This window comes from Notolabrus celidotus, chromosome 14, assembly GCF_009762535.1.
Source record: "Notolabrus celidotus isolate fNotCel1 chromosome 14, fNotCel1.pri, whole genome shotgun sequence".
Taxonomy (NCBI): Eukaryota; Metazoa; Chordata; class Actinopteri; order Labriformes; family Labridae; genus Notolabrus; species Notolabrus celidotus.
In genome coordinates, this window is record NC_048285.1 from 12,922,167 (window position 1) to 12,994,255 (window position 72,089).

General features: G+C 40.4%; 3 protein-coding genes across 3 annotated transcripts in view; all 3 read right to left on the reverse strand.

Moving 5' to 3' along the window:
* Nucleotides 1-11,745: 11,745 nt before the first annotated feature.
* On the reverse strand, nucleotides 11,746-19,904 carry rab38a (RAB38a, member RAS oncogene family). Its single transcript, XM_034701368.1, has 3 exons — nucleotides 19,408-19,904; nucleotides 15,339-15,619; nucleotides 11,746-12,031 (listed from the first exon to the last, which is right to left on the reverse strand). Exons 1-3 carry the CDS (start codon nucleotides 19,607-19,609, stop codon nucleotides 11,876-11,878), a joined length of 639 nt encoding a protein of 212 aa, XP_034557259.1. The 5' UTR covers nucleotides 19,610-19,904; the 3' UTR covers nucleotides 11,746-11,875.
* A 5,440-nt stretch (nucleotides 19,905-25,344) lies between these two features.
* On the reverse strand, nucleotides 25,345-34,097 carry ctsc (cathepsin C). The gene is made up of 8 exons (XM_034700686.1): nucleotides 33,483-34,097; nucleotides 32,431-32,576; nucleotides 31,567-31,721; nucleotides 30,781-30,936; nucleotides 30,036-30,154; nucleotides 28,638-28,769; nucleotides 27,994-28,226; nucleotides 25,345-26,505 (listed from the first exon to the last, which is right to left on the reverse strand). Exons 1-8 carry the CDS (start codon nucleotides 33,640-33,642, stop codon nucleotides 26,239-26,241), a joined length of 1,368 nt encoding a protein of 455 aa, XP_034556577.1. The 5' UTR covers nucleotides 33,643-34,097; the 3' UTR covers nucleotides 25,345-26,238.
* A 14,840-nt stretch (nucleotides 34,098-48,937) lies between these two features.
* The window catches only part of grm5b (glutamate receptor, metabotropic 5b), a 57,241-nt gene continuing 34,089 nt past the window's right edge, over nucleotides 48,938-72,089 (reverse strand). The window contains exons 6-17 of the mRNA XM_034700301.1: nucleotides 62,937-63,172; nucleotides 62,026-62,147; nucleotides 61,546-61,670; nucleotides 61,275-61,443; nucleotides 60,882-61,008; nucleotides 57,561-57,678; nucleotides 57,226-57,412; nucleotides 56,437-56,595; nucleotides 55,860-55,985; nucleotides 53,735-53,917; nucleotides 52,714-52,880; nucleotides 48,938-50,390 (exon numbers count right to left, since the gene is read on the reverse strand). Coding sequence (XP_034556192.1) covers nucleotides 49,322-50,390; nucleotides 52,714-52,880; nucleotides 53,735-53,917; nucleotides 55,860-55,985; nucleotides 56,437-56,595; nucleotides 57,226-57,412; nucleotides 57,561-57,678; nucleotides 60,882-61,008; nucleotides 61,275-61,443; nucleotides 61,546-61,670; nucleotides 62,026-62,147; nucleotides 62,937-63,172 — 2,788 coding nt within the window. The 3' untranslated portion in view covers nucleotides 48,938-49,321. The remainder of the gene's footprint in view (nucleotides 50,391-52,713; nucleotides 52,881-53,734; nucleotides 53,918-55,859; nucleotides 55,986-56,436; nucleotides 56,596-57,225; nucleotides 57,413-57,560; nucleotides 57,679-60,881; nucleotides 61,009-61,274; nucleotides 61,444-61,545; nucleotides 61,671-62,025; nucleotides 62,148-62,936; nucleotides 63,173-72,089) is intronic.

The following is a 72,089-nucleotide window of genomic DNA, read 5'->3' on the forward strand; positions in this document are numbered from 1 at the left end:
CAGAATTTAGATAGTTACAGTGGCAAGGCCAAACTTCCTTTTAACAGGCAGAAACCCCGAGCAGGACCAGACTCATGTTAGACAGCTATTTGCTGCAACTGTGTTGACATTGGAAAGTGAGATAGAAAGAGAGAGATTGAGAGAGACAAATAAACAACAATGACCACAATAATGACACAAGGTAATAGACTTAAATGCTAATTGTAATTGTAAAAGTTTTGCAGCAGGGGCATCATAACACTGCAAACCGATGAATAATAAGTCTTTTTTTAACAGTTGAAGTCAGAAGCTCTCATGACAATAAAGATGAAAAATCTCATCCAAAGCAGCATAACCACAGGCAAACCAACAGCTGAATCATCATGATACAGTGGTGTTTTTTAAGTAGCTCATTTAAATGATACCATCTCACATTAATCATTCATCAACTGACTTTTAATCATCCAGCTCATTTAGTGCAGCTTTTTAAAAAGCTTAATGATCCTGACAAAGTCAAATGAGGTTAGGATACACTCTGTATGCATACTTCAACTTCTGCAACATAAACAGGTATAATTAAATATAGATTTATACAAACCTTCTAAAGTGAAATTCCTTCCATGTATCGGTCTTTAAAAAAGTTGATTGATTATCAGCAACCTGGAGAGAAACCCCTGCTGTGCACACTGTATGATTAGCATTATGTTATCTATATTTGTATAGTCGCAGTATTAAGAGAGGTGAGTAAACAAAACCTTGATCTGGAAAAGGAATCAACTGATCGTGTGCAAATGTAAACATGGCGCCACTCTGTTTTTACAGACTACAGCATGGCTAGAGATTAGGTGTTTTTTTTGCAGGTTCAGGTCACATACCTTGACCCTGCATGTGATGTTAAGCATTTAGAATAATGTTATAATCTGCTGTCAGTGCCGCTGCTGTTACCATCACCAGGAGAAGTGGGTCAGGGTTACACATGGGTTTTAGTCCAGGATGGAAAGATGCATCACATGCACCCACAATCCAACAACTAGTGATGTTCGCTTCATGGTTGGTTTGTAAGCTGTTATTATGAACTGTCAACAAGTTTATGTGAGCTCAAAACAGAATTAAATTACTTTCACTGACCACTAGAGGGCTGCACAACATTCTGTCAATCAAACCTTCCTATGTTTCACATCTAATGAGTAACCAAATATGATTTTTTTTTTAAATATTGCAACACAAAGCAAAATGTAGCATTCACTTGGTGTCTAACGGATTAAAGTAAGTCTAACCTTCACTCAACTTTAGCTCAGCATTGCAGCAGCACCTGGATCACACAGTGGCGAATGGCATGTCATGCCATATTCCAATAGACCAGTAGCATATGCCGACGGTTCAGTGACATGTGACATGCTCAACAGTATGCCACTAGATGGCCACAGCATTTCCCAGTCCCTTGGTTGGTATGCCATGACCAAAGCAAGTGTGGCACAGTGGTGTATCTAAAGGAATGTATGGGTTTCTTCAGCCATCTTTCATTTTTATGAAAGTATGGTTGTTTGGTACCTCCATAATTCCACATTAATCTTCACCTTGTCATTACAGAGATACCAAACAACCATACTTTCAATATACAAGAAAGAAACTATTACTAAACTAAACTAAACTAACTAAACTACTAAACCACTATGTTCAGTTGTCGTCAATAAAGAGAAAATAGTACAGTAGCATACTGGTGGCACATCGTGGGCCATGTTACATGCCATTGATCTACCAACGTATGGCGTGGCATGCCATTGACCACTTTTCAATCTCAGTGTCAATCCAGCTTTCCTCAACACCAATTTATCCATCTGAACTCTAAATAGGCAAGTGTTTGGTTATTGAACCAAAAAGCTTGCTCCCAGTTATGATGCCAAAGCAGAGGAACTGAAACAACATGAATCAAAAACATGAAAAACTTGATTGGTATGCTCTGAAAATGTGTAAAAAACTTAGAAAGTTTCATAATGATGGGTTTGGTATTCATTCCTCTGTTAAAATTAGCGAGGCTTAGAGCCTTATTTTTAAAATGCTGCGTATTTAATCTAAATTTACTGTCCTTAGATTTAATCTGTCGATAAAATCACTGTGTGTGTGTGTGTGTGTGTGTGTGTGTGTGTGTGTGTGCGTGTGTGCGCGCGCGTGTGAGTGCGTGCATGCGTGTCTAGGTGTGTGTGTTTGCATATGTTATGTTTCATCCAGGGATGAGAGGGGAGGGAGAGGAATGGTGAGGAGTTAAACCCACTATGAAGGGAAACCCAACCAGTGTGTCTACACAGGTCATTAGAGTGAAAACTCAAACGCACATACCCGCACATAAATATTAATCTTGGTGGTCTCACTGCGATTTATTGCCTCTATTTGTATCTGTTACAACTGCAGAGGAGGACGGGGAATTAGAGAATGCAGGGCAATGGGGCAAGAGGTAGAATAGGAGGTATAAAAAAGAGGAAGGAGGAGGTACAAGGAAGAATGAACTGGTAAGAAAACACAATTTGACAAAAGGAGCAGTCCAGGAAAGGGCAGAGACAGACAAGAAGCAAGGTCTGTAGGATTCTGGGATAGCTAAGATCTTGCGGAACAGGACGACATCTTCTGTTGCCATGACAACTGCCTCCACGTGAGCTATCAGTGAGTCCCATGCTTTCCCTTTCGCCCACACAGATAGAAAGAGGAGTCACTCACACACATAAACACAGTCACAGACACCGCCGTTGAACATGCCCTCAAACTCCCACGCTGCCTGGTCCGCCCACCTTCCTCCCCTCCGTCTTCCCACTCTCCAGCCATCCAACCATCCATCCATCCATGAAGTCTGCCTCCCATCACATAAACATCTTTTCTTTGTTGTGCTCCGTCTGCTACCTTTCTATTGTGGGTCATTTACTTGCTTTGGGATTCTCTTTTGAGTTCTTGGAACAAAAAATATTATAAGTATTGAAAGAAGTTTAATTGTGCAAAATGTTGCTTGTAATGCTATAATGCATTTTTCATATTAAGAAGCATTTGAAGCACATTTTGAATCATAGTCATACAAAAGTTTTTACAGTCTTTGATACCTTTTTGAGACATTTTCAGAGCATTACCTACTTTCAAATCTTCACTTTTACTTGTCAAGGTGGTTTCCCTTTGTAATCTATGTGCTGGTTTATGTCCGATGAGATCTGGGTGCATGTTGTTGATGTGCAGTGTTTGTGCAGGGCTGCACATGCACAGTTAAATTACCCTGTGAAGCACAACAGAGTATAGAGCACAGGCGACACTGGCAGTAACTCCTGAGTAAAAAATCATGCACATTTTTAGCATGTTATGAAAGAAAAGCGTGGCCACACACAGGAAACCCACAGTGACACACACTCACACACATACTCACACACACACACACACACACACACACACACACACACACACACACACACACACACACACACACACACACACACACACACACACACACACACACACACACAGTGCAAGGTCACATGAACATGGATATTGTGCACACATGCTGCTCTGTGCATATTCACTATAGAGGAGAGACAGTTGGCACAGAAGGCAAGGGTACTGCTTACCAATATTCCACATTGCCTTTGCCCTGCCAAGTCAAAGAGACACTGTAAACACACACACACACACACACACACACACACACACACACACACACACACACACACACACACACACACACACACACACATACACACAAACATGAACTCAGTGGCCTTGGCTGAAGGACTCCTCTCAGGGACTAACAATACAGCAGTGATCAATTACCTGAGCACGGACTCTTGTTATGAAGTGAAAACCATTAAATCTATACCGACATCAATTACGGAGACATTTCCCTCCCTCTGTAGCCACAACAGAAAGAGGGTTAACTGGACAGATTAGTTGCAATTGTATGATAATGTGACACAAATATGCCCCATTGTTTCTACATAGGACACTGGGGGATCATGCAGCTGGTGTGAAAATAGCAATTAACAGGACAAAGGAGCATAATGTGCACACAATACAATATAGCAGCAGGTTTTTGACATTCTTCACTGAAGCGTGTCACAGTCGCTGTCCAAGGTGCTGATCCTGGGACGAGCAGGGATGCAGGGCTCAACTGTCCAGGTTAATCACCGTCATTGAGGTACTGAAAGCAGTTTAGGCAGTAAAAGTAAGCAAATCATGTGAAAATGAAAAAACAGGGAAACATTTGGGAACAAATTATAACCTAACAATTTTCTTTATCATAAGGCAATTTTAGTAAAAGTGCTCTTTTAGGTGTGAGTAATTTAGGGTTTGAACTCATTATACTGGACTTTCTAAACTATATTTAAAACACCCCAGAGCATAAGATGCATGTCACAGCTCCACTGGATGCACTTTTGGATAAGAAATAAAAGGGATAAACCTCTGTGTTTCAAACGCACACTTCCTGTTTTCTGCATGATTGGTGGCTATCATAACAATTATAAAATTAAAGGAAATACATAGTAGCTATGGAGTACATTAAGCCCTGTGGGCCAAAGCACATATCATAGAAAGGGCTGACCTTGTATCACAGCCACCGTTTCTCACTGCACAAAAATGCATACTGGTCACATCTTACATTGTGTAAAGATGTCAACTAAAGTTAGCCTGCTAACCCGCCAAAAAAATGAGTCATGGGTTGACATGTAGCAGCAAGGAGGTCAAATGCCTCATTGACATACGGGTAGATGACCCACTTTGTAAAATGTTGGACAGTACTTACAAAAGCACAGAAGGTTCCAAACTTGTGAGTCAGCACCTGATCCGGGCAGCTTTGCAAAAGTGGAAAAACATCTCTGAACTAAACCATTTGTCGAACCAGTAGATGTTCTAAAGTATTGTGATGTTGCTAGACTTAGCATCAGCACTTCAATTGTTATTGAAATGGTTGTCAGTCGTAATCAAAATTGCCATGTCGTTATTTGGGCAAAAACTCATAATCTCAATATCTTCTGAACGGTCGCGTTACAAAAAAATTAGAGAGAAAAAAATAGAGAGATTAGCTACGTAGAGCCATGTGGTTTTTTTGAACCAGGCTGTAAACATGTTTATTAATGCTGCAAAGATCGTCTTTTTTTAATTGGTGTATATGTGGTTTCCGGTGTATCTGCAGGCAGCCTAAAGCAGATTCTCGATGAATTGCAGTTTATAACACTTCCGCATGGGCTTCATAGTTTGAGACGAGAGGTTGCCGCTTGGTTCACATATGTCCGAACCACCAGGGCCAAGGAGGAAAACACCCATTGTTTCAAACAGCTTCCGTACAAATATATTCAAAACACAAAGTAGCATGTAACTACCTCCACTCAAATGGCTTAAATGGTAACTCTATAGCAACGATAAACTTGAACTCGTCTTTTTTTTGTTTCATCTCCTATTCTCTTTATATAGTGAGCCAGCAGGCAGTTCTTGTTGCTTTGGAACACTATGAAGATATATTTTTTTTCTCTGCTTAAGGTTAAAAAAATGTTATTTTCAGGTAGCTTTATGTGTTTCTTTTACCTGACAGTAATATAAACCATTGGAAACTAAATCCACTTTGTTTTCTTTTCTAGATCAGACATAATAGAGATCCTCAGCTTACAAAGAAGCAGTATGAATTACAGCCAAATCCTTTTGTGGCTATAAAAAACCAACTTCATCACACATAAAAAGAGGGGGGGGGGGGGGGGGGGGGTGGGGGAAACAACCTGCTTTGCTCTCCTCTACTTTTGTGCAGTAACATTAGAGAGAAAGGGCTTGTTGTTTGGGTGCTCAGTAACATTGACAATACAGTGGGAGCACTGCAGCGCTGTCAGGCTCAAAGAAACACAGCTGTCTCTGTGTGTTTGTTTGTTTGTGTGTGTGTGTGTGTGTGTGTGTGTGTGTGTGTGTGTGTGTGTGTGTGTGTGTGTGTGTGTGTGTGTGTGTGTGTGTGTGTGTGTGTGTGCGCTCTCTTTAGCTCTCAAAGCACACGTTTTCTGTGACTCAGACATAAAGACCCTGGTGGGCAGTTCTCTGCTGTCTGAACAACCTTTCAGCTCACTCAGGGACCGTTCAGGGTACATTGTGTTGCTTTTTGGTCAAACTGGCTGTACGTTACATCTTTGACAGCATCTTGTTTCTGGATTTTACCATCAGAGAGCAGAAAAACAACAAATTATGATTGTTACCTAAAAGAACTGTATTGCGGACACAATCTGCGTATCTTTGAGTTGTTCACTGATATTACAGAGCGTGCTGCCACTTAGTCTCAGGATGCACTCAACCAGTGGATAAACCTGTTTACACACAGAAGTGAACATTTTCTGTTTAATTGCTGTTTCATCCCCTTTGCTTTTATAGAAAAAAAACCTCCTCTAATGCTCTAATTAAATGGATTTCTTTAATTTAAAACCAATTAAATGCTTGGGTTATTACCCTTTTCTGAGGGAATATGCACTCATTTTAATTTAACACTTGTGCTAGTGTTAGCAAAAAGGTTAATTTTCATTGTCCTGGAGCCAGATTTTATGAGGAATCAAAACAGGAAAAATGCTTTGACATATGCATGTCCTTAAGGAAAAAGAAACCCCACCCATCTCCACATAAGTGCCCGATTGAAATCGTATCTAAAGGTTTGAGGCCAAGTATTAGTTCAAAATGTACAAGCCATGTCCACAGAAATGTAAAATAATTCAAAACTAACTCCTCAGTGTGTAAATATGTCCTCAGTGTGTTTCTGTAAGTTTCTGTCTTTGTATACTTGTGAGGATGTTCTTATTTTGTGGACATTTTGCGAAGTCCTCACAAATCAAATGCTTGGTTGAGCTCATTTGGTCCCAGTGAGTGTTCTGCATTTTGGAACATAACACAACAAGTAACATATTAACGTTGTTCTTACAAGACAATAAAGACATGTACATGTGTGTCTATGTTTGTGACCCAGGTCTGCTATTGAAGTGGATCCTCTCTCCGACAGTGCTGCTTGTGAACAGTGAGTCATCATGAGTAGGCCTTTGATATTCCACATAGCACTCCATTTAAAACTCACCGAGACTTCTGCTGCTCTCTCTCTCTCTCTCTGACACACAAAAACACACACACACACAAAAACACACACACAGACAAACACTCACACTTATCGATCAAAGCTGGTGGTGCAGCCGCTATTTTCATTCATCCCCTGGTCTCCCCTGGCTTCTGTTATCGATTCCATTTTAGCGGGTGCTTAATTCACAGCCGGAGCCGGTCTGCCTCAGCCTCCACTTCCAACACCTCTCTCAATGTTTATCGACTATGTAGTAGCACTACAGCAGAGCTCAGTGCCTGTATTTGCAGTGGGGTTGTTTTATTTCATGACATTTTGTTATTTAAACTTAAAATGAACATTCTTTATTTTCAAAGGAAATTTCTATTGGTCCTTTGAGAATTCAAGAACAAAGCAGCTGAGTTTGCGGAGGATGCACTTTTTGTAGCCTAAAGGGAATACACTCCTCTTGCATAGTTGGTCTGACGAGTACTACTACAAACATTTCAAACACACAACAATAGTGACGGCACATGAAAGCTACGTGAATGTGAATGTGTGTGTGTGTGTATGTGTGAGAGAGAGAGAGAGGGAGAGAGAGACTTTAAGTCATCCTGAAATCACGTGCAGATTACTCCCTTCTTATCCTGTATGACTGAGAAGTCTTGTGATTGCAGTCCCTTGTTATGGTTCCTGTCTTTTTTTTTCTCTCTCTCTCTTTTTTCTTTACTTACATGAAAAAAGAATCATGGTGAACTACAAGACAGGGCCTGTAAGTAAGGCAAAACTATCCCTCTATCTGCAGCTTGTTGCCTTAGAGACCAGCAAAGAGTGAGAGATAAATCTGTTAGATCTTCTGATCATCTGTGTATGTGTGTGTTTCAGTGTGTGTGTGTGGGCGTACAGAGAAAAAGGGTCTGCTTCTGACACACAGCACAAAGAAGATTCCCACATTACTTCACAGTCGTAGCTTCTCTCTATTCCGTCTTTGCCCTGAGTTCTATTACAGATTGTTAAATTGATGCAGGAAATCAGATCTTGTGATTACAAACTAGACTGACACTTTTTCCAGCACATGTCCTCACCTTTAAACCAATACCTGACAGAGACTCAAAGGACTGTGTCTTGGAGTCACTGGGATAAAAAGGAATCAAGGTGTTAAGCCAGGAACAAGTTGTTATCTGTAGAGGGAGAAATAGACAGTGTCGGAATTGAGTAGGAGAAAAGAGGTAGATTGGTGGAATAGTGTTCTTGGTTCACATTTTTTTAACCTAGCAAGACCTTAGAAATATGTTGTTCATAGTCCTAAGCTTTATTTTGTTAAGCCTTGTTTTTTATTTGTGGCAAGAAAAAGAAAGCAAGTCTGCAAACTTACTCAATCCCAAAGTTAAGTAATCACATTTAACTCAACAGACATGATGTGTTTTTTTATCCAGGAGGCAAACTAGCACCTGACAAGAAAACATGGACCGAAACATTGTCATTGTTCAACCTTGCATAGTTTGGTTTCTGATTAATTAAATGTGCAGGCTTGTCTTTTTTGCCTAAAGGCCTTTTGAATTTCCATGCATCTACATGAGGTTTGTGTCAGCACCCTCCTTCAAAACTGAAAGTTAGTCGCTACAACCAGTTTACCTGTTCCTTGTTTCAATTTCCCCCCTATGAAGATATTCAAGGTGCAGTTTGTCATGACGTAAACAGTTAAAATGGATGTCTACAACAATGCCCCATATATTTTGTAGCTGTTCAGCACGGTGGGTCAGAAGCAAGTCACTGAGGGGAAAAAGAAAGCAACAAACATGAACAATTATGCTGGGAGTGGAGCTTTTTCTCTGTGAAATCAGAGTGTCAGCACAAAAGCAAAAGAAAGCTGTAACACAAACAGAGAGAAAAACAGAACAAACAACACGCTCCTCGAACAGAAATGAAAAAACGGTTACCCACAAGGCTGAAATGTTTCGCAAAGAAAGACACAGCACTACTTCTCAGGTTCTTTGCCACAAGGTGCTTGAGTTCCTTTTGTTAGGGCAAAATCTGTGTTTAAAATAGTTTGATGATTAAAGCCATTCGTGTGACTTTGGTTCAAAATGACATCAACAACAATATTGAGTACATTTGCAGCATATTTTGCATGTTTCATGGCTCCAAACTTCTGTGTAACTCAAACAAAAAAAAAAAACAGGGAGGTGAAGGTCAAGAATGATCTGGGCACAACCTAGTCTCATCACACAGAAACAGGTCAGTGAAATAAAAAAGCTGATATAGATTTAACTTTCTCAGAAGAAAATATCTGGCAGTACTGCAGGAAGGAAGCCGATTTACTACATAATTAGCTTACTACATAATGGTGCAAAAGTTAAGCTCATTTTTGTCCTGTATTACTCACAAACAAGGGCTCAGACTGGTTTGCACTATGAAATGATTTCCCTGACAGGCAGCTTTAGCCCTGCAAAATCTCAGGACTAACTTTACTAATCTAGCAAAGTTATTCAAACATTGACCCTCTAGTTCAGGGGTTCTCAAACTTTTTTGGCTTGTTTACCCCCTTTCAAAAACAATTTCAGCCAAGTACCCCCTTGTATGGCCGAGAATTTTTTTCAGGAAATAATATGGGGAAATAATATGAATAAACAGTAGAGAGACCATAGCCCTCAAAGCAGGTGGTCCGGGTTCCCGTTAAGGTTGGGCGGATGGATTCCAAAATATCGATACTACAGATACTACACTTTTTTGAAGATTGATTCTAGCGTCAATAGGATCGATACCAGTTTCAGTTTCTCTTTTCCAGGTTTTATCCATTTCATCAAAGAGTAGGCCTGTCTGTGCAAACAGCATTCTGTTCCCTTGAACACAATTGGTGCATGCACTCTTTGCTTCTCCACTGCTGCAGCGCTGCGCAGTGCGTCACAGCACGCACCCTGACTGACGGTGCCAATCAGACATGCATTGCATGCTGTGATGGATGAAAGTAAGAGGAGCAATCTTTGGAGCTATTTTACAGCTGTCACTGAAAATGTAGCAAACTGCAACATGTGTAGGAGGGCTGTTCGCTACTCTGGTAACACCACCAATTTGTTAAAACATATAAAAAGCCACGTCAAAGAGAACTCTGAGTATGAAGAGAAAAGAAGAGAGGAGGAGGGAAATGCTTCAGGCAGAGTATTTGTTGTTTGCCTTTAAAAACTGTCCTCTGTTTTAACATGCATGTAATACATCAAAGTACATAAGATACTTTTAATAATAGAAAGTATCGGTATCGATATCGGCAATTCTGGCCCTGTGTTACTTGGTATTGGATTGAAACTAAAATTTGTGGTAACCCCTAGTTCCCGGTGCCCTTTACCGAATGTCATTCTGAGCGCTCTCTCTCTCTCTCTCTCTCTCTCTCTCTCTCTCTCTCTCTCTCTCTCTCTCTCTCTCTCTCCCAGTTTCCTGCTCTGTCCAAAACTATCTGTGTTTTGGCCATTTATTTAGAAACTTTAGGGTGGAATTTTTCGAAATGTAAACACTTCCGCACCATGTACACGGATCCTCTGCACATTCGTATTACGTCCTGAGTCAAGTAACCATGCGTGAGTGGGGTAATAACAATGGCAGACTACTGAGCTGTGTTTGTGCTGCTAACATTACTGAGTTTAATACTGCTACTCCAGACAGAGTTAGCGGGTTTCAAGCGTGCGTTCACCAAAGTCTTCTTGTTTGTTAGTACTCACCGCTCTGTTGAAGAACGGCTTTATGTGCAGACTCTGCAGGCTCTGCAGACGCGTGGTGTTCTTCGGTGGTGTTTCATTGCGAACGTATACCGCCACCTACTGGTGTGGCATGCATACTTCAGCATTTTCTGTTTCTGCATGTGAATACGACTTTTCTGTTTTGAATTGGGCCATTCTTGTGTAAACAAGACCTAAGGAATAAATGCTCTTAGATAAATTAGGGTTATGCGACATAATTCTGACTTTAACATGATCAGGGGTAAAATGAAACACTCAAGTGAGCAGAGCATTTTCAAAAACAGTCACATCCAGGCGTATGTCAGTAAAGCTATGGTTTATTCATATGAACATGTTGAAAATTGGATACATCTTTGGTTCTATAATCTGTCACAATATACTGTAAATAATATGTACATGTTTGTATACATATACTGCATTCATAAATGCATTTATCCCATAATTACAAATATTACAAATATTGAACGGTGGAGTATAAATTTAATATAAAACCATTGAATTAAGAGATATAAATGTGCTTTTTGCCCACCTATAAGCCCAGGGTGACACGTGAAGAACTGAACAACACTGTAGGGGAGCGGTGAGGAAAAAGACAAGAGGAGATACTGACAGAGAAGCAGAAAGAAAGAGAAGATGAGGAAGACAAGAGTGAGGGACAGAAAGATACAAAGAGAGGGAGAAGGGGGGAGAAGGACAGACAGCGAACATGGTGTTGTAAACAGAGAGTACCTCCATGGACCTTAAGAACAGATACGCTGTGATTTGCTGCAATCTTTCCGAGCATGTGTTCATTAACTGTGTCTCCATGGTAACTGAAGTGGTAGTGTCAAGGCTTGATGTCGCCCAGAGGGTGACCTTGCTTTTGACAAGCACACACAGCTGCATCCATCTCTCGTTCTCTCATTCTGTCTCTGTTTCAGTCCATCCATTGCTTGAGCGAGATGTCATCCACTATACCTCCCAACCCCACAACGCCCACCCACCCACCCATCAACCCACCGGCCAGAAAGGAAAATAGTTGGCATCCATAAATGCTTGGATAAAAACAGCAGAAGTAGTTCTCCCTCGGTCTCCTGCTCACAGACAAACTAGACTTTGTGTTGTTGTGGTGGGATAAAAAAAGGAGGTGTTACTGGGCTCTGAAGCATGAGGAGCATGTCCCGCCCTTGTCCTTCTCTAACTGGGGGGTGATGGTGTCTGGGACCTCTGACTCGAGCATGTCATTCTCACTGGCGATGATGTGTTTCACCAAGCAGTTTGCTGCTTCATCAATGTTGATGTTTTCCTAAAAAAGGTAAAAAAAAAAAGAGAGAGAGAGAGAGAGAGAGAGAGAGAGAGATGTGTATGAAATGTAGGATGGGAAGGAGAGGAGGAATAAAGTGATTAATGTGAATATTTTATGCAAGGCATAACACACATGCAGAAAGAAAAACCTGTCAGAGCAGCTGAGTAAAACAAATGGACAAGAATTCAGGAGACGGAAGATGCTCAAGCCAGCAGCTGAGGTGTGAACACAAAGTAGAAAAGCATTTGTCTGTAAGACATCCTCATCCCTTCTTTACACACACGGCTTAAAAACAATGTGATTGGTCATCAAAGTAGAAGAATAAATTGTAGAGTGTGGGATTTCTGAATTACTTATTTGATCTGGCAGCACTCAAGAACAAGACGTAAAGAAAAAATAGGCATTTTGAAAGTATGTCTACATTTACAATGTCAAACAATGTGCTTGGTATAAGTCTTAGTACTCTGTATGCTCTTGCATACATGACTAAATGGCTACAGGCAAATATAGATATGAGTGTGCAAAGTCTTTGCAGACACTTGCATACGATAGAGGTGTGACAAGTTCAAGGTGGAACCCAAAGTTAATGTGAGGATTTATTTCTCACAACCTGTTTTCTTTTATAAATGACATGTCTCTGTCGCCTAAAACTAAAGTTTGTTTCATCCAGAAATGACAGTATTTGGGTCTTGAATAATGGAAAACTGTATTCTCTGTGACAGCTGAGCAGCTAGATTTGATGTTAACAGGGGAGAATGAAAGCTGTGACAGTTAAATAAACATTTTAATGTCTGAGTGCTGTTCATTTTATTCTCAAATGTTTATGTTTTAATTGGGTACAACCTTAAACATTATCTGGCACTCCTGCACATAATCTGTTTGTGTAATGTTTGAGGATCTTTGCCTTTAGTGATTCAAACAGAGAGCAGGTGCAGAGAGGGGTATGTATTTACCCGCAACAAAGTCTTAAACAAGGAGGGGTCATACCATGCCCTGTCTTACACAACTAGGGGCCAACAGGATGCTAATTTATGAAATTGGACTGAAATTACATCCAACAGTCGAGATAATCCTGTGAAATATGTCTTCCCTGATTCACAGACCCAGTCTACCCTTCAAAATAAGACACCAAAGTAAAACGCCCCTTCTCGGCAGCAGCCATACAAAGGATTTAAAGCCGCCTGGACCAGATCTGAAAGCCGAATAAACTTGATGAATGGCTTTGGGTGATAAAGTCAGGTTCACATGAGGAGAGGACCTGCACAGAGTACTGATGAGACGGATACACATGCACACACTTTCTTAATATGTGAGGTGTGATGCAGGAGCAGCAGAGACACTGAATATTCATCAGATCTAACAGTGTGCTCAGTAGGATGTTACACAGTGCCGTCTTCTTTGCACACAAACCCCTCTGTGTGCCACGTCTTGATCTATCAGTATCTCTGTGTAGGTATATCTGTAAGATCTGGAACAAAGGATTCTTTAAAAATAAAACAAAACAAAAACAGAATAACACCCTCTCTGCTGTCTGCCAACTCCACTTCTTTCCCTGTGTGTTCATGTGCATGCAGAGCGTGCCCTGTGTTGTTTCAGATAAAGGTTTGAAATATTTCTTTTGGCAGGTAATTTAGCAGTGGGCTCACAGTTTGTCACTTATATTACACTCGACACTCTCTGCAGCCAGGACTCTCGCTACACAATAGCTGCATGAAAACAAACACAAAACAAAGAGCTTTTTTTTTCTAGCTTCAGACTCTGCATATAAAATAGGCTGTTGTTGTAAGCAGTACATATTTCGACACACCAGTTCAAATCGAGCCTCTGGGTTTACTGCCTTGATTTTAACAGCCTAAATCTGAAATAATCCCGGTCACTTTTTCTCTTCTTTCAGAGTAGCAGTGGAAACAGTTTATGTTGCTTGCTGCCAAATCAAATGACCTCTATGTGTTGATTGGTTTATGTATTTGTTCTTTCAAAGGATATCTCAAAGACTGGTTAATTTATTCTGAAAAGCACAACGAGCCAAGGAACAAGTGCACTAACTTTGGGTGTAACTCGTGGATATTTCCAAAGGTCTTTTTATTAATTTAATAAATTGACCTTGTAAATGTCATGTATGTAACTTTTGTCTGTCTAAAGTCAGAGGTCAGAGTCAAAAATTGGCTGCTGGGGTGATGTGTGTGTCTGGGTCTATTTCCTCCTCTTATCATGGTGCTGTGAGATTCCTGCTCCACATTAGCAGCTATCAACAAGGCTGGTGCTGGTGCCTCTATGTGTTAGTGTGTAAGTGGGTGAGTCCTTACAAGTCTGATTCTACTCTCCACATCCTCACACTCCTGTCTGCATCACTGACTGTTGAGTCAGACGGTGCTTTAGTGTACTGACGTTTTTTTTTTAAATGTTTCATTAAAGTTTGTGTTTTATATGCTCTCACTTTATGGATGGTTGTGCTTGGAATATAGTCCAGTCAGGATGTTATAGTCAGATGGGGATTTAAGATGGATTTAAATGCGCCGAAACGTGTAATATTTATGCATAAATACAGGGTTGCATAAACTTTTGAAAACAGGATGACTATTAAGATTAAACTGAAGTTGTATCACAGTTTTAACTCATAACTGGCATCTGTTTTTTTTTTACTCATCTCCAGAGAAACAAGTTTCCTTTCCCTTCAGTCTTTTGTTATGCATGCATCAGATCCCAACTGAAGCTTTATTATTGTTATAATCAAGCTGCTACCACATCTATTTGGTTCTTCATCTAACAATGTTTCCCTCTGCTTCCATTCTTTATACCAGGATAAGCTTACTTTCTCTTGGCTCAAGATCTGTATGCTAATCTTACTTTTAGCAAAAGGAGGAGAATCGTATTTCCAAAAAAAAGAAAATGTAAAAAAAAATTACACTCAACCGGTACACTCCCTTGGCATCCCTTGACACCCTGCTCGGATGATGGAGCACCTGATGCAGATGCAGATGATCTGATATAACAGCTGCAAAGTCTGCTGAGAGACTCAACTTTGTGAAAATAAAAGGCAGCAGAGCTTACCCACTGGAGTTTTTTTTCATATGCAAATAACGTGCAGACTTAGAGACTGTTAAACTCAGCATTTTTATAGGATTTTTTCACAGTGTGTCTCTGTGCTGGCATCTCCACAGGGTGATCACATACTGGATAAAGTGGAGCTGGTAGGAAGCCAGCAGCTTGTCACAGCTGTTTGAACAGAAGTATGTACTAACAGAGGAAGATACATCCACTTGCTAAATGCCTACCGTTGTGTTCTGTTATATTCTGTGTGGCTTACCTTAGCGGACGTCTCGTACCATCCCGCAAAGCCATTCTCCTGGCAGAACTGCTCCATCTTTATTCCGTTATTGGTCAGTACTTCCCGACCCTGGTCACATTTGTTAGCCAAAAGCACAGTGGCTACATGTTTCCCATTGGCAAGTGTCAGTTTGGAATCCAAGTCCTCCTTCCATTTGACGACAGCCTCAAAGGAGGCAGGCCTTGTGACGTCAAACACAATGAAGGCGCCCATGGCTTCACGGTAATACACTCGGGTCATGTTGCCAAACCTCTCCTGACCTAGAAGACACACACAGACAAAGAAACAGATGTATACATGCAAAGAAACAGATTTGGAACCAGTGTTAAGGTCTGCAAAATGGTAATTGCCACACTCTTGAATTTGGATAATCTGATTTCCTCATTTTATCACACTTCCCTCTTGTTTGTGGCACCATGCAAGCATTCCCATCATTCCTCTCTATCTTCTAACTCACAATTGACTACAGGCAAAATTACATGCATGCTTGTACCGTTAAACCAGCAGAAAGTTAAGAGACAAGGATTAGAAACAGATAAAGACACGATGTGAGGAGGAGAAAGGTGTCTTTGGTATGTGTCTGGGCGCCTGCTTGTGAACTTGCCTGTAAGACATTCCTGAGGGGGAAATGAATTCGATAAGCTCAGTTGGAATGTTTCATCTACACTGATTTTCCCATCCACAATTTCTGCTAGAGGACCAGTCTCAAACATGAGGTGTACAATCAGCTCCCAGGTAAGGTAGGGCTTCCTCACAACACAGACTTAAAAAAAACAAGAAAAAAATCTGGTCCTTACATTAATGTTTCATTGTGGTGAGACTGAAAGGAGTATAGATTAATTTACAAGCTGCTGTGTAGGAACACTGTCTTTCAAGCTCTCTTGCACAGGTGGAGGAGAGTGCAGGGTCAGCAGCAGAACAGCTGGGAGGAGGTGACTTCTCAAAGGACACAGAGGACACAACCTTATATTATAACAAGAAATTTGACATTACCTCTCTGCGTAAGCCAACACATACTGGTGTTTCTTCGGCAGTAACATTAAATAGGATATATAAAGTTTTAACAGAAGTGTTTGTCTCTACATCAATATATTTATGATTAAATGTAGAAGAAGAAGAGCGTGTTTTTCACCAATTGGAACAATGGATCCCTGTCTCCCGCTGCACATATGGCAAATGTTTCTTGTGCCAGACTCTTGAAGGCTCTCAGTATCTGAATTTATAAATGATTACGTGATAGATCCTTGAATGCACTGCTAACATTTGTGTATGAGTGCATTTATTTAGTCCTCCTTTTAACCATTATAAGTTATGAGTTAGAACATTTCTGATTATGCAATAGTTCTCCGTCATGATTGGGTGTAGTAGTTTGATCAGACTGGACTGACAGAGGTCTTGCTTTAGTGGCGAACAATCACACAACTACAACACACCGATTAAGAGTTGTTTGTCCTGATTGGTGCGAAAGTGTAAATAACACCGACTTTATGAAACTCATAAAGGGTTAAAAGAGAACAAGAGAGAAAAATAATCTTAATCCATGTTTGTAATCTAGGACAGAGTGCCCACAGTTAAACTGATTGAGAAAGTCGGTACATTTGTTTCCTAATGTAAAAAGAGCCACTGGGTTCATTAGTAGAGATTAAATGTGGCAATAACTGAGTACTGATGAAGTAAAGCAGAGGCTCAAAACACCAGGACTAAAACCTGATCTGCAAGCACAGACTTCCAAGGTTCAACCAGTATATTGATTGATTTCCAAACGTCTAATCTGTTCAAAAGCCACTAAAAGAGGTGTTTAGCCTCACTCAAGTCTTCATCATGTTGGTCTGTGCAGCAAGACCTTCAACCTTGGCAGAAGAAAAATGGGAGTCAAAAATAGAATGATTAAAGCCATTATTTGACTGGAGAACACACATACAAATCTTGTGATTTAATTCATCTTGGGCATGAGAAAACTTACGGCCATCATTAAATTCTAAAAACAACCACAAAAGGAAACAAGAAAACAAAGCAGAACAAATCTTCTTGGTTGTGATTTATAAATGCCACGTGCAGGACACTGACATTTTTGTACTTTTGGGCAACATTGTGCTTGTTTGACCTTGTCTTCAATATCTTCCAATCCAAATTATACTGTAATACAGATATCACCTGAAATATAAAGAACTAACATTAATTACTATGAACAGGGCCTGTACAGTACCGAGCTCCAGCAGTTTCCCTCTGAGGGAGCCACTCATTTTGAGTTCACAATAAAAGCTTTCTGTATACACGAGCTCGGGCCTCAAATCTCCCTCACATGAGTTTGAGACACATGACTGCTTGCGCTTACTGGAGAGGGCGCACAGGAGGGGAGAGAGCAGCAGGTCAGAGGATTCTTCTAAACCTCAGCCGACACTCATGTGAGATGAGACCGCCGCAGCCCTTAAGATTCGTTATCACACCCAACAGCATCGCACTCGAAGGATGTTCATTCTGTTTTACATGTTCAATGAAGATTCATGTACTGGCTATTCAAAGGTGGTAGAATTTTCTGATGTCCAACAATATATTTCTAATCAGATTATTTTACCCCAAAGGTATGAGAAAAAAATAATTTAACAATACATTTTTGTAAAAAAATAGTTCAAATGATAAAATATGAGTGTCTGAGAGATTAGGAATGCCACGCTGTTCAGCATAATTGAAATGTAAACATGTATGTAGTAATGTGTAATTGAATTAATAGGCAGTTTAGATAATTTGATGTCCTCAAAGTTAGTTTAATAGCAGGACAACAACATTATATGTTGGTGGAGAGGTCACAGAAACTTTAACAGAACGCCAGCTGTAGCTGTGAATATTGGATAGAAACATCAACATAAACATTCAGGATTTTTTAAATACGTTGGAACCTGTGCTCTTGTTTGGCTGTAAATTGGAAGGGAAGTTTGGACTCAACAGTCCAGCTTATGACTTGGTTCATGCTAATGGCCAGAAGCAATCATAATGGCCGACTGTTGCCATGGTTGCTCCCTGTTACATCACGTGGGGTCATGATGCCCTGAAGAAGGTCATGTGACTTGAACAGTAAGGTTTATTAAAAGACCAAAATGATGGTTAAACTGTGTTGAAGCAGTCATAACTTCATTGCATGTATTTTAAAAGTGAACTGTGCTCCTTGTGCATTTGAATAAATAGAAACATGTTAATTTAGAAATATGCTGAATGATTTGAAGCTGTGATGCCAACAGGTCAGCTGGTACGTACACATGAGGAACACTAACCCTGAATAACCTTTAATATCATCCACGATAATGAAAGAACAACTGTGACAAAAAGGTCTCATGCTCCTTCACTAGATCACTGTCTTGTATGACCAACCCAAAACTATCTGTATATCTCATATCCTTTACAAGGGCCTTGATTTTCTCTGAACTGAGAGAATGTATCGCCTGACCCTAAGGGAAATGGCTTTAGTCTCTATTTGAGCCGCAGAGCTCTAATGAATGCTTCATTTAGTACTTGAAAAGCTTAAACCTTAATTTACATGAATCACATTAGCCTTTGTATTGACATAACTGCCACTATATTTAGTGAGTGTAAAAGCAGACCAATTTAGAAAATTAATGTTTGAAAAGAAAACATTTAATAATAAACAATTTCCACAAGATTTCCTTCAATAGCCTGAAGCTAGTTTGACTTGAAATGACAATTTTGAATAGGTATGAAGCATTTATTCTAACTTACTTTGTATCCCCTACATTAAGCACTTGGAGAAGAATACACCTTACGATTCCATCTTGATCCACCAATATCCAACTTTTAACTCCAATGTGCCCTATAATGTGGTAGGCCGTCTTCTTTACTAATTCCTATAACTGTATACGTCTCAGATTCTTTTAATAATTAAAGTTCGTAGTAAGGAAAAAAGACACATTCCATCTTTTTGTTATCTTCAATTTTCTTTTTGATGAAATGTCTTATTTTTCACTATGCCATCTATTTATTAACCCTCTTGTATTAACTTTTTGAAACGAGTCGTGCGTAAAAAGTTGGAGCGTACCTGCAATGTCCCACAACTGTAGGCGCACCGTCTCCTGGTCCCAGTTGAGTACTTTGAGAGCGAAGTCCACCCCGATGGTGGCTCGGTAGTTTGGGCTGAAGTTGTGATGGACATACCGCTTGATGATGCTGGTCTTGCCGACCCCGAGGTCCCCTATCACAAGAATCTTATAGAGATGCTCCTTTTGGTGGTTGTTCTGCATGGCGACCGAGGAGGGCGAGAGCTGAGCATGAATCCTCCGGAATGGAAAGGGCCGAAGGGGAGGAAAGGGGAGCAGCACAGGACAGCGCACGGAGAACTACAGAGAGCTGGGAGAATGAAAGAAGGGGAGGCGAGGTACGCCCTGGCCCACGCAGGGAAGCGGAGCGCACAGACGTTTGGACCTTGTGACCGACGTGGGGCAGCTGCGTGCTGGTGTCACGTCAGTTTCCAACCCCCAAACTTGAGGGTATAAAAGTTAAGATGACAAAGTTTATTAATGACAGTATCTGTTGAATGGGAAAGTTTTACTTCTTAGGAAAATGTTAAGAAAACGAAAAAGGATTTATTATAAAACAGGAAAGCCATTGTCATTATCTGTCTTATTTAACTTTTTTAAAACACTATTAACTTTACTCGATGAAATGCCGAACTTTAAAACTGCATACTTGAGATTTAGGGTAAGTTTTTTCTTGACACGGTTATCTTTAACCCTCCTGTTATGTCCGTTTCTTAGGGACAGCAATAATGTTCGTGGGTCAACTTGACCCGGGGCATGTTTAATTATCCAGAAATGTCAGAACTCAAAAAAATCCCAATAAACATTTTATAATCTCATTATTAACTCCATTACTAACCATTTAAATCCATATTTAGTGCAATTGTGTTCTTGAGTCCTCAAAGATCATGGTTCAATGAGGACAACTCACTCGTTTTTTATGAAAATTCATGTTAAAGCTTTTTTAATGTACATTTGAAAGACCTAAATATAAATACAATAGTTTTACATGACATAGATTTTTGTTTATTTCAATTTGATTTTTTTATTTATTTTGATTTTTATGACGTGATGTTGATAAATTAACAGGAGACACCTCTCCTGTCACATGCTGCCTAGATTTTGATGCTTTATTTAGCTGGCTTGGAAGGTATATATTGCCTAAAATGGAAGGAACCTCTGAATGCCTCTAGCCTTTCATCCATTGTGACATTAGGGCCTGGGTTATAGAGTAGTGGAAGTTGCTCTACCCACTTGTCCCTCACTGTTCTAATGGCTGACAGCTTGACTCTATTAGATCTCAGCTCTTGCAGTCAAATGCCGAAGTGTCCTTGGGCAAGACACTGAACCCCAAACTGCTCCCTCAGTTGCTCAGCGGTGTGTGAATGTCTAAAATAAGATTAGCTAATACTGATGGTCCCTTACTATAGCAGCCTCTACCATCATTGGGTGAGCAAGTAATGTAAAAGAGCTTTGGGTGGTCAGAAGACTGGAAAAGAGATATATGCATACAAGTCCATTTACCATTTACTATTTATCATGACCTGCTCAAAAGCAGACTTGATGTCTGTCACATGACTCACTGCTATCCTGGCTCTGTCTTTATAATGATTTCTGTAGACAGGTATGCCTGACGTATATTTGGGGATGAAGATCGCTGTATTTCCCTATTTTTGATGTGAATGTCTGCTTGGAGGAATATGAATATCTGTTTCCTCATTTGGTTCATAATCAGAATCATCAGACTCAGAATTAACCACAAGATGGTCTTCATCTTCAGACACACCGTCCTCTCTTTCACTGTCATGATCAAAGAGAAGTGCAAGGTTTATCACCTGCTTACTTCTGCTGCTCATTTTGTAAAGATCTGACAGAGAGTGTATCATGTGTAGATGCAGAGTATAATGTGTAGATGCAGAGTATAATGTTGGTAGGACTCCCTTGCAGAGAATCTGTTTCTCCCCTCCCCTGCTGTAGTGATGGGAAGTACGGCTCTTTTCAGAGAGCCGGCTCTTTCGACTCCCGAACGGCTCTTAATTTAGAATCTTTTGAAGCTGTATATTTAACCTTAACTTTGCAAAAAATAATAAGTAAATAAAGTATTTTAATAAAACTTTTTTATGTACAAATTAGAAAAAACTGCAAACATATCCACAGAACATAACCAGAACCAAACTTAAGCAAACAGATCCAGAACCAAACTCAAGCAAACAAACTAGAAGCAACTCAATCAAACAGAACCAGAACCAAACTAAAGCAAGCAGAACCAGAACCAAACTCAAGTAAACAGAACTAGAACCAAACTCAAGGAAACAGAATCAGAACCAAACTCAAGAAAAAAAGAACCAGAACCAAACTAAGGAAAACAGAACCAGAATCAACTCAAGAAAACAGAACCAGAACCAAACTCAAGTAAACAGAACCAGAACCAAACTCAAGCAAACAGAACTAAAGCCACTCAACCAATAAGAACCAGAACCAAACTTAAGCAAACATAACAAGAACTAAACTCAAGCAAACAGAATCAGTACCAAACTCAAGCAAAAAGAACCAGAACCAAACTAAGGTAAACATAACCAGAACCAAAGTCAAGAAAACTGAGCCAGAACAAAACCAGAACAAAACCAGAACAAAACCAGAACAAAACCAGAACCGAACCAGATCCAGAGCCAACCCGGTCCAGAACCGAACCAGATCCAGAACTGAACCAGAAATGAAACAGAACCGAACCAGAACCGCACCAGATCCAGAACCGAACCAGATCCCGAACCGAACCAGAACCGAACCAGAACCGAACCAGAACTGAGCCAGAACCGAACCAGCCCCAAACTCAAGCAAACAGAACCAGAACCAACTCAAGTAAACAGATACAAGAACCAAACTCAAGCAAACAGAACCAGATCCAAACTGCAGCAAACATTATTAATGTTGTCAGTGCAGGTTGGCATTGAGAAAAATCAAATGTCTCAGCTTGGATGGGCTGATCTGATTTCTCCTATCAGAGAGTATTTGCCCTGTCTTCGAGAAGACTCTCTCGGAAGGAACAGATGTAGCAACGATACACAGCCTCCCCTCCATGACCTATATCCTATATCCTCACATTTTTAGGGTTAGGGTTAGGATTAGGATTACGGTTAGGGTTAAGATTAGTGTTAGGGTTATGATTAGGGTTAGGATTAGGTTTAGGGTTAGGGTTAAGATTAGGGTTAGGATTAGGGATATGATTAGGGTTAGGGTTGGATTAGGGTTGGGGTTAGGGTTAAGATTAGGGTTAGTGTTAGGGTTAGGGTTAGGATTAGGGTTAGGATTAGGATTAGGGTTGGATTAGGGTTATGATTAGGGTTAGGGTTAGGATTAGGGTTAGGGTTAAGATTAGGGTAAGGATTAAGGATATGATTTGGGTTAGGGTTGGATTAGGGTTGGGGTTAGGGTTAAGATTAGGGTTAGTGTTAGGGTTAGGGTTAGGATTAGGGTTAGGATTAGGATTAGGGTTGGATTAGGGTTATGATTAGGGTTAGAGTTAGGATTAGGGTTAGGGTTATGATTAGGGTTAGGGTTAGGGTTAGGATTAGGGTTAGGGTTAGGGTCAGGATTAGGGTTAGGGTTAGGATAAGGGTTAGGGTTATGATTAGGGTTAGGGTTATGATTAGGGTTAGGGTTGTGATTAGGGTTAGGGTTATGATTAGGGTTAGGGTTATGATTAGGGTTAGGGATATGATTAGGGTTAGGGTTGGATTAGGGTGAGGGTTAGGGTTATGATTAGGGTTAGGGTTAGGGTTAAGATTAGGGTTAGGATTAGGGATATGATTAGGGTTAAGATTAGGGTTAGGGTTACGGTTAGGGTTAAGATTAGGGTTAGGGTTAGGATTAGGGTTAGGGTTAAGATTAGGGTTAGGATTACGGATATGATTAGGGTTAGGGTTGGATTAGGGTTAGGGTTATGATTAGGGTTAGGGTTAGGAATAGGATTAGCGTTAGGGTTAGGGTTAGGATTAGGGTAAGGATTAGTGTTTGGATAAGGGTTATGATTAGGGTTAAGATTAGGGTTAGGGTTAGGATTAGGGTTAGGGTTATGATTAGGGTTAGGGTTATGATTAGGGTTAGGGTTAGGGTCAGGATTAGGGTTAGGGTCAGGGTTAGGATAAGGGTTAGGGTCAGGGTTAGGATAAGGGTTAGGGTTATGATTAGGGTTAGGGTTATGATTAGGGTTAGGGTTATGATTAGGGTTAGGGTTAGGATTAGGTTTAGGGTTAGGGTTAAGATTAGGGTTAGGATTAGGGATATGATTAGGGTTAGGGTTGGATTAGGGTTGGGGTTAGGGTTAAGATTAGGGTTAGGGTTAGGGTTAGGGTTAGGATTAGGGTTAGGATTAGGATTAGGGTTGGATTAGGGTTATGATTAGGGTTAGGGTTAGGATTAGGGTTAGGGTTATGATTAGGGTTAGGGTTAGGATTAGAGTTAGGGTTAGGGTCAGGATTAGGGTTAGGGTTAGGATAAGGGTTAGGGTTATGATTAGGGTTAGGGTTATGATTAGGGTTAGGGTTATGATTAGGGTTAGGGTTATGATTAGGGTTAGGGTTATGATTAGGGTTAGGGTTATGATTAGGGTTAGGGTTAAGATTAGGGTAAGGATTAAGGATATGATTTGGGTTAGGGTTGGATTAGGGTTAGGGTTAGGGTTAAGATTAGGGTTAGTGTTAGGGTTATGATTAGGGTTAGGATTAGGGTTAGGATTAGGATTAGGGTTAGGATTAGGGTTAGAGTTATGATTAGGGTTAGAGTTAGGATTAGGGTTAGGGTTAGGGTTAGGGTTAAGATTAGGGTTAGGATTAGGGATATGATAAGGGTTAGGGTTAGGGTTAAGATTAGGGTTATGATTAGGGTTAGGGTTAGGATTAGGGTTAGGGTTAGGGTTAGGATTAGGGATATGATTAGGGTTACGGTTAGGTTTAGGATTAGGGTTATGATTAGGGTTAGGGTTATGATGAGGTTAGGGTTAGGATTAGGGTTAGGGTTAGGGTTAGGGTTAGGATTAGGGTTAGTGTTAGGGTTATGATTAGGGTTAGGGTTAGGATTAGGGTTAGGTTTAGGATTAGGGTTATGATTAGGGTTAGGGTTATGATTAGGGTTAGGGTTAGGATTAGGGTTAGGGTTAGTGTTAGGGTTATGATTAGGGTTAGGGTTAGGATTAGGGTTAGGATTAGGATTAGGGTTAGGATTAGGGATATGATTAGGGTTAGGGTTAGGATTAGGGTTAGTGTTAGGGTTATGATTAGGGTTAGGGTTAGGATTAGGGTTAGGTTTAGGATTAGGGTTATGATTAGGGTTAGGGTTATGATTAGGGTTAGGGTTAGGGTTAGAGTTATGATTAGGGTTATGATTAAGCTTAGGGTTAGGGTTGCAAGTGTGTGTTCGTGTTTTTGTGTTTGTACATGATTGGAGTGATATATGTCACACAGTTGCAAAGAAACAATTAGTATTTGACACTTCTGACTCCTATTAGCCTCCACTTTGACTGATGTTTCAAATTGACCCACAAACAGTATCTATGCAATGTAAACATGCAGGTGGGGTTGCAAATATGTGAAATTAACCATTTTTATTTTATGTTGATTACACTAATTAATGCAAGTAGAAGTTTCATACCGAAAAAAACAATTGTTTTTTGATTTTTAAACTTTGAAAAGGGTCAATCTGACCCTGAACATAACAGGAGGGTTAACCAATGCTGTCAGATGGCTATACTTTAAAGGGTTTCCTCTTAAATGGAGGAGTATTAGGTAGAAACACTTGAGTACATCTCAACTACAGCTAACTGATCCATTGTCTGAAAAACTAGAAGTTGCCCACAAGTTGATTGGGTGTGAAAATAACAATTTACCTGGATATCACCTAAATATGATAAAAATATTCAAGAAATAAGGTGCTCCTTCTTCTTCCACACAAACCAGACAGACAAGTCATTTTAAAAGGCTTTTATTCTGTATTTTTTTCCAAAAGTGCAAATGAATGGAAACATTTTTTGTAACACTGAATCAGAGACAGAGTAAAAGGCACAACAATCAGTGTGATCCCTTTATGAAATTGATCAAGACATCCCTTTAAATTGCTCCACACAGGCAGTTTTTGATTTCAGTAAAATGCAAGAACATATTATAATCTCCACTGTGCTTCCATAAGACAGAGGATTGGAGTTCTACTGCTAACACACAAACAACTTTGCAGAGGTCACTTCCCTTTAAATGTAAGGATTAGACATTTACCAGCCATCATGATTTGTCGTATGTAGTTGTGCCTTTTGGTTTGTTTTGGTAGTCACAGCTTTAAGTAAAATCATCCACAGGCAGCTAATGAAGGGTGAACCAAATTGCAAAAGAAGTAACATGTAATTTCAGCTCAACAGACTTTGGTACTGTGTGTAAAAAAAATTAATAATGAGTCCCTTTGATCCAAATCAATTTGAGGTGCTGGGGAAAATAATTTCACACAACTTTGAAAAATGAGGCCTCGGACTGATTTTATGTCCCTAATAACTGTGCGCCTTCAATGTAAGATGATATCTGCCTACTTTCAAATCACAGTAGTTTCCTGGAAGATATTATTATTTATCTTAATGTTGTGCAATTGTCACAAAGCTACTGCTATTCAGACTTGTTGGGTTACAGTAAGAAGACAGCTCAGTGCTACCCATGTGTCATATGATGTCACCTGCAGTGAAAAATGACAGATTTTAGGATCATTTCAAAGCACACATTGACAAAAGCTAAAACTACACAGAAATTGAATCCAAGTTTCCCTCTTGGGACTCATGATCAAATCACCCTGCCACCGACCCCCAACCCGAGCTTCCCTCCCTACAATTTGGGAATGGGGTTAGCTGCGACCGCGATGCTCTCAATGGAACACTCGTCACTGCCCCGACGAATTCTGAAGAAGCCGCCTTCGCCCCAATTGGTGCCCCAGCTGTTCTTGACAATCCAGTACTTCTGTCCGGTCATGTGGCAGTGGCCGTACCCGACCAGCAGCACAGCGTGGTTGGTGAGCTCAAAGGGGTTGAAGGGGTCTGCGAGGCCTGTGTGGTGGTAGATGCCCTCCTTGTAGTGCATAAAGTCAGGGTAGACCTGTAAAAAGATGGGATAGGGGGGTGTGACACAATATTGTGATTTCAGTATGCAGCCAGCATGAGCAAGTCTGATTAGCATAAAAGATGCCCATTTTTCAATCATGTGTGAGGCAGCATATTGGGTACCCAGTGAAAGCATTTAACTGTGACAGAGTGATGAACAATTTGTAAGCACTGTAAGAAAACAGTGCTGTACACCAGCACTGTGACTGGTATGATCCATAATGTGCAAAGGAGTTTAGTTAGAAGGTCACACAGATTTAATTAGAAGTTAGGAGCTCACATAATTCATGCACAGTGATCAGGTCTGATGGGACTCCTGAGGAATCATACAGGAGAGGGGCCGGTCACCGAGTTTGTGGCACAACCTTTTACAGTGCTAACAGAAGATTTGAATTTTATACATAAAAGTGGCATATATGAGATCATGGCTAGTTATAACATTTCTAAATTGACTTGTATTGTTTGGCATTTTGGGACTTTTGTACGAATGTAAGACTATTTTTCCAGTCATGCATACCATCATAGAAGTTTTCTTAAAGATATTGTGTCTTCTCATTCAAAGTTTCAATTTAAAAATGATTATTTCAAATATATAAATAGAAATATTTTCAGCAATTGGGAATAACTGGCTGCTCTGTTTATCTGCCTTTTAGAAAAGAATAGAAAGCCCAAATTGTTGTTGCACACTACAAAATAGAATTTGTTGTGCTTATCTAAAACAGAGAATAAAGAAAAACATTTCCTGGCTTCATTTAAACCTTTACTTACAACTTATGTTGAGTGTTTGACATAAAACGAATATATATATGGTTAATTTAAGCAGCTTTGAATACATTTGTTTTTTGGACATATTGCATCGTATTCTTCTTGAAGAATCGTATTAATTTGAACAGTTTGTAATGCACTTCTATTGGCTAATGTTCATCTCACTGTGAAACAGTCTGCATCCTGTAATTAGTGTTTGTGGAATACAACCCATTGATAATAGTTGAACTTTACTAAACAGTCGCTTACTTCAGTATTCCTTGACAAAATTACTTATCAGAAAAATGAGTTGGACTTTGTTTTGCCTTTATACGTTTCATCATGTGTAGTCAGTATTAATTCAGACACTTTCTAGAGCACAGTGATAGACTTTTAAGCGTTTTTTAAAAATATTTAAAGTAAGTTAGGGCTTATTCTTAGAGGTAATTCCAAAAGTGTCAAATTTTTGTCATAATCTTATTCCCCATTCTGATTTAAAACATGTCATTAGGCCATAACGTAGTTGATATATAGTATCTATGTAAAAACATAACAGTGGGACAGGAAAGCTGGGACATACCTATTTTTTTTCTTCTTGGCTTTAATTAAAATCTATGAACCTTGGGGAGCTTCAAGCTACAAGATACTCTTTTATTGGTCTTTATAAGATTCATGAGCAAATATCTGTTGTCATTTAATGAACACAAAGCTGTATAAAACCAGCGAGGAGCTATAGTACCTCGAATGCGACCGCCATGGGTCCATTTTTGACCAGATCCAACTTCATGGCCATCTCACTGCAGCCGCCATAAAATCCACCGACGTAGTTGTATTCTGCCGTGTAAACTCGGACGCAGTTTTGGGGGACGCCACAAGGGGAGTCCTGTCCAATATATGGGAAGCATGACTCATCCACAATGCCAAAATCCTGTGCATACTTCCCGATCAGATAGGGGAACCCACCGTCACAACCTTGAAGAGGAGAGATACATTTTTAAAAAGACAAACACCCAAAAGATTTTTCCCCTTTGGATGCTCTGTTGATGTTTTTAAAGGGTGAATTTCTTAAAAGGGGGCAAGATGGTAGTTTCAATAAGGCTTCTACCATGACTCTTAAAAATAAATGAGTAAAAATGCACTAATTGAAGCAGTAATAAAACACTTGACTTTTCAGACAGCATTTTCAAAACTAAAAATCTTTGCCTCTTGTTCTGATAAGGGATAAGACATTTTCAACATGTCAGTGAAACACTTTAACATGTTAATCAACTCTGGTATCATCCATGTTCCACTTAGTACATAACTGACAGCAATATTCTTCAACCCATTTTTAAACGTAGAACTCATTGAGGAAAGAAGACAGACTTCAGCTCGTTACTTTACCTTGAGAGTACTCTGAACAGGACACCACTTGTTGCGGGCTAAGGACAGGGGTCTCGCTGTTGTTGGTGCGGATTCGAACGCGAGCTTCCAGCATTCCCATGGTGGCGAAAGAGTAACAGCTACCACATGATGCTGAAACGCAACACAAAAGATTTAATGAACAAGTGTCGGCATAACCACACTTTAAAATAAGCTTTTCATGTTGTTTTTACTGTTCAGACTCCAGACATTTTTCAGGCAGTGTCAAGTGTGGTGTTGTAATAAATATTGTGTAAGCACTTTTAATATTATATGTAAAGTAAGTGAAAAAACACAGTAGAGAAATTCACAGCATCACAGCCTGCGTGGAATCTCAATAATTTGATCATGTAAATGGTGTTATTGGTTTAAGAATACATTGCATTAAATTCTGGAGAGTGCCTGAATGTCCCTGTCCCAGCCCGTTTACCGTAATTCACTGTAATACATAATACAGGAGCAAGGCACAGAGACAGATACACTGATTAAAGCCAATGGTTACCATCTATACTGTGAGACACAGGGCTTTTAATAAAAAGCTCTAAGGAAACAAATTAGGTCAGAGAACAGAGGCTGTGGGGATTTGGAGGGAGGTTTAATTGTAGTAATGATTCAAGTCGGGGTGACACTGAATGGTTCTTATTTGGGCCCAGGAACTGAAGTGTCTTAAGACTACAAAAGATCAACAATCATTAATTTAAATTAAATATATGTTTCAGAGAGATAGATTAGAATAGGACATTAAAGTTAGAGCTCCCTCACAGAACCAATATTAAAGCCGTTATCTGCTTTAGCTTCTTTTACACTCGTCTCCTGATTTAAATAGGTTAACATGCATGTTGCATGGCATGTTCCTATGCAAGCCTAGAGACCAATTTACACCTAATCTTGGCAAGCACCTGCTTCGTAGCATCCAAGGAAAAAAGGCTGCCCAGCACTGCAGTGGCTTAGAGGGCTCCTATTGAAACACTTCAGCCCTCTCCAGATCCTTAAACCGAGCCCTACAGAGGCCCTCTCAGACACTCAAACTACTCAGCACGAATAATCTCTCTACTCACACACCAGGCTGTGCAGAAACACAGGAGCAGCAGAAAGCAGACCCAGGCCTGCCAAGAGGGAGCAAAGTAGCTTGGTGCTGCTGCTCAGTGTGTGCTCTTACCATCAGCTGCTCAAGTGTAAAAAGTGCAGCTATGTGTCCCTCTGGTCCTGCAGGCCTTAATTAGGTTCATGTTTGTATTATTGTTTTTTTTTTCATTTCTTACATCATGTGAGCTGATTTACTGAGGCCAGTCTAAAAAGTTGATTCTTGGTTCACTTATTTTGCACATTGTAGAAACATTCCACATTTAGTGTGTTTGCGGGCCAACTACTGCTAATCACCTTGGTTCCGCACAGGGCTGAGAAAGTTCACGTCATTCACATTTCTCCAATCCCAGCGTTCAGGCAGAGCTGCCGCCGTCTTGGCTAGTTCTGGTTTCACAGGCATTGGGCGAACACGCCTGGGGTAGAAAGACAGAATCGCAAGGATATTAGAAGTCAGATATTCTGCTTTGATAAACTAGTTTATAAAGAATCAAACATTTTGCTATGGAAATAAAATGCAGGAGTTCTGTGCATACAGATGCTGTATGTTGTAGTGAAGAGTGATGGTCAAAAGCGCCTGAATGTGATGCAGTCCATCAAAAATTAGATGACTGGTCAGATCATAATTTTTTTCTTAAGTTCATTTTTGGCCTTTTATGGCTTTGTTGGCAGATAGAACTGTGGATAAGAGTAGGCAGCTGGGAGGAGAGAGTGGGGAATGACATGGAGCACATGGAGAAACTTAGTTGATTTGTCAAATCGGCACCCCAAAACGATACATTTTGAGTATAAAAACAGTAAAATTCTGAAAAGGGAAAGTGAGGAAACCATCTACAGTCATTTGATTGGGTGTTGGAGCACAGATACTGTGTATAAAAACAGATTCATGCACCTGTCGATACTAACAAAAGAGAAAGCCTCTAGCAGCTCGTATACAACACTCTGAGCCTACTTTTCATTCATTCAGACCAAATCACAGTTATTCTCAATGACCCCTGTGGGAAACTGTGGCACTGTGATGAAACTGTAAGTAAATGCTCACATGGGGATACGGGAGGCAGGACCCCCTGCTCTGAAGTGCAGCTCCTGCAGAGTGTACTTCTCATGCTCGGGGTAGGCTACAGCTCGCCAGGATTTCTGAGCCGAGTTGATAGAATCAATGAAGTCCAAGTTGTGTTTGTACGGCTTCTGGAGCAGCCTGGAGAGAGAGAGAAAAAAACAGCAACAACAACACCTCAGTTGCTGTTAAGCGTAATCACAGAATGATAGTTTTACCAATGTCAGATGGTTAGCTGAACAGTTTGCAGCAAGTGACACCGTCAGCTGTGCAGAAAAACTAGTTACAAGCTAATTCTGCTGACTAGTTTATCTTTGATATCAAACACCTGCAAACATAACTCAACCATTCATTTTAAGTCTCATAATGTAGATTCCTCAACTTTAACCCCTGCTGAGGGGCAGCTTGTGCAAAAAAATTAACACAAATAGTTGAATAAACAAACTTCACATACTTTAAAAGACATTTAAAGTCCTGACTTAAAAAACAATATCGCTTTGATAACTGCAGGCTAGCGTGTAGGCACATTTTGAAGTGTGATTTTGTCAGGCAAACTTCAATCATCCTAGAGTGGGAACAACTGAGGGAACTTAATGTTCATCAAAAGAAGAGGTGTCAGTAGTTCACTCTAAGCAACACTTCAAAACAACCTCTATGTGCTTTTCATTAGCTACAGTCCACTGCTGTCGTGCTTGTTATCTATTGTTCATTAGCTTGTGTTTCTTAACTTTGTGTTTTGAGGGATGTACCAGGCTGTGTTGATTTACATACCTGCTGCTGTAAAGTGGTTTGTAACGTGTTTGGGGTGGCACTGATTTCACTTTCTTTCCCTTGAAACATGCCCAGTTGTTTCCCAGGACATCATGCACCCACCCTGGCAGGGTCTGGTCACAGTAGCTGGTCACCTTAGGGCCTTCCTCTGTGTACTGAAAATACAAAGTGAGACTATTAAGCCTCTGATCCAGAATGCAAATAGAGTTAAACCAGTTAACCTCTGACCTCTATGTGATTGAAGAAGCTACTTTCAGGTAATTATTCAGACAGAAGTATAAGATCTTGCACAAGTCCAAAAACAAAACAAAATCTACTCAGTCACTGTTAGGCCACATGAAGGGAAGTTTAACTGGAAATTGATGAATCATAATGTGGCTTTAACAGACAGGCTGGAACACTTCCTTCTATTCAGTGTCATGTGAGTGATGAGAAGTTACTCGTGACTTGTGGTGAATCTTGACTGCCGCAGCTCTGACAGATTTATGCCTTTGCATAATGAGGGTATGCAAACTTGTTCAGATAGCATCATATCAGATAAAGTCAAAGGAAATTGAGTGATTGTGAATCTAACCATCAAATGCCAAAGAGTGTTACATATAACCTAGACAACTGATAACCTATAATGCTATATGTGATAACTGTGTAAAGTTTGTGGTTAGCTGATGCTTTAAGGATTATGATGAGTGTATGACATATGCCGAGTTTCAGTACAATAATTAGGGGTTGTAGGTTGAAGCGAACATTTTCAGTGGGCCAAAGAAAAAGTTAAGCTGGACAGGATACTTTTGTTTCTAGAACTCCTAAAAGTTAAAAGGCAGATGAGACTTTTCACACTGGTGTATGCATCCATGGATTTCTTACCTTAAAGAAAGCGAACCATTTGTATCCGTTGATGACCACCTCAAAGCCCTGGTTGTAGATGAGGGTGAAGAAGCCAGTGTTCCCCAGCTCATCTGTGGCCACCGACAGTTTTTCGAAGGTCACAGTCACTGTGTTCTCAAATGTAGCTGCAGAGGAACATAATAACATGCAGTGTAATAAATTGCAGGGAATGAATTGAGTCACTTAAAGTCAATTTACAAAGACAGTCTTCAATTATCAGTTATGAACAAATTGTTCCCCCACTGCGGTAGAGTCAAATTGAAACAAATATAGAGGGCCAAGAATTCTTGTTAATTTACTTCCACTATATGTGAGAAATGTGTGCAATAGACCTTTTATTTTTAGGACCAAATGACACTTACATACTGCAGAAATAATGTAGGTTAACTTGTGCCTTTAGTTTTTGAGAATTGTCCTTCTTTGCAAGTATCAAAAGGATCATCATAGGTAGTATCCTTTTAATAGTTCAGGGAGTTTTCATAAAACCAGTTGCTATAAAATCAAAAGACACTGCAACACAGCTGCAGACCATCATGCAATTATGGACTACAATTTTCAACAGCCATTGTCACCAACATGTCCCCAAAAAAACACCTTGTGACTACAACTTCAACATTTTTTGATTGAAGAAACAGACATTTGAAAAGAAGGTGTGAATTTCACTTTTGTGGCTATAAAAAGTATTGCACATTATACCAAAGATTTACTTCCTCTTTGACCAGATGCAAATGAAAACTATAAAAAACACAGCAGGGCTTAACTACGTCAGCAACAAGAGTATATTAAATACATTAAAAGTTAAAAGGTTTCTTGCGATGTGTCCTAGGTGTCATTAAAAAAGACTACTATAGTTAAAAACAGGAACTGATCATAGAATCACCTGTTGTTTTTTGCCTAAGAAAAAAAACCTGCGTCTTGTTCAGTCCCAAACAAGTCACATGCTTTTCCAAATTACGAAACTGTCCCTGTCCTCACCTACGATTATGCGATCATGGTGTCAGCAGTTTACATTGGTGGGTGTTTTCTTTTACCTTGTGTGGAACAGTTGATGGTCTTATCGTGCCCTCCTTTGGACACCTGGAACACCCATGTCCCCAGCAGGTCCTCATAAGTGCAGTTTGCCGGTGTGTCACCCCACGACCCTTCAACCCAAAGCAGGAGCACACACACTAGCACACCACTCAGCCTCATCTCCAGTCACAGCTTAGCTCAGCTGGCTACAAACACCTGAAGAACTACTCAGCTAAATCTACGTTTAGTGAGAAAAGCTTCACCTTCCCTGTCCAACTTTGACTTCTTTGATAACCCCTACCCCCCTGCACGCTATTTATGCACACTGAAACTTTTAACAAAGATCCTGTTTGGTCAAGATAGGTCCCTGGCGACCAAAGGTACACCGCGCATGTGCACAGTTAGCTAGAGGTGAGCCCGTGAGCTAACTTTCTCTGTGATTAAAACGGAGAGCATGAGCAGTCCATGCTTCTTCTTTCAACGATATGTACGAATGTTACAAGCCCGATGGAGTAACGTAGCGTGAATTGTACACTGCACTTCAATGATGCCCTCCAAATTTCAGCGAAAAAGGAAGTTCACGCCGACATCTCTAGCTCTTGGTGTTGTGCTTTGTTTCTTCCTTTTTGGTTTCGTTTTCCTTGTCATGTGAGCAGTCAGCTGATGGGCATGCGCAGTAGACTTGATTTAAAATCTTGAGTGCAGCTGGGGACGCAGAGACAAATGAGGTTAGAAACATCAGCTAGGTATAAAAAGACATTTTTATTGCTGCAAATTCAGCTTGCATTATTTAAATTTGTAGTTTAATATAAGACAAAATGGAAATACAATCTGTATAGTTCCTGCTGTGACTTATACAGATTTTAGGACAAAAATATGAATATCAAGCACACCTATATTTTATTGTTTCATAGATCATATAAGTTAAGGGGGTGTTTGTGTCAGGGGCCAAGTTGTACTGTTATAGCTTTGGTCACACTTCAAAAAAAGATCACTTTAAATTTTAGGCCTGCTGGTCCACCATAAAGGCTATGTAGGGGCCATAATGTTGATTTCCATGTCTTATTTGTTAATCATGATTATTTCCTTTTTTTTTTGGTTGACTTGATTTCCAGTTTTGGGTTTATGGGTGTGGTTTACCTATTATCTACCTGTTCAGTTGGGTGGCGGGAGGCATACGAAGAGGGTGAGTGGGTTTGAATATTTTTTCTGGATCGTCATCGTCATTATTATCGTTTATTATATCTTTTTTGGTATTGAATTATTTTGAGTGTTTTGTTAATAGGAAACTTTCCATGGACTTTGATTTTGATTTATGGCAATAAGCGTCACAAACACGAGCCCACTTAGTCTCTGCGGCACTTTTCAATCTTTAGCCTCTTCGGGCTAGTCAAACTAAAGGCAGCCCAGTCATGTCCCAGTGGGTATCAAATGAAAGCTGATTTAAGTGTTTTCATAAGTGATTGTTGTTGCGCTGCGGCCCACTGTTTGAAATAGGTTCTACCTTTCATTTTTTATTACTGTGGTTTTATACATGGAGGGGAGGGTCTTAGGCTTCCTCAAGCTGGGTTAAGACAAAGAGTAGCTACTCTGCATTGTACTGAGTTGTTCGCTGTCATTGCACCTTTTACTGATTTCAAATTTGTTCTTGAGTAACTTCACCACACCTGATACATGTCTTCAAATGAAAAAGTTGTCTTGAAGTTAAAAGCGTTTATTGCTGTTAAGCCAACATGATTCGGTCGAGGCAGACGGCTTTCTAACATGAGTCTGATTCTGCTCGAGGTTTCTGCCTGTTAAAAGGAAGTTTTTCCTCGCTGTTGTAACTAGCTTAATACGACAAGGTTCTATTCTCATGGTGGATTAAGATGAGATAAGACTGAGTCTTACCCTGTCTTGATATCGGGTCTTAGTTAATAATTTAACATGTAGTATGGTCTAGACCTGCTATGTTAGTAAAGCGTCTTGAGATAAGGTTTTTTGTGATTTGGCGCTATACAAATAAAGATTGATTGATTGATTGATTGATTGATTGATTGATTGATTGATTGATTGATTGATTGATTGATGATTGTTCCCATGCCTAGGGTTTTAGTAATATTAGCGTTGAGGTGTTCTTAATGTTTCAAGAGAAAATTGGCTGAATACAGTAATTTCTATGAACAATGTAACATAAATCAAAGCGACTCAATCAGTAATTTGTGGCTACTAAAATCTTATCCATGCAGTTTTACAGTGCACAAGTTAAAACCTTACACGTATCAATGTTTCTCTTACAATCACTCACATACTAGCATTGTAAGCTGCTACCTCCATTATATATCCCAACCTCCTTCTCTGTGGCTTATCTGTGTTGTTTAGCCAAGAGATATTTGAATAAGAGTGTAAGAATTCAAACAAGTTGAAAAAAGTTTGGCGATAAAGATCTGTATTTTGTAATCTGGTCGTGTACTGAAGCTGGAAAAAAAAACAAAGGTGGTGCAGTCCTGTGTGATGAGCCGGAAAGAGAAAATGACATCAACATCAGGAGGTGGCGCCAAGTGCAGCAGCAGCAAATTGCTTGACTCGTCGAGGTGATCAACCAGAGGTGACATGAAGCTGATCTCTGAACACACTGAGGCCGAAAAGTGACCTTTGCTATGAGTTAATGGGGAAGGGGCAGTATGGCGACATTGATCTGTCTTTTTTTAGCCTTAGATTGATTGTTTTCTACTTTGTAATCTTTTTGGGGGATTTTTTTCCAATTGTCTCTTTATAAAGGTTAGATGGTCAATGTGCTTGTTAGTGTATGTGTGTGAGCATGTGTAAATGTATGGTGATTGGTCTGTAGTTAAAGGGTTTAACAGTTTATTTTAGCTAGCAGAGACACTTAAGGGAAGTGCGAAAGGCTTTGATCACCATAGTAACCATGACATAAACTGACTCATCTCCTTGACAGACCATAATAAGCACTCATCTGGAGAAGGGACTGAAGAGGTATTAGTCATGCCGTCTCATTAGTGCCATTAAAATGTGTTTGTGTGGAAGTGTGTGTGTGTGTGTGTGTGTGTGTGTGTGTGTGTGTGTGTGTGTGTGTGTGTGTGTGTGTGTGTGTGTGTGTGCATATTAATGTAGGCAAATGTGTAGAGCTGCCTCTCTGTGAACCTATACAATAAGGCAAACTAGAGGATTAAGGGAGCAGAGAGACGGAGATGGAGGGGTGATGTTATGAATGTTAACAGCCAGAGCCCACTGAGCTGCCTCTAAGAGTGACTCATTGAAACCCATGTTTCAATCTTGATATTGTTCTCGCTTCCACTGGCAGGAAATTAAAACTCAAGTGACTTTCAGTTCTGCTATATTGGCACCCACAGATTTGTTCCCTGCTCGCTCTCCTCGTCACACTCTCTTTGGCTCTCATCCTCTTTGCTCAGTCTATCGTTCCTTTGCCTTTCCTGCTCCCCATACTTCATCTTGTGTTGTTTAAGTGTATGTGCATAACTCCTCAACAAACACACATACAAAATATCTTAATTTTTGTATTAAAGTTACTCGGAGACAAATGTAAAGCTTTTGGGGTGTTTGTCTGACAGTCCATAAATCCAAAGATTAAATCTGAAAAAAAAAATCAGCTCATTATCTTGTTTAAAAGCATTAACCTATGATTTCAGTTGTCAGGTAATTGCGTGCTAGTGTGTGTAAAGGTTCAGGTGACAAATTGTGTGTGAGCATTAGCATGTCACCCTCTATAAATCCATTTTCCCTCCATGCATGGTTCCTCACGAGAGCCTAAAAAGCTCCCTTAAGACTGTACCAGCCATTTGAGCGTGATTATTCATGTTTCTTTTTAGGGTCAAAAACTTAAATTCATGCAAATCAAGTCAAGACAAGACGGCATATAAAAACAGTATGAACTGACCAGAGCGCTTCACGAAAAACAAATGAACAGTGTAAAATAATACAAGGTAGTAAGCAATGTTAAGAGCAGACAAAAATAAAGATAAAAACAGTGAATGATGCATATAATCAAATTTTGTTTGAAAGCAAGAAAAGGTGAAATGAGGTGCAAATGTTAACTCTTAATGCATTACTGAAACAAATATAATGAAATGTTACATTTATAAATGGTTATTCATTAAATTACTCATTGATTCCAGACCTACTTTGTCACGTCGGGTATTTATAAGTACCTGACTAATATCTGTGACTACATTTATTAATAATAATAGCACACTGTTTGAAAGCCATTCGGCTCCTCATTTAGTAATACCACACATGTAAAAAACTTAGCAGCTGCGTTCATCCTGCCTTAGTTCTATTAGATTGTCACTTTCTGATTGTTAAAACACCTCAGGGTTTAATTGTCTCTCTCTAAGCTGGAGTAACTTCATTATCTTTCTTCTGCCACTTCTGTGCTTGTTACCCACATCGATCAGCTGGAAAGAGAGATGCAAGAACAGCATTTCATTAAGTTCAAGGTGTGGGTGAAGCCACTCCATCAGAGTGGGGTTGGCCAGTCCTGCATTGTGGTGTTAATGTTAGATCCTTCATATTTAAATTAAGTTCTCTTGAGTGGCATCACAGTCAGTTACCTCACTGTATGCATACTGGAGTACACCTACACACTACAAGGCTGAGTGCTGTGGAATGAAATGTTTTCTCCTTCTTCATACACATGTCCAGGCCCACACATGCATACTATTTACGGATACACACAGACACATTTATATGTTCACGCACATGCATGCACAGCTTGACTCTCTCTGTTACCATGACACCCTTTTCCAACACAATCTTTATAAATGTGGTCCATCTACACTGAACCCACAACATGCATGTTACATAAGAACACAAAACACCCAATGCTGGTACAGTGCATATATGACGAGGGGTGTTAGCTGAGGATTACTCACTATATTACATGGTTAGATTTTATGCTATTTTCTTCCCTTTCTGCACACACTTCAAAAAGTAAAAGATGCTCACTCTAAAATGTGAAGGAGAACTTTGAATATTTTGAAAATCCTGTTATACATCTTGTCATCAGAGATAAAATATGAGCCGAAAAGAGTTAATTTTTTTATAAGGAAATCATCTTAAAGGGGTAGTGCAGGTGTTCTGAAGTGGAGTAATTAATATGTGGTACTTCTCTTCGTCAGTATAGCTTCTGTAAGGAGAAGCTGCCTGCAGTTCATATATGAATCAAAGCTTTTTAGCCCAGCTGATGACACCATGAGTACCACTTTACTCCCTTAAAAGAGTCCTACATTTAAAAAGTCATTTTGGTACACCAAGTGTACAGCATATTTGTGATTTTTGTTACCACTTTCATCTCGACATAATACTGCTCTCTCCTATCAGCACTATGTCTCATTCAGCACAAGGCCTGGAGTACCCTCACAGGGAACTGGACCAGCTGTCTGGGTCAGCTGTTAGTAGGAGCGAAAACAAGGAAAAGAAAAAAATAGTAATATTGAAGCTACAAAATGTTGCTCAGGATGTAGACACGAGGACGCTTTTGTGAACCAGAGAATACTGAGGAATAACTTTTACAGATGAGACCAGTTGACAGGGACGGGGGAAGATTTCTGTGTTGGTTGGTTGGTTCATTTCATTCATATAACAATATGCTCTGTCCCGTGTAATGGTTGGGTACTGTCAGTGCACTGAGTGGAAAAAAACTAGTGCCGGCACTCGGTATATCATTAGTATTATGTAATGGACTGTCAAAGACCTTTGTCATCATCCAGCACTGCTTTAGTTTGTGTCCTCTTTGTGCCCTTTTGGAGCCAGGCCAACATTGTTGTCATCTTCTTTTCAGTCAAATGTTCTAATTCATGTTAATTTGGTGGCACTCTCCGAGTAATATATTTTAGGTGCCATCATGAATCGAAAAAGAAGTCCTGGTACGTTGAAAAAGTTTTGATCTGCTAGGAGGGTTAATAGTGGTGGTAGGCCCACTGTGTAGAGCATCCTGGCCCTCTCAAAGCACCAGGTAAAGTAGTGCTCTCAATGTAACTGGATTTGCATAATCCTCTTTGCAAAGTTATCACTGGTGGTGCAATGTTGTGTCCTTGTTACGCATTGAGCATTTATGTTAACACTCAGCTGTGCTAGCCACTGCTCACTAAGGCCACTATCACTCAACAGACCTTGGTGTAGTCTATCTTTAGGAGATTAAGTTTGATTTCAGTCTAGGCTGGCCATGGCCCTTTCTGACTCTCAGGTCTCCTACAGCAGAATACATCACGTGGCATGCCTGAGAATACAAATATCTTCCCGCACCACAAATAGCATGCCTTCTAAAACCCCCTGACCCAAACAGCTGTTCTGATACCATGTGCTGCATATGGAAGTATATAGGTTCATTGTGCAAAGTGCTGAGGGAGGAGCTGTGTGACGTTAATGTGAAGCAGTGAAAAAAATCACAAGAGCAGCTAGTTTGTGGTGCCTGATGAAAAAAAATGAATAAGATGGTTCTTAAAGGGGAGGGGGTTGTGATAGTTTCAGTTATGTGAGTTGACATCATTTTTGATGCTTCAGCCCTGAAAATGGGAACTAGAAGTGCTCCAGAAGTGGGAAGCGGGGAGGTGGTGTTTTTCTGGGAAGCCATAAAGAGATGGAGAAGTTTTGTACCCATGTCAGAACAGTGGAACAGGACTTTTTACATGCTGCAGGTGTGGTCACATGAGTGGCTAATGAAGCTTGAGTCTGGTTGGAGTGTTGGGCTGTTCAGGTGGCCGCCTTGGACTTGAAGGGGTTGCACAGGGCATCTAGAACAGCTGGGTCTTCAAGCTGCTGAAAAGTGGCCTGATGATGTAGGGAGTAAGAGCCCTGAGTGCTGAGTAGAGTGGAGCCCAGCCATAGTGTTTAAGTGTTTAGAAGGACTTCCTCATCAATGATAGACGTAAGCGTAATTCTCTTTATTGGGAAAGCAGAATCAAAGGGGCAGGGAACAAAGGTTATATAAAACTATCTTTACCTGAAGAGAAAATCAGAATATATCTAATAAATTTTTTTATTTTGTTTTTCTGACACAACTCTAAAACTACAAAACTTCTCCAAACAGATTACCTTTTTTTTTTTTTTTTTTTACCTGGTTGGTATATAGTATTAGCTTTTCCTGATTTCCTTAGTTTACATTACAACATAAATGTGTCCCTGACTAACCAGTTTCTACCTGCTGGTCTTCAGATTTATTCACTCAATTTCTTTGGGTGGAAATGGAAAGCAATTTTTTAGCAATTTAAAGTCAGCCCTGAGAGGTGGAGAAAAAAAAAGAGGATGGTGGAGAGGATTGACAGAAGGATATAACAGAGGGTCATTTGATGGAACCAAATGGAGGCGGAGATGGAGAATAAAAGACGCCATGGCGATGTTATTGTTTTGACCTTTATGCCTTCAGTGAAATGAAATACTTTTTTTTATTATGCCCTTTTCAGTTGTGTCAGTTTGTCACTCTGGCTGCAGTGTTACGATTACACTGAAGTTGATGGAGAAGAAAGACTATATCACAGGAGCTGTCAAGGTGGTGTCTAGCAGCTTCCACTGACTGGGCCAAAACCGTAGGCCAGACACTCTCAGACGGTTGAGATCATTTCTCGTGGGCGGTAAATCTGGGACTATGTCCAATTGCTGTATGAAATAAAACCAACTGAGACTGAAAATGAAAGGAGTGAGGAACCGTCATGAGTCCAGACCTGAATGAATCGGTAAACACGATGTGGTCCGAAATTACAAAGGAACATGGTTGGATCATCGTAGCATCCAAATATCTGCTGAAATCGAGCCGCACAATTGTGTATTTTTTTCCCACATTTAAAGGTTTAACACATTTAAGATGTTCATACACATTTCTTAGGCAATCATTCAATCATGGGGATTCCCTTCGCTTTTGGACCATCAAGTGGACACTTGATGCTGTTTTTTTGCACTTTCCCATTGGCCTTCTTCAACACCACAGGTTGCCACTTGATCGGGATACAGTTCCAAACCTTCTTACTTTTTTTTTCTATTAATCAACCAAAAAAAAGAAAATTGAAAAGACAAGAAGTTTGATCATAGTTTTTTTTTTAATAATGACTCAAAGGTACTTTGTAGTACACTTACACGATGATTTTCTCAATGGCAAACAAAAAGAGAAACACATCATTCCTCGTTATTTTTCACCCAACCACACCACATCTCCTGCTTCATGGTGGTTACAGATTGGTGGATCTTAAAATTGATTGGTACAACCTAGTGTTAATAGCACAAAGAGACTGTAAAAAGCTGTAAATTAGAGTTACGGATTACACTAGGAAGTTTTGATTTTATTCTAAGAGTGCTGCTGTACCTCTTTCTTAGTGCTTAGCAGGTGAATCAAACCACCCACTAACACCCAAGTACTTTATTAGCACAGTGTTTCTGCAGAAAGGAGAAGTTCCCAACATAAGATTTAGTCAATATCTCCCCCTTACCCAACATTGTTATAAAGTCAAAGAGTTACTTCCTGGTTTGATGAGCAGCAAGGAAGAGCTGTCAGTGCTCACAGCTCAGATCCTGTCAAAGCAATATCATTCAACCTGTCAAGCATGCAGGGTCTACAATAAGCAGATTTTCTAATTTCCCATAGTCCTCCAGTCTGAAAAAATATTCACCTACAGTATAAACATATGTATGAATAGGTGTACCTAAAATTGTGTCAGATTGGATGATTTCTGGGATTTTCATAAAAAGCAAGCACAGAAATTGGTTTGTCAGCTGGTGCTTTAATCTTAACAGTGTTAAACATGTTGTTTATTGCTCCACAGTAAAAGTTAAGATAAAACACATCCACAATGGATGTATCTGTGCACCCTCGCTTTGATCAACTAAAACACTTCAGGGTTATATTTCAAGTGCATGGAGCATCCTGTTAACACTGCCCACTCCTTTGGTTATTAGGGACCACAGATCAAACCAGAGAGGTGCCTTCATAGGCATCACTGCGGGCCAAGTTGGAGTGAGGAGATGAAGATTCATTAACGAGCAGAGAAGAGCTCTGTTTGGACAAAACTGCTCTTGTTCTTACTGCCAGGTCTGTTGGGAGCCTTGAAAAAAGCGTATTAACAAGGCCCAAGAGTGAGCGGGAAATAATGTCGCCCAGCACAATCTGACAGCGACTCATTAAGAAATCAAACATTTCTAGGATCAAACCTTCACATCTCTATTTGGAAAGGCTGAAGCTAGCCAAAAGCTTATTTATGGGCAGAAACAGTAACTGAACATATATATCTGAAGTAGACAACTACAGCCCCCACTTCATCACCCATCATCACTCCCCACCAAAAAGCCACTTAGAAACATATGGTATTTTCCTTACAGCTATATTCTCACATTGCAAACTTCACAAAGCTCAATCAAAATATTAAATAGAGAAATATCCAAATATAAAACTGTCTCCCATTATCACACCAATATAAAGCATCAAATTACATTCTAAAGTTCTTCACATCAGAGGGAGGAAAAAAAGCCAAACTGCAAAGCTTTAAAAAGTCATTTCAACTGTCAAATACCCCCAAGTGGATCAACACTTCAAGGCTTCTCTAGAAAATGAAGAATTCGATCTCAATCATGTTTACAAAATATTTCCATTGTAAAAGAATCTCCTGAAAAAAGTTGATGTTTCCCCCAGTATCTCTTTCTGTTTTACGGCTGTTTTAATTTCCTCTTTGTAGAAAGAGAATCCCGTAGCACTTGAAATAAAAAGATGAGCAAAAGTTGGCACTGAGTGGAGGAGGTTATGTTAACGATGCTGTGATAAAACAACGCTGTAGTCTGGGGATACACTGCCTGGTTGTGCAGTTATTCTTTAAATAAATAACTTGTTTACATTTATTAGAAATTTCCATAATAGTCCTTTCTGCCTGGGGCAAATAAATACAAAATAATACAAATATATTTTACATTCTGCACACTCAGCATAAGAACTCAGCTTGGTCAACTTCTCTTCACTCATGTTTATGGGAAGCCAGCATCTTTTCTTTTTTCACACTGGAGCCCGAACTTGCCAGTGTGTCAGTCAGTCAGTGTCAGTGAGCTTGGCTGAATTCAGGTTTTGATAAATCTCGGTTGTAAACACATTTGTACACGACACAGCGCCCTAGTTTCGATGCAGACGAGCTGCGTTTTGTTCAGAATAAATGAGATTAGTTTTCCACTCAGATCATCTCACTCAATGTCCCTGAAAAAAACACAGAACTTGAGTGTTTGCTCACAAGCGTGTGAATCATCGTGACGGAAATGAGTGATTAAACATGAAAATCTTGATTATCTGGAATGTAAACATCAATTTTAGGCAACATTCACCCCCTTATTTATATATATCTTATTCTCTACTGTCAAACACTAATTAAAGAAGGATCCCTGCAGAATTTAAAGCGGGGGTGTAATCAGGAATTTTTCTCATTTTTGTGGCATCCATGAAAAATATACAAAAGCACACAGCATAAAATCATGTTCTCTGGTTTTTCAAAGTAATCCTTCATATGTTTTTTCTTTGATAAACATCATGCCCTGCATGGACACCGCTGAGTCACACGGTAAAGTCACAGCTCAGTTTGGTTTAGTTCTCTCATTAACAGAAATATGACATGAGTTTAACTTAATGTACATTTACAAACCATCAATATACAAGACTTCAATTCTGCAACTTTCCAAATTTGTATTCGAAATAATAATGCCCTACAGAAGCAAACAGACCTGCTTAATAACTCTGAAGCCAAATAAATACAAACACAACCTCCTCTCTTACTTCTAATCAATATAATACAGAACTTATTTCTTATTACTCCACCCGCCTCCTCTGCTTGTATATAACCTACACCAACTACCCTAAACTCTGTCGTTTAACTCTATTGGCTGAGGAAACAACCACTTATCAAAAGACACATGCTTCAGTTATAAAAAGCAACATTCAAATTAGCAGCTTCAGACAAACTTACAAAAATACTGATGATGACTTCTAAGACATCTACTCGTAATCCTCACTAGACCGTGGGTTTGTTAAGCCAGAAGCAGAAAAAAGAGGAAACATCGATTCAAACCCAACAAGAATCCATAACTACAGGGGACTGAGACGAAAACATCATACAAAGCTCTATACCACAAAGTTTAGAGTCTAAATGCTTTCATTTTTACCTGAAAAGACAAGAATGCACATGATGTGCATCAGTTGATAAGTTTTTCATCTTACTGTGCCAACCTCAACAGTAGGTCTGTGTATGCTTCCAAAACCATAAACTTTATACTAACTTAACTGCTTTTGTGCAATAAATATATCTGCTTATCTCTGGAATAAAGAATTCTTTTGTAACAAGGCATTACTCCTGGGGATATGACGTGTTAGTGTTTTGTCCATTCTGCTTTTTGGTATCTCTGAGAAAATGGAAAAAAAATAAAAACAGAACCAAAGAAGAAGGGATAGATGCAGGAGAAGAGATTTAATGTTTGGACCCTCTGAACATAGCAGATGTTCATCACGACACTATATTTACCATAATTATAGAAGGAGCCTGTGACAATATACACTCCTCCCAGCATGCCCTGCGTCTACACCCTTTTATCTATATGGTGTTTACACAGTAAACATAGTTCTGTTTCAAATCACGCGACAGGCAGGACAGTGAGGGAGGCTGTGGATCAGATTGAAAAAGCACTAATTCAACGTTTTTTTGCTACCCCCAGGGTAAGGTTAAATAAGGTTATAAATACCACTGCAGGACCTAAAGCAGCCCAGTGATTACGTCCGCCTGGCTCTGAGACATGGTTTAAGGATTGGGAGGCTTATGGATCTCTTAACAAACAGTTCCCTGTTTTTACATATTAATCCCAAAGGTATAAAATAAACGACCTTGTGTCTATTTTTTTTTGTCCAACAAGCAGATGAGTGAGTCCAGATTAAAAGTATTTTTGAACCCATGGATTATCAATCTAATTCTTTAGAGTGCATTTTTCAAATAAGTCAGCCAGCAGAATTTTGGGTGAAGTCACATCAGGCGATCATCTTCCTGGCAAGCGCAGACTTCCCTCATCACGTTTTGGCTACGTTTAAACAGGCAATATCTCGAGCTGAGACACCCCAGATTAATGTGAGCCATAGCTTTGTGTGATCCTTGAGGTAGGGCTAAAACTGAAGCAGTGGCATTAATGGAGCAGGCTGCCTTTCTACTGTAGACTTTCTTGATTCTAATACAGGAGTAATTGTGACGCATAATGAATATATAGTCCCCGGTAACCAGGTGTGAAATCCACAATACTGAGATGTAAGAGCAAGGGAGCTTGAAATACTTGTCAAAATACTCCAATAGATGAGAGAAACCTGAGTGGTTTATTTTGAGTTTAGAGATCATATGCGCATCATTTTCTAACGCCAACTTGATTCATGATTCCACCTGATTCTGCTGTTTCACTTCCCTAGAAATGTTTGAGAGTTCTGCCGCACTCTTACAAAGTATATTCTTTTTAATGACATCTCTTGCCTTCTAATGTAATATAATGTCACAGGACTGAGCCCTTACAGAGAATAACACAGCAGTAGATGAAAGCGCTGATCATGTCTTTTTCTGCAGAGGTGGCACTGAAGTGTGGAGCCTCACCCAAGGGGCTGATAACACGCAGCTCGAGTGCTGAAGCAAGCTCCCCGTTACTCTCTCAGCATGTTTAAAACACTGTCAGTGACAGCAGCAGATAAACCAGCTCCTCCACACTTACACCTCGACAATAGCACAGGTCAGGGCCCAGATTGTTCAGATTAGGTGAGGAAATGTAGAGGTAAGGATGCACAGGCAGCACTTTGAGACGAATGCTCCTTGTCGGAGCAAATTCTTAGTCGTATCAGAAGGAAGAATATTAGTACAATCTCCAGTCCCCTAGTTTGTCTTTAAAATTTGAAACTGAAGAAGTGTCTTCCTCTGAGTTGTAATGAGGAATTGTAGACCAATCAAGTCCTGTATCTTAATTTCATGGCACAAAAAAAGGGAAAAACAAATGACACAATTTATCATTTTAAGAACCTCAGCCTACAGATTGGTCATGCTGAGGCACACAGAGAAGCTTTGTGTCTTACAAGGATAAGTGGGAAAAGAAGGAACAAAATGCCCAAATTGAGAATTTGATATCATCACTTACTCAATATGTCCTCATTATTTTAGGTTTAAGCAATAAAAAAGTGTCATCTGTCCATCCTTTCCTCATTGAATGTTCCATAAAAGATTACAGAAGGATGAAAATTAACAACAATCCGAAACATTGTTTGTGATTTAAGAAACCCCTCACATGTGCACCTTGTATACTTATGGATAATATTGCTTTTACACTGGAAAAAAAGTAGAATATTTATATAGAAAATATTGAAAACATTAGAAACAGCTTTACATTGACATTTTTCTTTTTTTCTTCTTTTTTACAAAATCACTGATTTGACCCACAAGCTAATAAGCTAAACCCTCCCTAACCCCTTTGGCACAATAATCATATTAATATCAATTATTATTATATTGTTGAATTACAAGACATTTGAATAGGAATGGTCACTCACACATTCAGCGTAGTAACACAGTTTCTGTAGTCTTAACACATATTGGTACTGTAAGATTTCATAACATAGTTCAAAAACATCTCTTTTTTTCTTTTTTGATATGTAAAGAAAATTACTCTCATCTGAAACAGAACAGAACTGTCTTTGCATGCCCTTAGTATTTACAGAACCGCTTTGTCTTGAGTTTGTTCTTGCTGGCTACCATAGAGCAGAAAAATAACACTGACGAGGAGAAATCGGACAGTGAACTACACCTGTCAGAGCAGACAGGCATATACTGCGGAAATATGGAGACTGTTATGAACGGTAATACACAGGTTACACATTTTGAAGTACTGATTGTTGCTGTTGTGATAGGGTAGCCCAATTCTCATTAATAAGATCAGCCGAAACCACTTCTTGTCTTTGCTGCAGACAACATACCTCAAATAAAACGTCCATAAATGTGTGTGTGGTGTATCACAACCATCCGACCACTGTCTGTCTTGTTTCTTTGTTGAGTGGTTTCCTCTGAGGAGAGAGCTGACATGAAGCCAAGGCCCCATTTCTCAAATCCATCGGCACATTTACGGCATGTTTCTGAAGCACTCAGATATTCTCATCACAAATGTAAGCACAATGGCTTTTTTTTCTTTTCTTTATAAGAAATATAAAATTGAACGCTTTAAGTGTTGCTGTCTTTTGTAAGTCAATCTCTGTTTGCCCATGTGACATTTATAACTGGAATGTTTAGATGCAGAAACACTTCGTATTGATTTTACGTTGAGTCCGATACCACACATTAACTCTTTCCATACAGACAAAATTGTGTTTCCTATGACCCCTGTAACATTTATCTCAATATAGCAGGTGTGACATTTGGACAAAGTCTCAAAAGGCCAGACATTATTTTAAAGTTATAGATTGACATTTTGACTTTCCTTTAGAAAAGGATCAATACTATTCTCATATCTGTCCATTCAAAATGACCTCTTTTGTTCTTCTGCTCTTCTTTGTGTGAAACGAGTTAACAGGTTTGACAAGGTCTGAGCACCAATGCAACAGAGGAGGAGGCTGAGCAGACTCTGTCCCAGCACGACTCAATCAGTCTATGTCCACAGACATGACTGTGATTAATATTTATCTAATTTAAAGCACTGTCTTAATGAAACTGAGAGACTCTTGTGTCCTACTGCCACTCTGTATAAAGGAAATGTCATGACTCGGATCCAGCTGAGCCTTCAAGGCTCCTCTGTTAAATGTCACACACTAAAAATAAGCCTGCGGTATGATTTCTGCCAAGAATCCACCTGAACTAAGATATCGATGGGAAAACAAGGCCTGGCTTTGACAGTCTCTCCTCTTCCCCGTTCTCAAGTCACAGACTGAGAGGTACAAAAGGTGTAGAAAATATACATTCAAACTTCTGAAGGAAAATGGAAGTGAGTAGAAAATACAGAAATAGAAAGAAAGGTAAGAGAAAGGAAAAAAGTCATGGTGAGGAAACAAAGTGGAGAGCTGAATGAAGAGAATGATGCTTTAGTGAAAAAGTTCTTCAGAGTAACATACAGCGTGGTATGTTAACACAATGCACTTTTGATAGAAGCATGATGGATTTCACCATAAAAGAAAAATCCAGGACCTCTCAAATATTTACAGTTTGTTTGTGTGTGCTCACACTGATGTGTGTTTGTGTGAGTGATCACATATATATGTGCCCTTATTAGCCTCTGTTTAGTCCTTACAGGCTTTAGGAGTCATAGCTCTTCAATACTCTTCACTGTCATGTCACCATTACCGATCATTAACTAAGAATCAGCAAAAACATACCCATACAAAAAACACACACACACACACACACACACACACACACACACACACACACACACACACACACACACACACACACACACACACACACACACACACATTCACAATCTCTAATTAGTTGATAGCCATATTACCTTAAGGCCACTACCCAAACCTAAACTATACACAGCTCTGGACCTCAGATCAAGATCTCTGGCTTTACAGACACCAAAGCACAGCAGTTCTAGTGGCCACTGTTGCAGCAATTTGTGTCCCAATCGTTGGAAACAACACTAAGAAAACACATCGATGACAAGCTTTTGAAACCTGCATCTTACTGCAAACATGTAAACACCATAGACGAACATAGCAGACTACCGCAACTTGGCGTCTTCACCAACCAGCCTCTATGACTCCTTAACTTCAGGATTTTACTCCATGCAGGAAGTCCTCCCAATACTCGCCCCTTTCCTCATGTTGACGAGGGGTTTTTCGAGTGCTCCTCTTAATTTCTGTGATTTCCTCCCTTTAAGCTCACAGTGAGGATGAACTCTGGCTGTAGTTTCTGAGTGTCAGTCTGCTGTACCTTGGCGAAGGTGGGGAGGGGGGAGGATGGGAGGGCGCTGGGGGGAGAAAAAGACCCGTCTCTGAGACAGGTGAGCCACTACTGGACGCGAGGGAATCGCGGAAAGGTGACGGCGGAGTCAAAGCGATGAGTTCCTCGTCCAACTCCGCTCTCCTCAGCGGTGAAGAGCTGATCAGACCTCCTCGCATGGGGGAGAGAGAGGGAGAGGTCTGGGGGTGAGGAGGCGGCAGGGGATAAGGCGAATGAGGAATAGAGTGAATTGGACAGCCGCCCCGGCCACCCAAGCTGGATTCCACAGTTGGAAGGGGCTGGACGTCGGCATATGTGGTGAGGGTGGGGGGCATTGGGATCTCTCGGGGGAGCATGTAGGGGTCAGGGGGATGAGGAGAAGGAGACGCGGGTTTGTGCGTGTGTGAGTGTGTTGGAGAGGGCATTAACATCATGCTGTTCAGCTCTGAGATGTTGGCCGTGAAGCGATTCACCACACAGCTGATCTGATCCATCAGTGTGACCTGTGGTACCCCGGAGCGATCATCCATGACAATCAAGTGACCATCACTCCCAACAATGATTGAGCCGCTAGCAGGACCACAACTGCTGCCACTGCCTGCACTGCAAATGCTGCTCTGGTACTGTGGGATACCGGTCATCTGAGGCTCCTCAACAGATCCCGCCCCGAGCCTCTGGCTCACTGTACTGATTGGTGAAGGAGTCTGCGGTCGGTAGGTGATGGAGTATCGCTCCTCAGCTTCAGAGAGGTCGTACAGGGTCTTGTCAGTGACAGAGTCGGGATGAGAGGGCAGGGAGGACATGGAGGGGAGGGAGGGCAGCGGGGCGTGTGGGGGCAGGTCCCCGCTGCCACAATAACGCTCCTCAGAGGTTTTGGAAAAGGGCTTGATGACGGCAGTCTGATTGTTCTCCTTCTTCTTGATGTGGAAAGACAGCCGCTGCCACAGGTGGTTACCCCGTGTGCTGCTGCGCTCCGTCTGTGCCCAAGACACTGATTTACCATTGGAGCTGGAGAACAAGGAGGAAGAAGAAAAGAGTGAAAATATACAGGGTGATGTTCAAAGACATGGAGAGAGAAAACATCATTAGAATGCAGAGCTTGTAGAGCTTGAAAACACCTCCAGTTATTCAGTGTTCTATCTACAAATATATCTTGTTTACATTTCATAGAAACTACATATCTGGTTAAAGTTATTCATATGAGAAGATTAAATTTCAGTTAGGACACAGTAAAAGTGGATTTTTGATTTGCATGGTTGTTATCAAATGTTGTGTTTGGGTCCATGAAAATCAGCCGTTAAGAATCATTTAACTTGCTGCAACCGCAGACTCTATATCCTGGCTGACAACTCAATTTTAACATCAGAAATATACTGAATATTAAACAAGCTCCATTTCTTATTGTATACACACTATTTTTGTATTAATACTATACATACTGGGTGCGTTTGTGTGTAGTAACAAAACAACACTCATTCTTTTCTTCATATTAGTGCACTGCAGCCTGTCTTTGCATAATTGCATTGTGATGTTTATCATTTCAAGTCATTCTTGAGTGCATCTCAATGTGTAACCATGCAGTTAATGAGATTTCACAACAACATTAAATACTAGTGTTACATAGAAAAGACAAGACAGTTAAGCATGCTTTTTGATGCAAATCTAACAGAACTTGATAGCAGACATTTGAGGCCACAACATCAAAAACATTTTTATGTCTGCTCTGCATTTGATCCAACATATTAAGATACTTAAGGAATGTAATTTAAGTAATGAAATATTTTCATATAATGTCTTTATTCCAACGCTGAAAATCAGCTGGCCTTTATATGTGGAGTAATTCTGTTACATTACCATCTTGCTCTATTCTTTTCCCCAAATATGTTCTTCATTTTTCTTTGTCAGCCTATCTTTTCCCCTGTTTCTCCCTCTTTATTACATTTTTTTCCATTTTTCTCTGCTCATCATTAGTCACAGCACTCTGTCCCCCTTTTCTTTCTCTCCTCCTCTTGTCAGGTTAATTAGTGTGATTAATCTATGGAGGGAGCTCTGATTAAACCTCACACCACAGTGGCTTGAGGTGAAGAGAACTCAAACCACCCTGAAGCCACACACACCTGCACAGACATACATAGACATAATCACACAGTTCAAGTGCATGTGCTGCTGCACCAGTCATCCTGCACCTACACATACACAGTGATGCAATCTCTTTGTGTGATCCCATTAAGAAGGCTTGTAGAGAGCTGGAACATGTTGCATGTACTAAAGGATTATTAATCTTAACATACATGTATCCTCTTGAGCTCTGAGGCTGATTTTAAAGTCTGATGAAGGTAAACTGTGCACTCTTCAGGACTTCAAACATTCGGTAAAAACACCATGACTTATATATTTCTTATTTTAAATTTTTTAAATTTTTTACTCTGCTTGGCAGGTTTCATGTCTGTCTGCGTCTGTTCAGATTCAGACTATACAATGACAGCAACTCAAAGGCAACAGCTTCGAGCCGTGCACTGAGGAGACAGACAGCCCTGTCAATTAACACCACCCACAGAGGAAGACAGGAGCAAAGGAGAGGTAGAAGGAGAGACAGGAATAAAAGGAATAAAGATGGAAACACTCCTGACATTTCTCACAAGAGTGTGATTGAAATCTTGCTTGCCAAGCATGGTGAGCTGGAGTAACCTGCTGACAAATGAAAATGTGTTCTTGTCTTTTTTCTTCCTTTTCATTCTGGGCAAGTGGCTGTGCGTCACTCCCTTTGTGTCCTCCGATCACTGCCTTGCCACTGTAGATGACTTGTGGATGGCCTTAAGCTGAGTGTGAAAGTTATTATGGCTTTTCTTTGCATACTACCCCATGAGCAATTCTTCTCCTTTTTTGCCATCATTCAGCCTTTCATCTCTCCGTCCATTAAGTCCTTCCTCTCTTCTCTCTGTATTTAAATGTCTCCCTCCAAACTTCTCCTCAGCCTTCTCTCTCAGTAAACTCCCCCTCTCTCCTTCTTTGCAATGTCTCCATTAGGCAATTGTCCGCAGTTCATGTCAGGGTCAGGGGAACAGTCAAAGCCATCTCGGGGGAGTTCAGAGAATCAATCTCTCAGAGAGCTTAAACACACACAGCACGCACACACACACACACACACACACACACACAACATAAATAGTCTCTGAGTGGGGCCATTATAGAAATGGCGCCTTAGACTGTAACTGAGGAGTAACCTGGAATTAACCTAGCCAATAAGCCTTGAGAGTACACACACACACACACACACACACACACACACACACACACACACACACACACACACACACACACACACACATACCTTAGTGTCTCTCCAGTCGAGCCTCTACGTTTCCACAGGTTAACCAGACTTGAAGAACGGCTGGCAGCTGAGGATGATTTGCCGTCGCCCACATGCATGCGTACCACTGTGCTAGTGGTAAAGGCACTGCGCACGTTACGCTCTGGTTTAGCCAGAATAATGTACACCTAAAATGAAATAAAACTCATGGAGTTAAATACAAATCTGAAACAATAGATCACTTGGTTTTAATAATGTAGAGAAAGATGAAATACCTTCATGGAGAAGGCTGTTTGAAGTTGATGCACTCTCTCTACACTGACACAATGTTTAAATAAATGTTCATTTCTGTAAAGTGCTCCAGACTAGCTCCTTTCTGATGTGAATTAAAGGTACAGCTAATGATTTTATTTACTTTGATTACATGCTGTTTTCTGGAAGTGTTGCCTTAGCATATCTACTCAAACAAAAGGAAAACTTTCAGACACTTAAAAATGTCACAAGTAAAAATAAGAGAAAAGTACTTCAGGATTAGGATTGAGGTTTCACACAAATAAAAAAATCAGTGACTTGAGGCAGGATGAGCATATAAAGTTACCTGATATACTCTTGGTTTTTAAAGGAGGGACAAACTGCTCTCACTAAAAAGTACAGATCAACCCAAATACTCAGTGAAAGGCCTTCACGTATGAGAATAAACCCATCATCTTGAAAATTCACCACATAAAAAAAGGTTGTGGTGAGTTTAAGACATGATTAAAAATGTTCTACCCGTCAGAGTTACCTGATAGAGAACCATAAGGCTTTCATACTGTTGCCATGGCTACCTGCTCTTTAAAATAGTCTATGCACTGAATTGGAATATTTTCAACCAGTGTCCTAATATACACTTTTAATGGATCCTTGACAAGCATTTATAAAAAGGTATTTTCAGAGGTTTAAGCAGCAGCTTAGCTTTCAGGGAGACTGAAATATGTGAAGACATATAGAGATCAAAGCAGCCAATGAGTGAGAAGTAGAAACCGTGGATTTTCAGCCTTACCTTGGGTACGAACATGCAGCACAGAGCCACAGTGGCGCTCAGGCTGACACTGAAGCACATGGTGATGATTTTGTAGTTGGAACCAAAGTAGATGGGAACAAAGGCCAGCCAGATAATACAGGTGGTGTACATGGTGAAGGCGATGTACTTGGCCTCATTGAAATTAGCAGGGACGTTGCGGGTCTTGAAGAGAAAGAGAGAGAGAGAGAGTCAGAGGTTAAGTGGAAGTATACGTTAACACTTTTCTTCATAAACTGTCTCTGATTTCTGCCATAAATAAGCAAAACAAAGACAAGAAAATAACCTGCAAGAGACAGAACCCCAATAAACACTGCTAACCCAATGCCTTTGCACTACCACTGTCATTCTGATGCTAACATCATTATGTGCAAGTAAATGAATGGGGTCACAACGTTGCACTAGCAGGGATGTTTTCTCTGCTGCCGTATTAACAAACACAGTGAGTCTGGTTTAGTGGAGTTTATTTCAACCCTGGTCTCCTTTATCATTCTGCTTCCACACTCTACAGAAAATGGATGGCTGCAGGCAACTGATAATCAAACATTGGCTTTATAATGTGTTTGGTAAAATAGGTTTTTATTTACTGCTGCTGATGGGCTGTAGAATACCAAAGACTTATGCTGCTTATATCATTGATTTTCACATTTTGTTTGAGGGACTTTTCTTTAGTATGGCAGCTTCAAATAAGAAATGAACAGTACTGCATCTACCATACAATCCAATGTATAAGATGCACTTTGAATATCTTTCTGCCATCTAAAAATTTAGCATCATTATGTCACCTGGTGCGACCAATAAACCGTATAAAGTGTAGAGGTTTTTTATTGCTTTAGGGTAATTTACCCAGAAGACATCACCACCCACCGTAGGCAACTTGATGTGATCGCAAATTTGCTTCCATTCACTGTGTATTGCAAGTGAAATGGACTGTGTAATGGTAAATGGACTGTGTTTATATAGCACTTTCTCTGGTATTCTGACCACTCACTTTTACATTAAATGTCACAGTCCCCCATTCACACACTGCTGGCACAGCCACTGGGAGCAGTTTGGGGTTCAGTGTCTTGCCCTAGGACACTGCGTCAGGTGGTCAGCGGAGATCGAAGCCCCAACCCTCTGATTGAAAGACGACCAAGCCACAGTCACCCCACAAAGTGCCAGCATGCTTTGCTGTGCAAAACATGCTGAGATAAATGGTGATGCCACGGCGGCCTCACTTTTTAAAGCTTTTCTCCCTCATTAGGTCAGAATCATGCATTTAAAAAAACAGGGATTTACCACTGAGCAAATAAACCTTGTGTTATGCTTGTTTTACTGAAAATACTTCTCAATATTAGCGGACAACTTCGTGTGAATTAGTATTGTGACATGGGTTTGTGCTGCACAGATATCAAAGTTACAATAGGCTAGCTCAACAACTGTACTAGTAGGCAGAAAGGACTGCAAACTTTGCATTGAGAAAAAAGATGGTACAAGAAAGAGCTACACAGCTGCACAGAAACTGCACAGTGTGGTCTTTGCTAAGTGCAACGTCAGTCTGAACCTGTTCATTGTAAGAGACCCTTAAAAACAGACTGCATCTCATACTAGTGTGATTTACAGTATATTCTGGATTTTACGGTGTGTCATCTAAAACATGTGTCCCTTGAGCTTAGCTATGAAGCATCCATTGAAGTTTGAAAAACTAACAGGTAATCACAAGCTTTGATTATTAAAGCCCCTTTGAGAAGTTTTTATGTGGCAGTGAAATAGACTGAATTTGATACTGATGTCTCTATGTGACCTTAAAGCAAGCAAGACAATTAACAAGAAGAGTGAATTTTTCTATGTAGTTATTTTTAATTGGGAAAGGTGACAGACGATGAGTCTTTCTTCACATGTTCAATAGCTAAGAAACTAGTTGATTGGTCAAAAGAGAGCAGGGGGAGATTTTGTGTTAAGAAACACTATTTATACATGTGCGGACAAAATCAGCAAAGACCACTTTGTCCACACTTTGTCCACAGGAGGTGCCAGAACCAACACAAACCCAAAGTTCCTCACAGAAGCCTTAAGTAGAAATACACAGTAGTCAGTCCAAGCTGGTATCAAGTAGAGCTAGTACCTTGAAGGCATAGAAGGTGCAGCTGAGGATGAGCAGGCCATTGTATCCAAGAGGAGCCACCACACCCAGGTTAGTGGTGTTGCAAATGAGGTTGACCTGTCGGATGCTTGGGTAGTCATGGATTACCTAGAAAGACGAAGGGAAACAACACATCTCAATAACAGGAAGCTTGGAAAGCAGCATATATTTCTTTAAGAAATATGTAAAAAAAAAAAAAACTAATGGCATTTTAAGAGACTGGAGAAGCAATAACATTTACAAAGCTAACATTGCAGTTCATTGCACTGCCAACTTGAGATCAAATATCATAGGTCTCTTGATAAGTAATTGCATCAGTATTTAATTGCGTTGGATTAAAACAACAAAAAGGCATTAGTTTGAACTGCCAACTACTCCACTGTCTCAATGTAAACAGTCTTACATAATCAAGATGAAAGGCCTCATTATCTTGTAATATTATTTTTTTTAGCTTCAACTCATTCATCTTTCATGTCTCTCCCTCTCTAGTAATTTGTCTGTCACTGAGCCTCTCTCCCACTCACGTTGAAAAACCAACATGCAGACACACACAGCTTACCTTAGGTGGCTCCATGAGGAACAGAGCCACGATGATGCCCAGCTGCAGCAGAATGAGGAGGAAGGCAATGATGAGCTGAGCACAGGCCGACATGAAGCGAGGTTTCTTTGTGCAGATCTTCTTCTTGCTGCCTGCCAGGATCCGAGCAATGCGGTTTGTCTAGGGGGTGAGATCACAAACACAATCAGGACTTTTGATAAAACATACACAATCTAAATACTTCTAAATCTAAATACTTTTTGTATCACTAGACTGCTGCTATTATTCTTCTGATGACATTTAGAAAATCACTGGAGTCTAAATCTATAAATCTAATCTATTTAATCTGATCTAGGATGATAAGATCAAGGTAATTTATTATGGGAAGACATTTGCTGTTTCCTGGGTTTAATGCTTCCTCGTTCCCTCAGCAATAGAGGAATGTACAGATCTATGCCCCACTCTCAATGTTATGGCACCCATATCCTTTGACTCTAACCATGATGGAATGGGAGAGCTAATAATCTTAAATATCCTGGGACTAGAGCTGCTTTCTTCTTTGTTCCTTTCTGATGAGGTCCACAGTTTTCCTTCTGCTTGCAGATGCACCACTGCTACCAGCTCTCCAGCATCTGAAGCATATCTGTGGCTTTTCCCTACGGACCCATGATGATCAAAGACAGGTAAGCACTGATTTAATTGAAGGATTAATCCAAGTCTTAAGAGGTTACTCCTTTACCTCTACATCTTTTACAGCTGCAGTGCCATACATCTCATGTATATTCCACAAATCCTTTACTGAGTGCTTACCTTGGTGACAAGTGCAGAGTAGCTCATGGCAGGTGACAGGCCTATTCCCAGCCGCTGGAGGTAGCAGAGGATGTAGTGGGGTTTGGCTATGAGGCTGAAGGTACACAGGTACCCCAGGCAGATCCCTGCCAGTATAATGTAGCACAGCTCCCTACTGGAAGATTTCACTACTGGGGTGTCCCGGAACCTGAACACAAACGCATTAACATGAACAGTAATAGGCGGAAACATACAGTCCGAATACACAGTGATGAAGAAAAGAGAAGAAAAGGTGCTGTTATGCCTAGCACTGCTTCATTGTCTCATTTTCTGATACAGATTTAGAGATTGGTTACCTGATGAAGACTGCAGTGACAAAGAAAGTGAACATCAGACCAAGGCAGGCAAAGACCACAGCAGCAATTGGTTCAGGGTCTCCCCAACGCAGATACTCCACTGGGATTGGATCGCAGCCTGAGCATGAAAGGAAGTGAAGACAACATTATTAATCAAGGACTTTTATTTCCAGCAACTGGGTACAAGGAACTGGGCTTTTTGGCTTAAGGTTCATTTAACACCATATCAACCTTCAGTGTTATATTTCCCCCTTGTATACTGTATATGCCCTTTAACATCAAGCTGTGACCTACTTTTGATACAGGTGAGGCATCAAACTAACAAGCTTGTCCCAGTGACCGACAACCTCAACAGGTCAGGGTCAGAGCTGTGTGTGTTTCAGCCATGTCTTAACAATAACTGACCTGTACGTACTGCAGACAAAGCCTGCGTAAATAACTTGCAGCAGGGTTATAATTGGTCGGGTTTAGTTTAAAACTAGGGCTGTCAAAGTTAACGCCATAATAAATCATTGACGAAAAATTCCTTTTAACTCCCCTCATTTTTTGACGAATGGTTAACGCATGTATGTTCTGTGATTATGACCCTTGGCAAACCCTGTGGGAAATCAGGAAGCGGTGCAGCAGTAGCTTTTTGGAGGGCAAGCAGACCTACCCTCCTGGGGTATAAATGGATAAAGAAGTGGTTCTTTTGAAAGGCAAGTTCAGCTTCAATGCCTTGCATGATGGATTTCAACTGAGTTACAGATGGATATATAAAAATAAACTTGAAAATATCCCATTAAGGAATATTTGGAGGAGATAAAAGATGTGTGATTTATGTGCGATTAAATGCAACTGGACAATCATAGACAACGGGTTATGATTATTATTGACTATGGTCAATCTTGGGATTAAAAACAACTGTACGACAGCTTTATTGAAAACACATTATAAAGATACACAGGCTAAACAGTGTTGTGTATTTGATGCAATGGTCCTTAACCAAGCGACCCAGTTGTGATTGTGAATCTGTTTCCTGTTGTTCTTCTTGTTAATGCCCCATTCATCACTCTGCCTCTCTTATCACACTAATATCTTCTCTATTTATCTCCTTCCACATCCCACCAACCTTTACTCCTTAATTCTCTCCCTCTTTCCCCCTAACCCTCCTCTCTATCTTCCTCCGAAGCACAAAGATAAAGTGTCATTAATTAAAGGGACAGGTCTAATTACGGTCTGACTTTACGCTTCCTGAAATTATCTCTGTGGTAGGTCCTGACGTACTTAAGTAACAGGAACACAAACTCTTAAGAAAACTTTCTGTCCTTAAAAATCTTTGTTTGCTTCTTTACGTGTCCTTTTCTCTATTCTTTCTTCTCACTTGCCTTCATCTTTCTATCAAAGAGCTACAGGAGCACACGCACCTGTTTGTACAGTGCTGCAAATCTTTGAGAGAGAGAAGGAGGAAAGAGACAGTCATTGAAAAAAGACTGCGGTTTAATGATTGGTCTTTAACACAGTCAATAGACTTTATCAAATCAGCAATTTGGTTAGGTCTAGGGGCATAAACAACAGCTTAATTGCTGAGTGGGAGCAAATGGGATGGTAACAAACAGACAGAAAATGAGTTTGACAGAAGGATTCTGCAGAGGATGTGGCTCATTTGCAGCCTTATATCACTGAAAAACTTCAGGAACTATTTCTAATTAAAAAAACTATTGAAGTATAAATTAGGATAAAAAACTGGGTTAGGGCACTGTGCATACATAAGTCACTAGCTTCTAAACTTTTAGCGGTAAAGACTGCAGTACAGTGTGGTGAGGACCACCCACCTGTGAAAATGTAAGTTGGGAGGAAACTTACTTACTGTGACTTTAGCTCCAATTACTCTGGCTCACATATATCTTGATGTTAAGGGCAGAAATCCCAGATCAGTGTATGTCTCACTGGTTTTCCCACAGCAGTCAAAACACATTGGCTATGTCTGCATTTTAAAACTTAATTAGCTTGCAGAACCTGCAGAAAACTGTGTCGTGTTTGACCCTAAGCTAAATTGGAGCATTAAGGGTAGAGGAACCATTTGGGGGGTTCAGTCAATATAAAGTTTGGAGACAAACTTCTTTAAACTCTCTCACACTCAGACTGGAACTTTACCGATCAGTGGAGAGGCTCAAATCCCAAAGCTAATCCCTCCTTTTTCTGCTTCTTTCACTCTCCCTGGCTGCTGCTTCTGTCTGAGTTTCTATTTAACTCCATCTCTCTATCTTTCTGAGCCATTTCTTCTCTCTGCTTCTTTCTCACACAAGTCTTTCTCACACTCTATTTTATCTTTCCTGTACTATTGCTGTCTTCAAACCTTTTCTGTTGCTTTCTACGGTTTTCACTGTACCTCTGTCCCTGCCAGCAGAGACCTTGCTCTATCTCTTCTTTTCTTGCTCCGTCTTTTTATGTCTTGCACTTTCTCTTTCTTTAGCCTAAGAGCGGGGAGATCAAAATGTCCACTGGAGTAACAGGGCAACCAGTTTGTTTAAACCTCATTATTACTGTTTCATACAGCCCCGCTGGGGGACAGGCAGCACTTATTGGTGATGAAATGACTCACTGAACACGCTCACACACATGGACATGCACAGCGAACCAGAAAAAGTAACACCTCGATCCTGCTTTCGCTCTCAACCTTCTCTCTGTCCTTCTCTCACTGGCTAACTTAAGGTTCCTCTTCTCTCTCTGGCAAAGGAGCCGGATCTGAATTTTCAGCAGGGCTCGATTCATGTTTTAATCATTGGGCATGTTGAGAAGCTAGAAGCGGTATAATGAGCAGCTGAGAGCATAACAAGGCAATATCCAACCGTTTCAAACAGCAATGGAGAAGAGATACATTTTCATTGCAACAGAAGCGAATTTGCATTAAAAGCTTCTCTTGATGCAGAATAATTAAAACATTGGTGAGCATGTTGGTAGCAAATTAAAGGGATGAACAAGGGGGTGTGAGTGGAATGGAGCGGAGGAGAGGGGAGGGGGGCAAGGAGGAGAGATGAAACAGAAGGATCCTCACTCAGCTTCTCTTTCTTGTGTATCTGCTGCTGAGCTCACTTTATGCTAAGATGCTGTAATGTTACACTGTATCAGGAAAACACAGCTATTTTATTCCCCACATCAACATATATCCTCTGACCCTACACACACTTACATATACACATACCAGTGTTCACTACACGTGAGTACTATTGTTCCTGTATCATGAGATTGTTATACCTCTGTTATAGTTCTTTCTTAGCAGGGAGGACATTTCTCTGACATGTAGACATACACACACAAATATAAAAAAACATGACTGACCTGTGAGGTCATCAGTAGGCCAGGAGCCCAGCTCACAGGCTCTGCATGTGTAGTCATCAAACACAAACTCATTCTCTTTACAGGGGGTGCACGTCCAGCAGCAGCTCACCTCCCCTTTACGGATCACCTGGAAGGAACGACATGAGAAATGTCTGAGTGTAGCTGTGCCTTTGAGATTTTATAGACCTCTGAAGGACAAAGCAATAGTTATATTATATGAAAACTAGTTAAGTGCAGTGAATGCTCCACAGGGTGCTGGATTTACTCGTTCTGCAATCCAAAGATTATTATCCTGCATACGTAAGCCGAACTCTATTGTGTGTTTGATGTTAAATATGAAAACCTGAACAAAGTATCCTGTCACCAGATATTCATCCATACTTTTCATCTTACCTTGATCTGTCCTTTGTCGCAAGGTTCACTGCACACTGATTTAATAAATGCGTCTTTGTTTGGCCAGATTTCATCGTCATCTATCTTCAAGCCACTATTGTCCCAGCTGCCAACATTCACGTAGTCATAGTAGTCTTTCCCCATCTTTTTGAAGTTCATTATTTCATACCTGTAGGTGAAAAGTGCACATAGTGTATATAAGACACATTGATGCACATGAACTTGTAAACCAAAACAGGAAATCCATGGCAGCTTCAGCTACAATGCATACCTGCCAGGTGAGTCTCCATTCACATCAAATAAGATGCCTTCCCCTGACACGCCTGTGAAGTTGGTTTTCATCAGGAAGTCCAGCAGTGTGGCTCCATCTATAGGTCGCATGGCATCACAAAGGCCCTGAAAAGCATCAACAGTCAGAAACTATAGACCACAATTTAAAAAATATTGTTTCATCTCAGTATGTTTCAGAGGGAGCTGGTCAACTTGAGAATGGTATTCAGTAGAACCCTTGGCTCTAAGATATTATGTAGCAGTTAACATGTCTACCACAGTAATGTCTACGTAGTACATGCCATCCATCAGGGTATCCAACCTTTTATTCAATATAAATGAAGTGTGCCAACAAATCCCACTGTTGACTCTTTAATCACAACGAAGGCAAGATCAATGGTGTGATGCATGTCTTGTCCTACATTTCGCCTCTATATCCTCCTAGAACGTCCCGCAATTCATCTATCAGTGCAGTGTTTACCTGATAGCCTGGGCAGAGCTTCTGTTGCATGTTATGCAGACCATATGCCATGGAGTAGATGGCATTGATGACAAAGCCCATCTTGGTGTCCTGAGCGTACTGCTGCCGAAGCGACTCTCGCTCTGGGTGGAGAAAGGGGATGGAGATGAATTGGGTTGAAGTGAGAGTTTGGAAAGAGAAAGGCAGGTATATCAGAGAAACTCTTAATTTCTCTTTGAGTTTTATGACACGCATAGTGCTTTTTCCCCCTGACATCAAAGACCACTCTTTTTCCTCTCAATTCTTCTCATCAGCCACTTCCCACCTCCGCATCACATTTCTTTTTGCTTCTTTTTGTGTCCTGTTCATTTGTACTTCATGTCTCATTTCATTAGAATACATGAAACATGGCTCCCTTTGATGCTGCTCTCCCACAACGCTTTGCGTATGAATGGAGAGAATGAAAGAGGAAGAGAGAAGGTGGGGGACGAATACAAAGAAAAGAAGGGAGGGTTCACTTACAGCCACAAGGGATATCTGCAGATGAACCGGAAAACTGTTTGTATCAATATGTTACGTGTGTGTGTAGGTGTGTGGGTTGTGCTAAGCCAACCTGTTTGTACATTTTGAAAGTGTATGTTATTTAGATTATTAGTGGCGTGTCGATAAAATGCAGATTGAAATCATAGCCTGTTTCGTTGACCCAAAACAATGTAACCTCTTTTCTGTGTACTGCATATGGTCGTTGTCAAAACTGGAGCACTCTACAGCTGTAACTCAGACACTCTGTGTTGTAAGTCCACACCTTCTGCTACAGGTGATCAACATTTCACATACGATCTCACAATGCCTCTGACAACGCCAGGCTTATAATCAGACTGCTGTGAAGTTGGGAGTATGGAATAGAAGTGTGTTTATTCGTGTGTACTCACTGCTACAACTGCGGTTATATTTGCTGCTCTCCTGTGGGTGACCTTTTAGTTTACAGTGGAAACGATGTTGCCAGAACTCTGGAAACCAGGGGTTCCTTTGGTTGTTTTCAGGGCGGAGTTTAAGGTAGTAGTCATCAAACCACTTCACGTCCGCCGACTGGAGCTTGATGGTAATACCACCGGCTGCTTCTCTTACATAGCCGTCTGTTACATCATACCGGTCCGCCCATCCATCACTGAGGAATACATGGAAAGAGAAAACACAGGTTCAGCAAACTTCAGATTGAATATGTTAATTTATGAGAATGAAAAGATTACACAATCAAAACTTAATTGTTTTGTCCTGCCTGAATACGGTGCATCGTCGCTTGATCATACTCACATTTACAAGTGACGACTATTTTTCTGGTCTTAGTATTACAATACACAGTTTACAAAAAGGATGATCCCAGCACATCTGACGGATGTCAAATGTGCTGGGCAGCAAAGATGATGGGGTCAGCCTTCAATGTCCATTACAGCACTTACATTATTTTAAAGAGCTGGAATAAAAATAAAGAAACAGTTGGTATTTTGTATCCAAGTATGTATGTGTGTGCGTGCATGCGTGCCTGCGTGCGTGCGTGCGTGCGTGCGTGCGTGCGTGCGTGTGTGTGAGTGTATGTTTAAGCACACGCAGTGAACAGCTGACATGGAGGTTACTGGATGAATGGAAGTAAGAGGGAGGGAGGGGAAGCCCAGGTGCATTAATAAATGATCACTTCAAATAAACACACAGACATCCCTCACATACAAACATGTGTACTTGTTGAGAGCTCCACCTTTCCTCAGAAAGGACACACCAAGAGCATGATGAACAGAAGGGCAGAGAGGCAGAGTTAAAGACAGCAGTGAGAGCACATACAGGGGTGAAGCACAGTGGAAGGAGGCACAAACAGAGTGATTAGCAGAGAGTCAGAGGACATGTGGGAGGGAACTCTTACATCATTATGGGCAGAGTCCAAAATCTTTCATATCACTGACAAAAGGCACAAACACTACTCAACGGCACACACACATACACACACACATACATACACACACACACACACACACACACACACACACACACACACACACACACACACACATATACACAGCACACACCAGCCGGGTGCTGCGATGATCTAGGTCAAATGGAGTGTTTTGGCTGCAGCTCAGCAGCCATGCCCTGTCAGACACCAGCAAGACGAATATAACCACCTCACAATACACACACACATACATATTGCACAGTGGAAGCATAACGCTGCTGTTGGCATTTTTGGGAGGAAAATTGGGGTTTTCTTCTCCTCTTGGAAGCACAGATGGCACAGTGTGTGTATGAGAGGAAGAGAGAAGGGGGAGAGATAACAAGAGAAATGGAAGGAGAGGAGAGTGGATGCGAATGACAAATTTTCTGTCCCCCTTTCATGACTACTGCCAACATGGCCTCAAGCAAGACAATGATCCTGAGCTCTTCCAATGGAAACTCTTGTTTCTTTCTATCTTTTTCTCTTTCTCCCTCTTCTTCTTCTTTCTCTCCTTTCTATCTCTATGAGCCTCCAGAGAACAAAACTCATTTTCTTCTACAGCAGTGCAACCAGCCCTAGTCTGATTAAAAGCTGTTTGTGTGTGTGTGTGTGTGTGTGTGTGTGTGTGTGTGTGTGTGTGTGTGTGTGTGTGTGTGTGTGTGTGTGTGTGTGTGTGTAAACTGCCATCTCTCTCTGCCACTATTTGTGCCTCTCCTCTTTCTCTCTTTCTCTCCTTCTTTCTGTCAGTCCTTTTGTCAACCTGTGCCTCTGAGCAGTGGTCATAAATCAGGACGGAAACTGCCTAACCGTGACACGAGAGACCACACCTGTAACAATCCAAATAAATGTCTGTTAGTATGTGTTGTGTGTGAATGAACAGTGTTGTATCTTTTTACGATGGTTTGTGGAGCTGTTGTTAAAAAAGAGGGAGAAATCCCTGAATGACCTCTGTTTGTTCAAGCAAATCTTGAGTATGTGTCTGAATCTTAAAGTTAGATCACACCTCTATTGTTTCGAGACAGTTGTTGATGCTTTCATGACTACTTCACTAACAGCACTGAATTCAGTACATATTTATCTGCTTGAATGATTCCTTACACATATTGTGTTGCATTACATTATGCCTTGACTTAAAGCCACCTCTCTCTTGCAAATAAAAGCACATCAATGGGACTTCAAGTAGTTTTAGTATGACTATTGATCGTTGTAACTTTTAAAGATCCACACTGCTGCCCAATCCATTGAGTGTTTCAGTCTCCGGTGTCACACTAAGGACTTTGTCATTATTGAAGTGTTGTTATTGACATTTGGAGGCAGTGAGTGGAGGAGATAGAAAAAAAGTAAGAAGAAGAGAAAAAGTAAAGAAAAATCAAAGAGATTGGCAGAGGGACTGAAAACGGATTCAGAGGTAAACAATCAATGACCATCAATCAGCACTCTCATCCTGTCAATGGATTTCTTATTTTTTCCTCTCACATAGTTCTCTCCCCATTTATTTCACCCTCTCTCATTAACACCTTAAGCTTTCCCCTTTTCCTCATCCTTGAGCTCTGTTGTATTCCAATGCAATCCATCTGTCAATACATCATTCTCTTTTTAACAGCTTTTCTCGTCATCTTTTACAAGCAACAACACTGACTTTCTATGCATGACATCTTTGTCACAGAGATACATGTGTGTAGTTCTCCTCTTGTGCCACATACAACATACATTCTTTTGAGGCCTTTTTACATTGTCTTTCTCTTGTTGTCTCTCAATCCCTTCCTTCCTTCCTTCCTTCCTTCCTTCCTTCCTTCCTTCCTTCCTTCCTTTCTTTCTTTCTGCCTTCCTACCTTTCTACCTTTCTTTCTTCCTTCCTACCTTTCAACCTACCTTCCTTCATACCTTCCTATCTTCTGTCCTTCATTAGTTTCTGCCTTCCTACCTACCTACCTACCTTTCTTACTTCCTTCCTTCCTTCCTTTCTCTCTGCCTTCCTACCTTCCATCCTTTCTTTCTGCCTCCATACCTTCCTACCTTTCTTTCTTCCTTCCGACCTTCCAACCTTCCTTCCGTCCTATCTTCTTTCCTTCATTAGTTTCTGCCTTCCTACCTACATTCCTTTCTGCCTTCCTACTCCTTATTACCTTCCTACCTACCTCCCTTCTTTCTACCTTCCTACCTTCCAACCTGCCTTCTTTCCTATCTCCTTTCCTTCCTTACTTCCTTCCTGTCTTCCTTTCTTATTTCATTTTCCTTCCTTTCTATCTGTCTTCCTTCTTCCCTTTCTTTCTGCCCTCCTGCCTTCCCACCTACCTTCCTTCCTTCCCTTCTTTCTGACCTCTAGCCTTGCTACCTACTGTCCTACCTTTCTTTCTTTGTTTTGTTTCTGTCAAATTTCCTTCTTGTCTTTATTCCTTCCTATCGCCTTTCCTTTTCCTTTCTTTCTTTCTGTCTTCCTTCTTTCCTTTCTTTCTGCCTTCCTGCCTTCAGACCTACCTTCCTTCATTTTTCTTTCTTTCTTTCCTGTCTTCAGACCTACCAGCCGTGCAACCTACCATCCTTTTTTTTTTCTGTCATCTTTCCTTCTTGTCTTCCTTCCTTCCTTTCTGTCTTTCTTTCTATCTTCCTTCCTTCCTTCCTTTCATCCCTTCTATCTTTCTTTCTTTCTCTCTTTCTTCCTTTCTTTATTTTCTTTCTTTCTTTCGTTCTTTCTTTCTCTCTCTCTTTCACTCGTCACTGTTTGGCTAGCACCTGCATCTCCTCAGAGGCCAGGATGACAAGCAACACCGACAACAACACAAGCACACTCACAACCACACATCAATTAATCATCAGCCATGTGTTGCACAAGTATTTCTAGAACGATGATCCCAGCGAACAGAAATCAGAAAAAAAGAGAAGGCACTTACGATTCCAAAAATATTCAGGGCTTTATCCCAAATTTTGACTGGTTCCCTCTATAGAGTGATGTTTGTTAGGCTTTCTGTTTAGCACAAATAGCCCCACAAATGTGAGTTTGATCATTAACACAGTGACGGTGCTGTTGTGTTTGTAGGGTTAGGTTTTTTTTATATGTTTATTGTGTCATCTTTATTGTGTTCACCTGCGTCTGTTTCTTATATTAGTGACTCGCCTTGCATCAAAGTAGGCAGTGAAGAACAGCAGGGGTTGACACAAAGCTTGAAATAAGTCTTGATAATTGTGACCCAGAAAGAAAGCAACTGCACAGAGATAACAAGCATTTCAAAACAGAACCACTTAAAAAGTGTGCAAGAAGAATAACACTCTTAAGCATCTCCAAAAATGTAAAATTAACTTTTCAAGTGGATCACCTGCTCTAGTCTGAGGGTGTGTGTTGCCATTTCATCATTATGTGTTGTAGAAGATTAAGCTGCGACTCGGCACCTCAAGGACAAGAGTATTTATTATCCTCTCAGGACACTGGACTCTGTGTTCAATTACAAGTGTCAGTACATGAAGGTGGAGAGAACATTGCTTTAAAAGAGATGAGAGGAGCTAATGGGACTGACCTACACACTTGTAATGTATGATAACTGATGGATTATATTCCCACCCAATTTTGATGTTACTCCAACTCCAAAAATACCACAAGGCAAACAAGTCTGAATATGCTGCATATGCTGTAATTGAGGCAGATTTTGACTCTGTGCCCTCAATTTGAAACACTGCAGCCTATAGGGGCTTGTGTGCAGTATGGATTTAGTACCAAACACCTCATAGCTACAGAAAAATGCACCGATGTGTACAGAAAGACATCTACAGATTGTAACTGTTTGGACGTTGCTTTTACAAGAAAAGATCTTTAGAAGAAGACTGCAGTTATGAAAGAGCAAAGCGACTGTGTACATCTGTGTATGTATGTATGGGAGGGGTGTGTGTGTCATCAAAAATCCAGCTGATAAATCACTCTTTTCTTGATCAGAATAACTGTCCTTAATGACATCCTGGTTTCTCTCTTTCCATCTCTCTCTACATGTCTAGAAGCCCAAGGCCGTTGCCATGGTTTCCAGCCCACGCTCAACCTGCTGTCTGTACTTTGTGTCTCATTAGAGCACACTGGATTTTAAAAGTATGCACACACACTGACACCCACACACACACACACACTTACTTTTCATTTCACTATTCAATTAACAGCAGATGTCTCAAACAATATTGGAAATGCTATTTGCATAATAGTACAGTATGCCAGTGTTAGAGGCCAATGCATTACCTTAAGCACAGCTTTAGCAAACCAATTCTGCACACTGTGGCCAGAGGCTATCGCCTTCCTACTCTGTTCATTCAAGTATAAATAGAAACTGGAACTCATTTGTGGATGATTAATAGTTTTCGGTTGGTTCGTTCTTGATTATGGAGTCTCTTAAGCCAGAAGTATAAAACTCTGTATTGGAGCAAAGGTCTTCCAGGCGGTGATTTTTGTGGTACAAAGATGTTTCTCTGCAGTCCAGAGTGGATCTACTTCTGCATTTCTCATTACTTCAAACGACTGTGCTTGCTTTTATGCACCATGAATACTTTTGAACAGAAAAATGAACTGACTGGAAATGTTGACCCTACAGGTATTAGACTTCAGCTCTCCTGTACACTTCCCTAGTGTACTTGATCTCCCATTCCCTAGTCCCCTAGACTTATTCACTTGTTCCCAGTTCCTTTCTTCCCTTTTTCTCTAGTTTCCCTTCTTTCACATGTTCTAAAGTTTCCTAGCACCCTAATTATCTCATCCCCTTGATCACTCAACCCCTTATTCCATAGTTTTCTATAGGCCACATGATCCTTATTACCCTTGTTCACTAGATCCCATAATTCATGCACTCATTACCTTGTTCTCTTATTTCCTGGTCCACATAGTACCTCATTCCCTTGTTTCCTTGTTCCATTTGTACACTAGTTCTTCTTAGATGCCTCCTTCATTCATTTCCAAATTAAATTTTTCCTTTATTTATTGGTTCTCTAGTTCCCTTAGTTCCCAATTCCACTTAGTTCCTTGTTCACTCACTCCCTAGTTCATCAGATACCTTGTTTACTTGTTGACTTAGTTCTCCCTCATATTTGTTCCCTTGTGAAGATTTTGGTCTGTGCAGCAAACTATAGGGTGTCTTCATCCTGACGAAGTTTTGTCTTTTATTCATACCACTGTGAGGCCATTCCTATCTTTTAATATTAGTTGAGTTGAGTAAAAATATGCATCAGGAAAACATAGAAAATAATTTGATTATCAATTCAGACGGTTGACAAAAAATATCTGAGCACAGTGAATCGGAGCCTGTTTTTAAGTCTGTATTTTTGATACTGACACTGATAAAATACAGGATTTTTTTTAGCCATAACCAAAATCATTGTGGTTCCTTTAAACTATGAATTTTCGGTTAGGGTTGGTTCATTATTTGTGATTTATGAACACCGGAGGGTAACAAAAAAAGGAAAAAAGATGTATGATTTTTTTAATTTCATGGCTCTCATAACCTTACTGCAGAGTGAAAGCTATTGAAAACTCAATCATGTAGTCTTTCTCTGCACTGAGACAAACAATCAATTACAGTGTGTCCACATCTGATCGTTGGAGATAAAAAGGCAGACTGGAAAATGGGGAAGTTAGAAGTATTATTAGAGTATAACAGTGACGCCTGTATTATAATCAACCCAAAGGAAGCAAATGTGGCAGCACATTTCAAACCTTACAGCTGAGCAAGGCCATCCCTGTTGAACATTTCATTTGAACTAAAGTCATTTTATGATAGTTGATCGGTGAATAAACTACAGTGTTTGAGGATTAAAGCAAATGTTCATTTGTCTGATTGTTTTCCTTTGACCTCAGTTGTGCTGTACTGGGTCACGATATAGTTTTAGATCCTGTGGCAAATGAATGCTTGCCAATGTTTGATGATAGAGTTCAGAGTGGAGGCATGAGTTTCAGTTTCAGAGCCATTACGCTGTTTATCAGGGTACAAATTTACTTGTTTCTGTAATCATAGTAGATTGGTTCAGCTCTGAAAAAAAACAGAAACAGATTCTGATTTGACAAAATGTTTGAATCTGATCTGAAGCTGTGCTGCCAAGAGGTCACTTTAGGTTTTAATGCCGGGGTTCAATAATAACATGCCACCCGACCCCAACCCACCCACTCTCTAGCTGCCATGGCAACCTGGCAGAGATTCTAGATGAGCATCTGCTGCTTACAACCATACTCTACACACATACACAAACAAATACACACACCAGCAGCACACCAACTAAACCTGACAGCATTAATTAGCTGGACAGACAACACAAAGAACACACATGGACAGTTACAAGCAGAAAGAATGAATAATGGAATAAATAACAAAAAAAAGACTCTGAATGTCCTTGAACTTCAAAAAATCTCTGCCACACGTGCGTCTGCTCTGCTCTGCACAAGTTATCAAAGGATGGTGTGAATACTAGTTGTTGTTCTTAAACCCACATATAAGAGATTATAGCTTATGACTCCCCGGGCACCCAGAACAGCAGAGTGTCAGTTTGTGTCAGCACACAAAGTAATCTTCAGCACAATTTTTTCAACCAAACAGGAGAATCCTTTCCAAACAGTGTTAGGGTGTGTTTTTCACTAATCTATCTGAAAACAGTTAAAACATGCTCGGGAAAAGCCTCAAAGCAGGAAATCAGCTCAGTCAGCTCATCCTCCAATGAATGGTGAGAAAGTTGTTTTCAGTGTCGTGAATTTGAATGATGTATTTATTGGTTTTGCCAAGAGGGAGGAAGCATTTTGTAAACTTTGATTGAAAGGTGCTATACAAATAAAGATGTTAACATTACTATGGTATTATTCGTGATATGACTAATGGTTTTATAAGGGCACCTGCTTTGGTTCAGGTTGTATAGAGTTGGTAGGTTTAAAGCCTGTTCTGATAAACAACCGATGCAATGTCTTAATAGTCCAGCTTTCTTATCTAACACATCACGTCCAAATCTGTTAAATTAGCATTTTGTTAAACAGCAGGACTCATACAAATATATACATATAGAAATGAAAAGACGCAAAGACGCCTTTACAGTGTTCTTCTTTCAAAGAAGCACATTTTATCAGAATCTGTGCTCTTCTGACTTCTTGCCAAACCCTCTAGTGGAACTGATGCTTTGTACTCTTGTCTACTTAGTTTGAAGATAAGTTATACTAGTGCCAAAGAGAAGCAATAAAAAATGTCACAATCCACCAACTCAACGAGAATTTCAGAGAAAATATGAGACCTGGCATTTTATTCTTTTTGCAAATTGTTATTTGAACAGGAAGTATTAACCTGTGCTAAACCCGGAGAGCACATTTATCAAGAGCCTTGGCTAAACTGAGGTCAGAGATTACCACGACAAAAACCAAACTCATTAAGCAAAATGTCAGAACTGTCTCACACACACACACACACACACACACACACACACACACACACACACACACACACACACACACATGCACACACGCACAGCAGCACTTAACTGTCTGTGTGTGTGTGTATGTGTGTGTGTGTGTGTGTGTGTGTGTGTGTGTGTGTGTGTGTGTGTGTCTGTGTGTGTGTGTGTGTGTGTGTGTGTGTGTGTGTGTGTGTGTGTGTGTGTGTGTGTGTCACAACGGTGAGAGAATCAGAGATAGATGCAAGGCCTGTGTCCATGTGTGTATCCCACTGTGTAGTTATGCGAGTGATCAGACCACTTTGCACGCCTGTCATTCAGTGACACCAACACACAATCACACACACATCAAAGCTGCCCACACCCATACCTCAACAGCAGGCTCAAACATCTGGATCATCAGTCTTACCTCAACCACTATTCACGACTCTGTCTGTCTGTCTGTCTGTCTGTCTGTCTGTCTGTCTGTCTGTCTGTCTGTCTGTCTGTCTGTCTGTCTGTCTGTCTGTCTGTCTGTCTATATCCACCAAGTTAATATCTCTTTCAAACTGGGTCATCTTTCATAGAACAATAGTTTCATTTGCATCACTGAATTACAGCAACCTAAAGCCATAGACTGTAGAAAATATGTGCATAGTATCCGTGACCCATCTGATTCTGAAGTCCTGCTTAGAGGCCAGTCGTCGGCGGGAGCCATATTGCTGCTGTCGAG

Bases quoted from the DNA above. Each gene is read 5' to 3' on its own strand.
- rab38a (XM_034701368.1), bottom strand. From the start codon at position 19,609: ATGCAGAACAACCACCAAAAGGAGCATCTCTATAAGATTCTTGTGATA. The intron at 15,620-19,407 runs GTACGCTCCAAC...TGTGTCTTCTAG, and splicing joins ACAGTTGTGGGACATTGCAG to GTCAGGAGAGGTTTGGCAAC. The intron at 12,032-15,338 runs GTAAGCCACACA...TACCTTTTTTAG, and splicing joins GGTACGAGACGTCCGCTAAG to GAAAACATCAACATTGATGA.
- ctsc (XM_034700686.1), bottom strand. From the start codon at position 33,642: ATGAGGCTGAGTGGTGTGCTAGTGTGTGTGCTCCTGCTTTGGGTTGAA. The intron at 30,937-31,566 runs GTATGTAAATCA...CTCTCTCTCCAG, and splicing joins AAACCACTTTACAGCAGCAG to GCTGCTCCAGAAGCCGTACA. The intron at 26,506-27,993 runs GTACTATAGCTC...ATCTTTTTACAG, and splicing joins CCATGGCGGTCGCATTCGAG to GTCTACCCTGACTTTATGCA.